This window comes from Bidens hawaiensis, unplaced genomic scaffold (genome assembly GCF_021521415.1).
Source record: "Bidens hawaiensis isolate Kalapana, Puna unplaced genomic scaffold, B.hawaiensis_p1.1 tig00017953_1, whole genome shotgun sequence".
Lineage (NCBI taxonomy): Eukaryota > Viridiplantae > Streptophyta > Magnoliopsida > Asterales > Asteraceae > Bidens > Bidens hawaiensis.
Genome location: NW_027492712.1, coordinates 71,319 through 143,407, shown reverse-complemented (window position 1 = coordinate 143,407; position 72,089 = coordinate 71,319). Strand labels below are relative to the sequence as shown.

Here is a 72,089-nt window from a genome sequence, read left to right as displayed (position 1 = left end):
CACTTCGGTGGAAGAGCATCGAGAAGTTTTTCAACGATCTCTTCTTCTCGGTAAGCAATCGAATAATTGCTAAGCTCTGTCATTAGATGATAGTATCTGGTGATAATATCATCCAGCGATTCGTTCTTCAAAAATTTGAAGACGGAGAACTGGGTCTTCAAAAGTTTTACCTTCGATGCACGGATACCCACATTCCCCTCGAATCTATTTTCAAGAGCATCCCAAAGCTCTCTTGCAGAAGTGTACTTTCGGAACGTATGGAGAACTTCTTGAGGAAGTGCCATTGTTATCGCAGCATGGGCCTTGCTTTCGGCCTCGTACATTTTCTTTTCTTCATCCTCCATTTTGCTGTACTTCTTAACTACGTCACGGCCCTCGTATTGCATAGTAGGAGGGATATATCCATCCTGGATGCACACCCACATTTTGGCATCCTGGTATTTGATGTATTGGATGAATCTATCCTTCCATGCCACGAAGTCAGTTCCTTTCATAAGCCTCGGGGCCTTAGTGGCAGACCCCGCTTCTACCTCCATCTTGACCAAATCGGAGATATTGATCGACGACTTCCTTGCAAAAACCTGAAAAACCTGAAAAAAACAAAAAAAATATTAAAACAGCTCAGTTGGCGAAGTTAAGAATAACTTCGCTTGAAGGTTAACTTCGCTGAAAGAGAACTTCGCTGAGATCTTAAATTCGCTTGATTTGGGCGAAGTTAAGAATAACTTCGCTTAGCTCTGGCGAACTTATGAGTTGAGCGAACTTGGGTTTGAAGCGAAGTTGCGGATAACTTCGCTAAGGCGAACTTATGAAGTGAGCGAAGTTGTAGTTAACTTCGCTAATCCTTATATCTTCGCCAAAAACCCTAATTCCAGCGACGGCAACTTCGCCTGAAGAATGGTAACTTCGCCCGATGAACGGTAACTTCACCCGATGAACAGGGAAGTTTGTTCAGATCTGTTTTCGTCAATCCAGCAGCTCCCGATCAATGCAAAGGCTTGAAAATGACTGTCAAGCACTAGCAAAACTCAATCCCAACAAAAACACGTCCCGCGAATAGGTCAAACGAGACGTTTTCTACACCCGCGTGAAATCCCGAACCTCACAATCGAGCCGATTGGCTCTGGTACCAATTGTAGGTTCCTGGACGGATCGTACACGGGATGTCTCTAACAACGCAGGTGCGGAATCCCTGCGTAGGTAGATACGAGTGTAGAGTATGTAGAGATCGAACACACAAGCAATAAACCAACCACGTTATATTGATAACAAACACGTGACCCGAGGTCACTGTTACAGACTATGACACGTAACTTGGTTACTGAAAACTGAAACGAAAACCCTAAACGAACAACACGTAATCTGTTCTGCTGAACAGTATTTAAACACGACAACTTCGCCACAGGCGAAGTTGTCAATAACTTCGCTGATTCAACAAGTTCGCCATAGCGAACTTGTTGACAACTTCGCGCATTACAAAACAAACATAAACAAAACATAATTACATTACAGACTCGATTACAAATGCTAGACTATGAACTACTGACATACATGTACCAACAGCCATAACCGAATAGCTAAAACATTTTAAAGTGAAGGGCCAGCGAATACGAGTTGATGTTTATTGGCTACTTATGTTTCTATTCAACATTTTTTTCATGTTGTTTCTTAATTTGACGTGCTTCACATTGTAAACTATTATTTTGATAATAAGTTACTAGAATAAGTTATTTTAATCAAGAATCTCAAAATAGAATCTATCTGAAATAGCATCCAAGGACATATCGTTTGAATGCTACGCTTTAAAGTCAAAAGTATCTTCTTCTTTAAACTTTAATTAAAGAACAAAATCTTGAAAATGAGTTCATGTTTTTCTTGTAACTTAATTCTTGATCAACATAATTTGGAAAAATTATGTAACTAATTAGATTATATATATTTAGAACAAGTTTTACGGATGATGACGGATATCGTGTCCGTATTAACTGATCATCCGGACACCTACTCAAGTCAAACACACAAAGGTACAACACCAAGGAAACTGATATGGATCAAGACCCATAGTCACAGATACAATAATCTAAAGGCAAGGCCGAGTCAACCTTTATATAGATTTCTGAATCTAAATGAATAGTCGGAAAGACATTCAGATCCAGGCTTCTCGACTGTTGGAAAGAAATAACTTCCAAGAGGCTGCCAACCCTAAAATTCTAATAAAGGTAGCTTCCCAAATAGGCCATGGAAGAATGTGAAGACAATAAGATTCAACTCTAAACCTTTATTGTATTGATTAATAAGTTGTTGTTGTGATTACTTGATTACAAATAACCCATATTTATAACCATACAATTACTTGTTAGACAAGAATAGGAGAAAAACTAACTCAAAAACCCCCCTAGGTTTATAAGTATGACAACTAGGTCCCTGCACTTACGCAATATTACATTAACAATCACCCCCTAATCTTGTGACACCGATGAAGCTTCGCATCTCGTTAAACTTCAACCATGGAAACGCTTTTGTAAGGATGTCTGCTCTTTGTAAATCTCCACTGACATGCTCCACCTTGATTTGTTCTCTCTCGATGCACTCCCGAATGAAATGGTACCGTGTGTTGATGGGCTTGCTTCTCCCGTGAAAAATCGGGTTCTTCATCAAGGCAATAGCCGATGAATTATCCACCTTCAACGTCACGATCTCCTCCTTTTCTCCGGTCATCTCTGACAACAAACCCCGAAGCCATAAGGCTTGACATGTTGCTGATGTAGCTGCCATAAATTCAGCCTCACACGATGATAACGCCACTGTTCCTTGTTTCTGAGAAACCTATGATATCGGTGATGTACCATAGTAGAAAATCAAACCTGAGGTGCTCCGACCATCATCCATATCCACCGCATGACTACTATCACTATACCCGTGCAACATATTGTTTCCGCCTCTCGAGTAAGTAATACCAAAGTCTAGTGTACCTCTCAGATATTGGAGAATATATTTATCCGCTTGAGCATGAGCTTGAGTTGGTGATTGCATGAACCGACTTGCATAACCAACCGAGTAGCTTAAATCAGGTCTCGTATGAGTTAAATACCGCAAGCTTCCGATTATCTTTCTATAACCGCTCGGATCTACCTTCGGATTCTCATCTTCTTTAGACAACTTTAAGCCCAGTTCCATAGGAAATTGAGTCGAGTTACACTCCCAAAGACTTGCTTCTTTTAGGATCTTCGTTGCATAACCACTTTGTTTTAACGTTATCCCACGATCGTATTGCAACAACCCGAGGTCACTCATCTCGAACCCTGACTCCATTTGTCTTTTGAAATTTGCAATTTCATGCACACTTGTACCCGTGACTATCAAATCATCAACGTAAACTCCAAAATCGATCCCATATTTCTGAACATACCCCTTAGCTACGAGTCGGGCCTTGTACTTGGTTATTTTCCCGGCTTCATCTCTTTTGATTTTATAGACCCACTTTAAACCTATCGGTTTTACTTTGGGTGGTGCTTCGACTAACCGCCATGTCTTGTTTCGTTCAATCGACTTGATCTCCACTTCCATTGCTTTTCTCCAATGTTTTTCATTATTCGCTTCTCGAAAATTAACCGGCTCATCATCGAATAATAATAGGATATTTACCTCGTCGGTTGTCGGGTCTTGCTCGGCGGGTGTCGGTATACCTTCAACCAGAAAGTCGCTAAATTTCTTGGGTAAAACGGTCTTTCGAGTAGTTCGACGTGGTTGGATAACTTGTAAGGGTTCTTCGTTTAGGCCAGTGTTCGGCCTAGTCAGGCTTACAGGTGGGCTGCCACCTTCTGAATTTGACGACTCACTTCCGTTTCTGATACGAACCAACTCACCGGTATCATGTCGGTCAACAGACCCGATGTCGAACCCGGATGTCACCTGCTCCGATTCGGGTTCAATATCGCACCTAACAATAAACTCGGTCCATTCAGGACCCTTTTCGCCCTCTTGTTTGTCAAGATCAACCCATACGTACCTTTTACACTCGTGAAACTTGACATCCCGCGTAACATGTACTCGCCTTTTGATCGGATCAAACCTACGGTAGGCTTTTGTTCCAGGTTGAGTACCTAAGTGAATCATCACAATGCTTCGATCGTCCAATTTCTTTTGACCGGTACCAAGGACTTTTACATACCCCGTGCATCCGAACACTCTAACGTGTGAAAGGTTCGGTTTTCTTCCTTTAAAACGCTCATACGGAGTCGAATCCTCCAACGATTTTGTTGGTGACTGGTTTAGTAAATAAACCGAGTGATGAACCGCTTCTCCCCATAGATCTTGTGGTAGTGACATCGCCTTTAACAAACTTCGAGTCGTACCAAGTATGGTTCGGTTTCTTCTTTCAACCACCCCGTTTTGATGTGGGGTGTACGGGGCCGTAAACTGATGTGCCACACCTATACTTGATAAGTAATCTACCAACACATGGGATGTAAACTCACCCCTTTTTCGGTTCGTATGGTTTTAAGTTTCTTGCCCGTTTCGTTTTCCACCCTTTTCACGAAATTAATGAGTAAACCCGCAACTTGGTCTTTCGTCTTTATCGTGAAAACCCACATATAGCGGGTGTAGTCGTCAACAACAAGTAAAAAGTATCGGTTGCCACCGTGTGTCTCGGGAGTAATCGTGCCACAAACATCGGCATAAACGAGCTCGAGCGGTACCTTTGCACGATAATTAGATTCTTTCGGGATATCCGATCTTGTTTGTTTGCCTAGCATACATGCATCACAAATTTGCATCGGGTGTTCGATTCTTGGCACTCCATCCGCGAGTTTCGAGAGACCCCGAAGGGCATCGAATTTCAAATGCCCCAATCGAGCATGCCATATCCATGCAACAATATGCAAATTGACTTGTAAGCAAATCGGAGAAACAACCTTTAAATTAATTTTATAAACTCGGTTAAAGGAGCGCTGTACCTTGATTAAAAGTCTTCCATCTTGTTCAAATATCCATAAGATACCGTCTTGGATCGCGATCTTGCATCCTCCTTCGTCTAATTGCCCGAGACTTATAATATTATTTTTGAGAGATGGAATGAAATAAACGTCACTCAAGGCTCGTTGTTCTCCCCTTTGACCTTCTACTACTATCGTGCCCCGACCTTCGATTTCGACACACGAACCATCACCGAAACTTACTTTACCGGTCTTGTTACGATCGATGTTGGAAAACCATTCCGGATTTCCCGTCATGTGGTTGCTCGCCCCGTTATCAAGAATCCATGTGTTTTTATCACATGGGGTTGAAGCATATTGCTTTGGATCAACCCGGCCTTCTTTTAGAAAAACGACATCTTCCTTACTTCGAGCTACCGTCATCATGTTTAGAACCGGTCCGCCATCTTGTGCGAGGTTACTTTGATCCTTCGTCTCCTTGTTTCGGTTAGGACATGACGTGGCAAAGTGTCCTAGTTCATCACACCGATAACATTTAATCTTTGACCGATCCTTCTTCACTCGGGGTTCTTTGTTTTCCCGATCCACAACCTTACCCTTTCCCTTGTTCTTTTGACTTGATTCAGTTCCAATCTTGCCTTTCCCATGACGCCTTTCTTGATTGCTTTTAGCTTTCCATTCTTCATACGTATATAGGAGTTGTTCTTGCTTACCGGACACGGGTTTGTCTTCATCTCCAGATCGTTCCTCAAACACTTTTAGGCGTCCAACGGCTTCATGGAACGTCATGGTCTTTATATCGGCAAACTGTTCAATAGTAGCAACAATCGCTATATACCTCTTTCTTGGAACGGACTTCAAAAGCTTTCTCACAAGGGTCTTTTCTTCAAACGGTTCACCAAGATTGCTTGCTTTGGAAGCTATTTGGCTAATCTTGGTCGAGAAGTCATAAATCGTATCCGTTTCTTTCATCTTGAGTACATCAAACTCATGTTGAAGAGACTCAATACGTGCTTCCCGAACCCTATCAACCCCAACGAAACGAGTCTTAAGTGCATCCCATATCTCTTTTGTGGTGGAAAGGTGAGCCACTTGCATCACCAAAGCCTCCGGCATGCCTTAATAAAGATACACAATCGCCAACCCATATATCTTCGGGTCAACCACCGTTCCCGTTGTTGGTTCTATAGCCTCCAACAACCCTTGAACCTTGAAGATAGCCTTGATTTTTACCGTCCAAATCGTATAATTAGTAGACGTAAGAATCGGAAACTGAATAGAGAGAGAACTCGGTTCTTTGGGAAAACCGACTTGATTACTTGGCCCTCCGACTTGATTATTTGGTTGATCACCCATCTTTTCCTTGTTCGTTGGTGCTTCAAACCAAACCTTGATTAACTAAACAAAAACTTGGCGGTGACTTAAAACCAAACAAAAGAAAATCTTGTTTGCTTTTCTATAAACTTTCATGTCCACACAAATAAGTCAAAGCCCTTCTGACTTTTGTGTGTTTTGTATTAAATCACAATCTCCGATTTAAAAAAATTGCTACTGCCAAGTAAATAAATTGTAAACTTGACTTTTGTGACTTGGATTTAATCACAAAACCCAAATAAAATACCCTACTGTTTGTCGTGAACCCCAACAAAGCAAATATTCCAAACTCCTTGGTAACCGGTAACCCTTCGAATGACCAAACAATTAAAAGAAACATGACAAACAAAAATCCCCCACGACACAAGTTAAAATCGATTAACCTGAACACCGATTCGGAGGCTGCTTTCTTGTCCGTCGGATTCTCCTTTTAATCAGGAAGTACCTTGCCGCCGATTAAAGCTTTTGCACCGGAATCTTGAACTCCGATCACGTTACAGGTTGTCTTTGTTCTACGCCGGAAGCTTGACGCAACCTCGTCGGAGATCAGGTGAACACCGAATCTTTTTTCTTGGTTACCGCTCTTGATCTCCAATCTGTCTTCGGAACCCGTCACGGAGGTCTTGCAATTAGATGTGATTGCCTTCCTCGCCGGACTCGGTCTTCGATCGGAGATGCCTTGCGCCGCCGGTGCAGAACCCTAACCGTAGCTCTGATGCCAATTGAAGACAATAAGATTCAAGTCTCAACCTTTATTGTATTGATTAATAAGTTGTTGTGATTACTTGATTACAAATAACCCCTATTTATAACCATACACTTACTTGTTAGACAAGAATAGGAGAAAAGCTAACTCAAAAACCCCCTAGGTTTATAAGTACGGCAACTAGGTCCCCGCACTTACGCAAGATTACACTAACAGAATGCACCTATTCACGAAAAAAGAACGCTCTCGGCACAAAAGAACAAGAATAATAATCATATCAGAGACCACTGTTGACCTTTTACTAGAATCCTAACCATCAAAGGGCAAGCATTCAATACACATAGGATATTGATGGTCGGGCAAAAGTCGTGTATATTATTATATTATTTGTTTACTTTTAGTTTAAATACTATATGGACTTTGGTACTTCAAGCGTGTTTATGTGTTTCAGGATACTTGACGTTAAGGACGCTTATCGGGATGAATTACGGGCTTGGAACGAAGATATAGAAGACTCATGATGATTGGCACGCTTTCCTATGCAAAATAATTGATGAAAATAAAGAAAATTATGTCAGACGCCTTTAGCGCGGTGCTAAAGGGTCCTGATGGTGATGTCAGCGTATCTCTAAGATCATCAGAATTTTGAGTCTTTAGCGCGGCGCGAAAATCACACCCCTGGGATGTTAGCGACGCGCTATGATCCTTCTGACGGGAAAAATAACCCTAACTTTGATATAATCAGTTTTTCAGCCCCCATTCGAGTGATCTTTCATTCCAGCAACCAAGTACAAACCCTAGGACGATTTTGCATCATCCCGAAGCCTCCGGTTCGTCCGTTCATCGCATGCTTTCATCCTCTCATCAGATAAGCGAATCATTCATGATGCCGATATCCGGCTAAACCACTGTACTTTAGGCTAGGGTTTTGTGTAAACTAACTTTGATCAGATTCTATGTTTTGAATGATTATAAACTTGATTGAATGTCTTTAATCTTGTTTTACATTACGAATTGATTGTTTAAACAGTTTATGATTTTGATTGTCAAACTTTGCATCACTTTTCTGGTTGTGTTCATCACATGTAGGGTTAGGTCTTATGTCATTGAACCAATAATCGTTAGTCATGGCTTATAGCTGATTTTCATATTTTAAACTGGTAATTGGGTAAACTGGAGTTCAGTTGTGTCAACAATTCGGTTAGGGTATCGTTTGTCCTCACAACCCAACTGTTAGGTTTAGTAATTACTGCGCAATTAATCTTAAAGAATCTGTGATTAGTCGGTTATCACTTTACCTGAACCTAAAGTGAATCTTTCTCTCATCATTGTTTACAAACTTTTCCAAGTAATCGTGTGTTCTTATAATCATCTTTACAAACTGCTTGACATCGACTGTCCGCCTAGAATAATATTTAATAATAATGAACTTTACTTGCACTTTCCACTGATTCCCTGTGGAGACGACCTTACTTACCCATACTAGTTATAGGTATTTAGGCTTCATAAATACTTGTTTTTGATTAGAGAACGACATCTACGTCAAAATGGCGCCGTTGCCGGGGAATCAACGCGCAAAGTGCTAGTTTAGCTTAGTTTTTAGTATTTGTTTTTAATTTTTCTTCGTTGATTTTATGCGGGGTGTTAGTGTCTGTGTCTTTGCAGGTAACTTCACAAGTTGATGCAGACAAGATATTCCCGTGAGAATGAGCCGCTCCAATTTGATCCCGAAATCAAGAAAACTGCAAGACGAAACCGAGCAGCTCAGAAACCCACACTAAACCAAATACCCGAATTCATAGCACCAAAAGAGAGACCATGAGTAACCGAAGCAGAAGAGATCCAAATGCTTACCAACCACATGACCAAGAACAACCAATCCCACAAAACCAGAACGTTAACCGTGACAGAAACCGTAATCTGTTCAACCGAAGAGATGTTAACCGTAATCCCAGAAACATGGATGACAACTTGTCAATCAGATCAGCGCCAGTGAACCGTCAAAGACAGAATGATTTGAGAGAGGAAAGACCCGAGATTGATCGTGCTCGTGCACGGGTGGAAAATTGGCACATAGGGGACGATTTTGGTTATGATTATGAGGATGAGGAGGAGTGTAGAGATGAACAACGGGGTCGATATCAGCAACACGATCCCCGTGATGACCAAGAAATTAGACAGAATCATCCAGAATATCAGAGAGATCGAGCACCGAGACGACAACAATACCATGAACAGCCGTATTATGATTTTGATGATTGAGTTCCAAGGGCATTTGTTCCACCGCCAGTCAGAGGCGTTCAAAGCCACTTCATTCCACAAGTGGCTACGAATCCTCTACCAATCATCATTCCAGTCAGACGGGAAAGAAATTTTTCGGTAAGGCAGAACAGTTTAACGGGATTACCGACATTTCATGGAAAGGCTACACAAGAACCATATTTACACTTGAGTGATTTCAACTCGATAAGCGCACTCATCTCGAGTCAAGGTTTTACTGCAGAAGATGTGAAGATGGTAGTTTTCCAGTTCAGTTTGAAAGACGCGGCAAAGCAGTGGTTTTTATCGTTGCCATCAGCTAGTATTTTCACTTGGGGAGATTTGGCACAACAGTTTTTAGATGAGTATTATACCCCCCAGAGAACCACAGAGGCCCGCAACAACATTCGAAATTTTCAGCAGATCACCGGTGAAACCTTCTATGAATCATTCCAAAGGTTTAAACGATTGTTAAGGACTTGTCCAAATCATGGGATTGCCTTATGGGAATTGATAAAGGCATTCCATGATAGTCTCTCAATTGATGATGTTCGTGACCTCCAAGCCACCACGAATGGATCTTTCCTTGCAAATGACAAAAACGAGGATTGGGGACATTTGGAGAGACACGCGAGTAATTCCAAGAGACAAGCACAGTCGAATAGGATGTAAAAAAGATCAGTGGTAAAAGCAGTTGAAGGTCATGGGTCAGAAGATAGAATGGATAGATTGGAAAATAAGATGGATAGGTTGTTGGTTGCAGGAGTTCAAGGAGCCGGAAATTCAGGAAAAACATTTCCGGTATGTGAAGGTTGTGGGGAATTAGGACACGAAATTGCGAGTTGTGGAGTTGTGAAAGATGAAGAAACTGGAGAAGAAGAGGTCAACTATGTACAGGGTGAAAGGAAATACAATAATATGAACTCAAATACTTATCATCCGGGCCTCAGGAATCATCCAAACTTCAGTTATGGAAATCCGAACACGCAACAGAACCCGAACTTTCAAGGTAGTTTTCAGAAGACAGGTTATAAGTCGAACCAGAAACAGTATGGTAATAGTTCGGGAAGCGGTCAGAGTGGGTACAATCAAAGAGATTCTGGGGGTTACAATAAAGGGTATCAAAAGAGTTCTCAGTAGGGGCAAGGGAATTCATCTGGTAACAAAGAGGAGTCGATTAAGGATGTGATGGAGTTATTGAAGCAAATGAATCAGAGGATGGAACTCCAAGAGAAGGCAAATGCTGCAAGAGATAAACAAGTGAGTCAACTGGCTGAAGAATTGGTGAGCCTAAAGCGCACTCCAACCAAGTTACCGAGTGACACCTTGAAGAATCCTAGCCATCAGAATAACAGTTCTTCAAGTGGGAAGAATACCCACATTAACCAGGTAAGTACCCTTAGGAATGGTAAGGTTTATGATAGCGGGGTAAATCCACCATCCTCCTTTGTTGAAGGAATGGTGGAGGATTTGGGGGAAAATGGGAACAGTGATGATGAGGTGGAGATTAGACCAATAAATGAACCAAAAAATTCAATAACTAAAAATTTAAATGAATCGGTAAAGGAAAAAGAAACACCAAACGCCAAGGAGACGGGTCCCACGGGTAAAACCGTTCCATTTCCTCGGGCATTGGTGAATCCCGCAACATCATCACTGAATAAGAGGGGCCCATAACAGGAGGAAATGTGGGAAGTCTTTAAACAAGTAAAAATTAATTTACCCCTCATTGATGCTATTAAACAAGTCCCCGCATATGCTAAGTATTTGAAGGACTTGTGTACTCAAAAACGAACTCATAAGATGCCCAAACAGGTTGATTTAACGGCTAATGTGAGTTCGGTTTTGACGGGAATCCTCCCACCCAAGCTACAAGACCCAGGAATGTCGATAATACCCATTCAAGTGGGCGATTTTAAAATGACAAGGGCGTTATTGGATCTTGGAGCCGGGGTGAGTATTCTCCCGGGAAGCTTATATGACCAATATGATTTTGGTCCACTTAGAAAAGCTGACACCACCGTGGTATTGGCCGATTTGACACTTAAGCTTCCTAGGGGAATTGTTACTGATGTAATTGTTATGATCGAGGACTTTTATTACCCGGTTGACTTTCTGGTTCTAGACTATGTCACAGTTGACCCAAAACGGCAACCGAACGTGATTCTCGGTAAGCCCTTTTTGGCAACCACAAATGCTTTAATAAACTGTAGAACCGGGGTAGTTGATATGGCTTTCGGGAATAAAAATCTTCGGTTAAATGTTTTTTCAAACGTTTCTAACCCTCTGGTGAGTGATGAATGCTTCGTAGCTGAAATCATTGACGGGTTGAATCCTCATGAGAATGAGGAAGATGCCACAGAGGAGTGTGTTATTTGTTGCATGGCAGCAGTAGAGCATTCACATCAGTTAAAGGAAGAGGAAAGAGCAGCTGAAGTGTATGCTGCAAGTATTGGGAAACCACCATGGTCTCAACAGGTGGAGAAATTACCAGACACTATTGACTCTAAATTGAGACCTTCACTTGAGAGTCCTCCGGTGGTCGAGTTGAAGGAACTCCCAAAACACCTCAAATATGTGTTTTTGGGAGAAAATGATACGTTACCCGCCATCATCGCCTCAAATTTAGAAGAAGATCAAGAAAGGGCATTGATGGTAGTGCTGAAAGAACATAAGGCTGCAATTGGGTGGACCATAGCAGACTTGAGGGGAATTAGTCCATCTATTGTAATGCATAAGATTATCACGGATCCCGAGGTGAAACCCGCACATGATGCACAAAGACGGTTAAATCCGAACATGCGGGAAGTTGTGAAGAAAGAAGTTTTGAAATGGTTGGATGCGGGAATTATTTTCCCGATATCGGATAATACTTGGGTGAGTCCAACACAAACAGTGCCGAAGAAAGCGGGTATTCAGATAACCCGTAATGAGAGAGGTGAAGAAATTGCTACCCGACCAGTAACCGGGTGGTGAATTTGTGTTGATTACGTGAAGTTGAATGCTGCAACATCCAAAGACCATTTTTCTCTACCATTCATTGACTAAATCATCGAAAAACTGTCAGGTTAAAAATTTTATTGCTTTTTAGATGGCTATTCGGGGTACAATCAAATTGCTATTCACCCGATGACCAACATAAGACCACTTTCACGTGTCCATACGGTACTTTCGCATTTAGGCGAATGCCTTTTGGATTGTGTAATGCCCCGGCCACCTTTCAGAGGTGCATGATTAGTATCTTTTCAGGTTTTATCAGGGATTCACTTGAAATTTTTATGGATGATTTTTCTATTTTCGGCTCATCTTTTGAATCATGCTTAATTGAATTAACAAAAGTTTTAAAAAGATGTGTGGAATCGAATTTGGTCTTAAGTTGGGAAAAGAGCCATTTTATGGTGCAAGAAGGAACGGTTTTGGGACATGTCATCTCGAGTAGGGGGATTGAGGTTGAACGGGCTAAGGTTAATGTTATATCTAATTTACCACCTCCTACTAATGTTAAGGGAATCCAGTCATTTTTGGGACATGCCGGGTTTTACAGACGGTTTATAAAAAATTTTAGTGTCATTACAAAACCGTTGTGTAATCTGTTATTAAAAGATGTACCATTTGTTTTTGATGTAGATTGCTTAAACGCTTTTAATGTGCTTAAAAACAAATTGGTTGAAGCCCTAATCTTAATGTCACCCGGTTGGTCACTTCCGTTTGAAATTATATGTGACGCGAGTGACTACGCGGTCGGGGCTGTTTTGGGTCAACGGGTGGATAAGAAACCCGTTGCCATATACTACGCGAGCAAAACTCTTTTCGATGCTCAAATTAATTACACCACCACGGAAAAGGAGTTGCTAGCGGTAGTATATGCATTGGATAAATTTCAATCTTATATTTGGGGAAGCAAAGTTGTTGTGTTTTCAGATCATAGTGAAGTGAAATATTTGATGTCAAAGAAGGATGCGAAGCCGCGCTTGATCAGATGGATTTTTCTACTTCAAGAGTTTGATGTGGAGATCAGGGACAAGAAAGGGAGCGAGAATGTGGTCGCGGACCATCTGTCCAGATTAATTGGAGAGGAGGAAGATGATGCTAGGGCCATCAATGAGTCATTTCCGGATGAACAACTGTTTTCTGTTTCAACTTTACCTTGGTATGCTGACATTATTAATTTTCTTGTTGCAGATACAGTTCCTGAATTTTGGCCCAAGAACAAGAAGCAACACTTCTTGTCACAGGTAAAGTATTACGTTTGGGAAGACCCGAACCTGTTTCGGGTGGGTGCCGATCAAGTGATGAGAAGGTGTATTCCGGAGGAGGAAGTCAGAAGTGTCCTATACCATGCTCATTCATCACCATGTGGTGGACATTTTAGTGGAAAAAAGACGGGGCATCGGGCCTTGACTTGTGGATTCTACTGGCCCTACATCTTTAAAGACGCAGCTGAGTTTGTTAAAAATTGCGTTAAATGCCAACAAATGGGTGGCATTTCAAAGAGAGACGAGATGCCCATGCAACCAATCCTTGTTGTCGACATCTTTGATGTTTGGGGGATTGATTTCATGGGTCCGTTCCCAAATTCTTACGGGAATTTATATATCTTGGTGGCGGTTGACTATGTTTCTAAATGGGTAGAAGCAATCGCCACCAAGACAAACGACCATACCGTTGTTTGTAAGTTTGTCCAATCAAACATATTTTCACGATTCGGTGTTCCTCGTGTCATAATCAGTGATGGGGGTTTACATTTTAAAAATTTTAATTTTGGAAAATTGCTTAAACGGTATGGCGTTAACCACCGCATTGCCACTCCATATCATCCTCAAACGAGTGGCCAAGTGGAGGTTTCCAATAGGCAAATCAAAGATATTTTTTGCAAAAGACAGTAAGACCTGATCGTAAAGATTGGTCAAATAAATTAAATGATGCGTTATGGGCTTACCGTACGGCTTTTAAAACGCCTATTGGAACCACCCCTTATCGGTTGGTTTATGGGAAGGGATGTCATTTACCTGCTGAACTTGCCCATCGTGCGTTATGGGCGGTTAAGAATATTAATCTAGATTATGAGTGTGCAGGTAAGCAAAGAAAGTTGAACTTGTGTAAGTTAGAGGAGTTGAGAGACGAAGCGTATGAAGGTGCATCAGCTTATAAAGACAAAATGAAAAGAGTGCACGATGCTAAGTTGAGGAGAAAGACGTTTGAGGAAGGTCAAAGAGTGTGGTTGTACAACTCACGTTTGAAGTTATTCCCGGGTAAATTGAAGAGCAAATGGACGGGACCATATCAAGTCAAACGAGTTGGTAAAAATGGTGAAGTGGAAATTGAGGATTTTGATGATCATTTGAGGCAAGTTGTTAACGGACATCGATTGAAGCCATATTTAGAAGATGCAGACTTGAATAAAGAAGTGCACGAGTCGGAGGTTTACTTCATTGAAAACGAGCCGACGTATTCGGTTGAATAAGAACCAAGAGGTGTCTAGCTGTAGACACTAAATTCAGCGCTAACTGGGAGGCAACCCAGCTCTGTAAGTGTATATTTTTGTATTATGAGTCTTGTTTTTCTAATCGTTTGTCTCGAATGTTCAGTATATTGCAAAGATCGAGTGTGGGGAAGACGAAAAGCAGGGTGTTTTCGGGTGTGTGATAAGAAAAATATTAAGTAAACAGAGTGCCAGGTAAGTATTTTAAGTTAAAAGGTTGAAAAATGGCTAAGGAATTCAAGAAAATGAAAAGTTTTGAAAGATATAAATATTTTTCAACATCAAAAATTCGGGCAAACTTTCTGTGAAAAGTGACTTTAGCGCGGCGCTAAAGTCACCAGGGTGAGTCTTTAGCGCCTTGCTAAGGTCTATCATAAAAAAAAATAAAAATAAAAGAATTAAATTATAATAACAATTGTCCAGGTGGGACCCACCACCACCATCATAAATCTTATCTTCTTCTTCTTTGTTTTCTTTCCCGTAACCACCACCACTCCGCCTCCCGTCTCTCCGGTTCCGACCATCCCCAAACCCACCCTCTCCTCCACTCCCGTCACTCCACCTCACCACCACAGCGCCACCACCTCCCCGACACCCCAGCAGAACTGCTCATTTGCCGTCTCCCCACTCCCAACCACTGTTCACCTTCCCGTCTCCAACACACCACCACAGTCCGGCGAGTACCACCACCGGCTGTTCATCGCCATCACCTCCATCCCCCGTCTCTTCTGCTCAGACCACCGCACCACCGTCTCCACCCCACCTTCACGCCGCACCACCACCACTAACCTCCGCCGTACACCACACCAGCCCCGCCACCGTTATTTTTTTTAATATCTTGCACTACGTGAATATTAACCTTCAGCCACACGAAAAAAGTGTGGCCGTAGGCCTTTAGCCACACACATTTGGTTCAGGTCATATGTGGCCAAAGGTCGCGACACCGTGGGTATGATATGGCTACACACAGTTTTTAGTGGCCTTATGTGGTAATAAGTGTGGCTAAAGGGTACATGCATTAGTTGCTGGCCATCAAGAAGCCTCTCCAATAAGTGTGGCTAAACGATAGAAAATGGCCACATGACTATTTACTATGAGTGACCATTGCAAATATAGAGCCACATGAATTAATGTTTCAGCCACATGGATTTTATAATAATGTAGCCAATAGGGTTGTGTTAAGCGTGCATTGTGACCTATATCGTGTGGATATAACAAAGCAATGGCCACTTAAATTTAATAATAGTGTGGCTAATTATATTATATAGACACTGGATATTACATTAAAAGTGGCTAAATATGTTTACTTGCCACTCAGAAACTCATTTGTAGATTATAGTGTGGCCATTGTCTTACTGTTTGTCACACAAAATGTTTTTCCTAATATAAAGTGTGGTTATTGTAAAACTTTTCGTCACACATAGTGAAATACTGTGTGGCTAATCATAACTTATAGACACTGGAGGTTATTGTAAATGTGGCTAAAAATGTGAACTTGCTAGTCAAAAACTCTTTTGTAGTTTGTGGTGTGGCGATTGTCTTACCGTTTGTCACACATAATGCTTTTCCTAATTTAAAGTGTGGCTATTGTCAAACTTTTCGTCACACATAGTGAGGTACTGTGTGGCTAATAATATCATATAGACACTGATGGTTGTTGTCAATGTGGCTAAAAATGTGAAGTTTCCACTCAAACACTCTTTTGTGGTGTGGCCATTGTCTTACCGTTTGTGACACATAATGCTTTTCCTAATTTAAAGTATGGCTATTATCAAACTTTTCGTCACACATAGTGAGGTACTGTGTGGCTAATAATATCATATAGACACTGGAGGTTGTTGTCAAAGTGGCTAAATATGTGAAGTTGCCACCCAAACACTCTTTTATGGTGTGACCATTGTCTTTACCGTTTGTCACACATAATGCTTTTCCTAATATAAAGTGTGGCTATTGTCAAACTTTTCGTCACACATAGTGAGGTACTGTGTGGCTAATAATATCGTATAGACACTGGAGGTTTTTGTCAATGTGGCTAAAAATGTGAAGTTGCCACTCAAACATTCTTTTGTTGTTTGTGGTGTAGCCATTGTCTTTACCATTTGTCACACATAATGCTTTTGTAATACAAAGTGTGGCTATTATCATACTTTTCGTCACATAAAAATATTTATGTTGTGGCTAATGGTCATTTATAGACTCTAATTTTTGTAATTTCAGGTGTGGCTATTGTCTTACTTTTGGCCACACCTATTTAATGTGTTCTATTTGGCCAAATTGTGTGTAATTAGGCAATATATAATTATTTTTATTTTTTGTGCAGTAATATAAAACAGCTATAAGCAAGCATGACAAAACTAAATTAGAAACGAATTATATTAACAATAATATTCACTTAAGCAAATGTATATGCAAAATATTTTACAAAATACAAAAATAACGACTACCTATATACTAGCTAAGGCGTCGGTTTTCTTGGCACTGCTCCTTGTCTTCTGTTTAGTCACCCGGTCTATCGTTGTGTACTTTGCCTTTGCCTTCTTGCCAGCTCTGTCTGGTTCTTTTAAGGACGGGAGTGGTGGTAGCTGGAACAACAGAATATAAAAAAACAAATATGTATAATTAATGTCGTATTTTGTAATTGAATAGAACAAAATAGTATGCATACATACATACCGAACGTTCGTTAACTGTTCGTGAACCTTTCGGCGGGAAGTTCGTTTATCTTTGTTCAATTACGTTAGTTTAGATTATAAACAAACGAACCCAAGTGTTCATTTTTTAAACTAAATGAAAAAGAACATAGATATTTGTTCGGTTAAGTTAAAAGGGAACAAACCTCCTGGTCACATAAGATTAGGTGTTCTGGCCAAGCAACAAAAGTACCAATTGCGTTGCCAACAGTCACAATTTCACATGCCTCACAAGGAATAATTGCTTGTTCCTTTATGACTTCATCAATACTAACTTTATAGCAACCCTCCGGGATTGCTTTTCCATGCAACTGTTGTGGAACCCGTGACCAATAAACTTTACCATTTTCCATCTTGTTACGCTTGTCATTCACACACAAACGACACTCATACACTTATAAACCAGCATGTGAAATTAAGATGGCTTAGTTGAACTCAATATATAAGTACATACCCATGTTGGTGGGAAATTAACAATATTTCGCTCAGTACATACCTTTATTTCAGCAGGTGGGGAAGCTTCATCCGTAGATACATCAACTTTTCTTTTACGGCTTCTCCGTTTTACCTAAAACCATTCAATGAATCAATCAACAATTAAAGGAAAAACTGAAATTGCCAAATACTTACTGATGGTTTTTTCGAGCCGTTACTATCCGGAGTGTGGTGTAGTTGTGTTGATGCTTGGTCAACATTGTTCTCTACAGGCTTCATTGGTAATATAACAGAAATTGGAATTGTTAGGACTTATTAGGTTATAAAATATAAAAACTGAAACTGCCAAATACTTACTGATGTTGCGATATGGGGAGCGGGTACCGTTTGGTCAACACTTTTTTCCACAGACTTGGCCTGCAATTCGGTAATAGAAAATGAGCACACTCACATTGGAAACGAATTATAAAAAGTACTGAAATTGTCAAATACTTACTGATGTCGCGATATGGGGAGCGGGTACCGTTTGGTCAACACTTTTTTCCACAGACTTGGCCTGCAATTCTGTAATAGAAAATGAGCACACTCACATTGGAAACGAATTATAAAAAGTACCGAAATTGTCAAATACTTACTGATGTCGCGATATGGGGAGCGGCTACCGTTTCGACAACTATTTTATCCGCAGACTTGGGCTACAATTAACATATGCAAAATCAGCACACTCTCATGGAAAGTTAATTATTAAAACAAATCAATCAAACTGTCAAATGGTTACCTGAGAAGCGGATTCTTGTTGCACAGCCTCACATGAGGTTAAGATGTTTCCCACAGAACTAGCTTACAAATCAATTTATTAGGTTATGGAAAATGAAAAGTCACATGGAAAGTTGTAAAAAACAAAGAAACTGTCAGATACTTACTGGTCCTGGCATTTTATTTTGCGCCACAATACTAGTACTTTGGTTAGAACCAACCTGGTTAGGAACAGGATTTACCTACGAATTGTGACAAAAACAGTGCCAATTATGTATGTCGAATGCATTAATTAATATGCACCATACGCCACTTACTTGACTTGCCGAAATTTCCGGCAACAATCCTTCGAGATGTCTGAACCTGGCCTCAAATGCTAACCGTTCCTTCTCACGGCTTGCTAGCATAGCAGTCGTGGATTCAAGTAGAGATGTCAACCTGTTCACCACTACATCTCTCTGCACCGCCTCATACTCAAGTTGGGCAATCCGTTGCTTAAACGAGCCTTTTACCCGACTCACACCCCAATATTTACCTGTTGTCAATCCGTACCCAATCCCTTTTAAAAACCAGCCTTTCTCTTTGCCAAGAACTAAGGTGACGGCATCTGTGCACGGTTGAAGTGCCAGGGCTCCAGAGGTGATCTGCTTCTCATGCTCAACCTGCAAGAAAACAAATACTCTAATACACTTGTAACATGCTTATGTATCCACATAAAGTGTTGAGATAAGTTATACAGACTCAAGTTTTTTTGACACCAATATAAGGCAATGAATTGACTTTAACATGATTTAAAAAGTTTAATACTAAAACATACTAATTTGGTTGCCACGCCTTCGACAAAAGCATTCTTGTATGCACCATCTTTGTCCTCCCTTCCTTTCATCCACATTAATGCACGGCCGGGGATCTCATCTGGTCCAATTTCCTTCTTTTTTACCTTGTAAAATATTCAAGAGAAAGCAGCTGACGGTCATGCGTTAGACACATAACCAACAAATCATTGAACTAGAGAGAAAGCAGCTGACGGTGATTACCAGTTTCTCTCGAAGGTAGGTATAACCCCCTCGTCCCATGTGATGATCAAAAACATTCTTTGCTCGAGCTCCCTTTGATGAAGCCGATTTTTTCTTCAAACATTATAATCATTTCATTATATTTAAACAAAAAACATAAACCATATATAGTCGATCAATCTACGTTTGCAGAGTAGAGGATTTATACCTGAAACTTCTCTGATTGTGTGTACTCAACGAAGCGATCCCAGTCTTCTTGCCTGATCATCGTCCTGTGTCCCATGGGTATCACCTTCAGGTTCAGAGGTTTACCGATGTTCGGCATAATGTATTTGGCATACATTTTTCTTCTGAAATCCCGAAGAAGGTGTCCGAGCTGATTCATCACAGAAGGCCTGCGACAAGCCTCAATCTCAAAATATTTCTTCATAATATAATACAGTAAAGGTAAATTACTTCTCAAAATATAAAATTCACAAATAGAAATAAAGAATAACCGTTATCTGTTCCCACAGTTTATCTCTAAGCTCCTTTGTGACCTCCCTCCAAATTAAATGTCTCAAGCCAACTATTTCCCTTACAACATCCCCAAAAAACTTGCAAACTTTGATCTGTTTTGGCCAGTGAACCTACCCAGATTATCAAACTCCACTGCCAGTTTGACACCACCAGAGTTTGCATATTGTGTACGCAGCTTAGGTAACCTCGTCAACCCCCTTGTAGGTTTTTTCGTAGTAGCAAAACTGTTGAGGGGTTCGATAGTCTCCAAATTGTTGAGGGGTTCGATAGCCATCGTCCCTATAACATCGTCTGGTTGACCGTCGTCGTCGTTGGCTTCCTCGCTGGAGTAGCCTTCAGTGTCGTCTGATTGAGCGTCGTCGTCGTAGGTGGCTTCCTCATCGGAGTAGCGTTCTTCTTCGATTCTTTCATCTATATGCTTCATCTTCGATTGTTTTTTTAATAATTTGGCTGATTTGTGGAGTGGAAAATTTTTAATAATTTGGAGTGTAAGTTGATTTTTGGAGTGTTAAATGTAATTTAGAGTTTTTGAATATTTGGAGCCAATATTTTGGAGCTTTTTGAGTTTTGCCTCCCTTTTAATTAATTATTGGCATAGTTTTTACGACAGAGAACCTGTGGCTGAAAATAGGCACTTTGCCAGAAGATGGTTGGATAAGCGTGTATTGCGTATTAGGATATTTATATATGTTTATGTACATTAGCGCGTGACAAGAGTAATAGTGTTTTTTAATAAAGTGTTTTTTGTTTTATGTTTAGATTTAACCATAATTACCATTCATTAAAAGTTTTCATACAAAAGGCACCATTATAATACATTCCATGAAACAAAAATAAGAGTGAATAACAAAATAGATGATACAAGAAACTATAAAATTAAAGCATTTAAAAGCTAATTAACCAACCAACATTCAACACAATAAACTAAAAAGTGTAACAATACAACCATACAAATATTACCCAAAGTGACCAAATCACAAATGTTCCAAAAATCACCAAACATATCACCAAATATTTCCAAAATGTTCCAAACATCACCAAATCACTAATCAACTTTTGAAACTAACAAAGTAGCTTCATTGAAGTCATATTCAAATCTGCACTTATCACCAATCCGTATTTCATTTTCCACCATGAAATTTTTCCATTTTGGCAACCGATATCTGAAGTTCAGGTCCGACAGTTCACCATGAAGTCTCATTTTCTTTTTACGACCTTCAGGATTGACCAAAGTGATTAGCATTCCATCATAGGCATCAATCTTGGTGGCAATGTGACGCGGAAGACGCTGTGAAAAGAAAATTTCAAATATACTTGTAAATAGAAAAGAAATTTAAATATTCAATTTACCAATTTCTTGGTGACGTTCATGTGGAAGACGATTTTAGAGTCATCATTTTGCTCATCAAGATGAATTGGGTTTTGGGAGAAACTACCTTGATTGCTTGATTGATAGTTGAGAAACAGCTGATTTGGACCAGGAAGGATAAATTCTATGTCATCTTCATGAAAGACATTAATATGAAATGTCTTATCTAAAATGATTTCAAACACAACAAACGAGCCACCTTTCAAGTTGGTTTGTTTAAAAACCTCATTCCATCCATCCTCTAGCCTACAACCCATTCCATCCCTAAGACATGAAACTTTAAACATATATCTATATGGAGCAATAAGCTCGAAAAGCGAATTCATGTAATTGTCACCAAATTCTTGAATCACGTACCACTCAGGGAAATCCTATTAAACATTTTAATTAAAGGACATTTAAATTTGGAAAAAATCATTAAAAACAGAAATTAAAACTTACCAAGTAATGGACGTGTCGGTTTCTGACTGGAATACATATCATAGTACCGGATTGATCATTTACGTTTCTTTTGAAAGTAAACATATTCAACATAGATCTTGGTTTAATCTCAAAAACAACATATGTTCCAGCTTCTATACAACATTCTCTGATTAATTCAGTCCAACCGGTTCCAAAATAAAAGTCATCAAGTACTTTGATTATAACAACATAAAAGGTTCTACCACTTTTATCGTAAATCAAACAACAGCCGGTATTCGATTTCATGTAAGCAAACATTGGTTGAACAGCTTTAGGAATGAGCTATAAGTAACACAAAAAATGCTCTTAGAATGTATTTGTTGCAAAACTGTAAAATGTTTCATAAAAAAAATTAAGCAGATAACAATATTAACATACCATCCTACTCATGGAATCGCTGTCGATATCTACCAGGAACTTAACTCCATTATTGAGACGTGGCATTTTTATGTTCTTACAGTAAAGCGATGTCTACGAATTACAGTAAAGCGAAGTAGAAGTCGATTTAGGGTTTTGAAGTTAAAAGGGTTCTGAATTTTGGTTTTATTTATTTCTACACATTTAATTATTTATATGTTTTGGTTTTTTGTTTTATAACTTTTTAAAAATAGTATAAAAACATTTACTTTTAGTTTTTTTTACTAACACTCCGGTATTAAATTTTGTTAAAAGAGGAGTTCGTTTATTAAATTGTATTTTTTAAATAAATTTAAAATTTTATCCATTATTTAAGTATTATCTTAACCGTTAGTAAGATTTTCTGGATAAGATTTACAACTTCGTAATAGAGAGGCTCATAACATTCTAGTGTTATCATTTCAAATATGTAGTTTTGTATCATTATCATCTTCTAAGTTATCATCATCACCATATGTGTTATGATGATGATCAACATCATAAAGTTATCATCATTATCATGTATTATAGTGGTTATCATCATCATAATCATCGATCACCATCACCATGAAACGGCATCATCATCAGACGTGCGAGTAATCAACGTGGTCATTGTATAGGATATCGTAGTCGGCGTTGATCATAAGGGCTCAAACATATATCTCGCTATCAGTGTCGTCATCATCGTCACACATCTCCGTCTTTATCATCATCATCATCAGCATCCCCCGATTGCCATGTATGGGATGTAGTCAACATCGTATGGGTTATCATAAACAAAACGCCGAATATTAGCGATCACTGTCGGCACCATCTTATGAATTGTCGTCGTCATAAAACGACATCATCATTCGTACATGCTACCATCAGTATGACCATCATATACGTTATCATGGTCGTCGTCGATCATACGGGTTACATGTCATTAAACATTTGTGTCACCATTATCATCAACATATGTGTGTGTGTGCGCGCGCGCCTGTGTGGCGTATTGTCATATAGGTACATCTAATTGGTCCTCATCATATATATGTGTGATCATCATCATAGACGTCATGCTCGTCGTACGAGCTACAGTCGCCATTGTATGGGTTGGCGTAAGCAAACCGTATATATAGGTTAGCAGCATCAATATGATAACCACCACCAACCCAGGTAGTTATATTAGCATCGTCTCGTCATAATTGGGCCAATCATCATGGTCATCATAGGGGATAGCATCGTCATTGTCTCATGTATTACATATCTGCAATCATACTACACACCACCGCCCACATTCGCCACAACGACCCCCAGCACCAACCACTAACCACACTCCACCACCACCCACCACAACCACCCACCACACCACCACCACCCACTAATATTATATATAAATATATATACATTTATTTATACCCATCCACCACCACCACCCACTACCCACCACCACCACCACCACCACCCACCACCACCAACCACTACCCACCACCACCACCACCACCGACCTCCGCCACCACCAACCACTGCCTACCACCACCACACATCCGCCACCACGAACCACCGCACCTCCGCCACCATCCACCACCATCATGACCACCTGAACCCACCACCACCCACTAATATTATATACATATATTTTGCACACGCCTTCTTTTAAAAATAACTATCGTACGATTAAAATTTAAAAGCACGCGCCTTCTTTTATAAGGGTCAAATAACTACCCACGTAACTCATCTACTTCTAGAACCGACGACGATTCGTTTCTACAGTGAAGCACAAGCACAAGTACAAGCATGATAGGTCTCAGAACCCTAACTCATCTACTTCTGAAACGGAACCAAAATGAAGAACCCTAACTCATCTACTTCTGGAACGGAACCAAGGACGAAGCAAAAGCACGACAGGTCTCAGAATGAAGATGGAACAGGTTTTACTTTATGATTTTTTTTAGCGTTTTAGGTTTACTTAATCTTAAAATGTAAGCATTTGTTTGAATCTTCTTATGTAATAATACGTTTGATAAGCGTGTTGTTGTTGTTGTAATACATATCCTTTTTTTTTAAATCTATGTATAATATTAGAGCATGTTATATGCATATGATTAGCGTGTTATGGCTTTGGTATGAGAATTTATCACTGTGATGTTTTATAAGAGTTTTCCGTTTCCTTGTGATTCATATTGTTATCCCCTACCCCCGTGTTTTATTGTATGTATGTGATTCAGTTGTTGAAAAAACCAAGACTGATAAAAGGAAGACTAAAAAATTTGCTCCGATGGGGAAAACAAAACATGATGTGGAAGCAGACTCTGATTCAGACCTTGACACAAAAATCGACAGGTTGTTGTCAAAGCGGAAACAGGTGGAACCCATCACCTCTGGCCCGAACTTTCAGCGTCCGAAAAAGAGAGCCGTTAAAGAAAAGAATCCAGCCGAGAGGGGACAACCTTTTGTTGAATTTGTAGACAAAAAAATTGATGAATAGATGTGCACCTATTCATATTGTTGATGCAGTGAAGGCAATGACCATTGCCCAAAAAACTTGTGTAGAAGAAATGGGTTTTGGGTCAATGTTAAGACTTCAAGTAACCCAAACTCCAACAACTTTGGGATATTGGTTGCTCATGAACTATAATAACCGTTTAAATGAATTGAACATTGGGAGCGGTGTTATTAAGATAACACCACAAAAAGTACATGAAGTGTTGGGGATACCAATGGGTAAGATTCCTGTTTTAGGCAAGAATAGACCAAGATTGGGGGAAGATGTTACTACAGATTTGTTCAAATCTCAATTCCTAACAAATGCAAGAATAAGTATAAAGCATGTGAAAGACAAACTGGCCGCGGATCAAGAAGTTGGTGAACTGTTTAAGATTAATTTCCTTGTGTTGGTCAACATCTGTATAGGATTTGTGACAAAATCAACAACAGTCAATCAACGATTCATCGCCGCAATTGATAAAACCTCCGATATTCCAAATATGGACTGGTGCAGCTATGTTATTGAAAACTTGAAACGACAAAGGAAGAATGGAGAGGTATCAACGTTCAATACAACGGTCCCATCACCTTCCTTGTGATGCTTTACACGTATGAATACCAGAAAAAATATGGTCCATTTGGGACTCCCGTCACAACGCCTACAGTCAACTACATAACAACTACTACCCTTAATAAGATGGAAAAATACCTGAAGAATTATGGTCCTCCCTTAGAAGAAGATGCTACTGAGGTTGCTGTTGCTGCTGCTGTGACGTTTAGTGTTGATGGGAAAGGGATTGATGCGGCTGCTGCTGCTCCTGCTGCTGTGACCGTTAGTGTTGCCGGGAAAGGACTTGATGAGACCGCTGATGCTGCTGTTGCTGATACTGCTGCTGTGACAGTTAGTGCTGCCGGGAAGAGACTTGATGAGACTGCTGTTGCGGCTGCTGCTGCTACTGCTGCTGTGACGGTTAGTGCTGCCGGTAAGCCTGGAGTTGAAGAAAACACTGCAGCTGAGGAGAAACAAGAACATGGTATTAAACTTGTTATTTTCTTGTAAAAAAAACTCTCATATCTCTTATCTCTACATGCATTTTATGTAATACAACATTATATGTAATTAAAAAACAGATGGTCAAAGTGCATCTGAAACAGATAATGCCGATGAAACAGCTGAACAAGATTTGGATGATTATGTAAGCGATTATTCACCTTTAAGTTTGCAAATGCCTATCGTGCTTGTTGACTATTATTTAACTCTATTACAACTGGCTGGGATAAATTGAAAATGTTTTTGAATTAACCCAAACTATATTTTCTTTTTACAGTCTTGGAATAAGGCAATGGATAACAAGTTGAAGAAATTTGATAAAATTTGCTCCGAGATCAACTAGTTGGTCCTTCAAGGAAAGGATAGACATCCATCAAATGAGAATATCTTTGCTAGATGTTGTGAATGGGAAAACAGATTCACTAACAATGTGGTCCCTAAAACACAAGATTCAGATGTTGGTGTCGATGTTGGTGTTGGTGGTCCAGTGGCTGCTCTAAAAGGTATTTGGGTTAAATTAATTATTAGTATAATTAAAACGCTCTTAAAACACTTATGTTGTTCTTTTAAACTTATTACATCTGTGTGATGCAGTTGATTCAGATGTTGGTGTTGGTGGTCCAGTGGCTGCTCAGAAAGGTATATCATATATGTACCAGCTTAATTATAATCACAGTTGAACATATTACATCTTTGGTTGTCGTAAAAAATGATGCAGGTGATGCAGGTCAAGAAAACAATGTCTCGTGCGCAGATATTGATGAAGATGTTAATACAGTGGTTGTGTGGGCAAAAGAGGGTATGTAATTATAAATAAAAACCAAAAGGGCAAATAAGGTATTTACTTATAGTTACAATCATTTTCAATCAAATTTAATGTGAGTTGTTTTATGTTTAACATTTGACACCGGATTGTCAACAAGTGATAGCCTGAACTCTCCATATCTTCTGAGAGAGGTTGACACATCTGCTAGTGTCACAGAAGATGAAGAAATACTTTCAGAGTATATATTTTTTTGTCTTGGAGACATTTGGGAGGAGGTCTACAAGTCCACTCACACAGAAAACTTCAAGGTGGTCTTTGAAAGCTTCTCTCCTGGCATTTATATCCGAGCCAATGCAATGGAAGCATTCATTGAATTAATGAACTATGAAGAAAAGAAAAAATCTGCAGCATCACCGTTCAGATTCTTTGCTTCAAGCAATTTTCTGGTACAAATTAATCTATTTTGTTTGTACTATTAGAAAACGCTGAATAAACGCTTTAATCATCTGCATTTTAATTATTATACAGACAAGTGACCATTATTCTGAGTCAAGGGGTTTCACAGACAAAGAAAGACTGGATGTGTTTTCATACAACATCGAAAGAGAAATGGCAAGGACTGGAATTCTATCACTCAAGGAGGTTGCTATAGTGCTCGTGCCAATTCTACAACACGATCATTTCGTTGTGGTTGCCTTCAATCTTCAAACAGGAATGATAGACTTACTTGACAATAGTGCAAACCAAGAAATACCAGCTGATGCAAAGTTTAAAAGCTTAGAAGACAAATCAAAAGAAATTAGAGAGAATTTTGAAGAAGATACGGAAAGACTCCTGATATACTGGTAAACATATATACCTTTAACCCAAAAAACATACATACCTGTTATAAAAATTGTCAAAATACTTAAATTGCTTTCTATTTTGTGTAGAGAAACGTCTTTTGCATGTATCTTAAAACAATCAAATACCCCATTACTCAGCAAATCCAAGTAGAAACAATCAATAGATTGAAGATGAGATGGAGAACAAAAAGTAATGGAATAGATTGTGGTATTTTTGCTATGAGACACATGGAGAAATATTATGGGAAGAGACCATGGCGGTGTAATCTCCAAATGGAAGGCCCTGAACAACAAAGACAACTAAAAGGGTTGAGGTTAAAGTATTTGTGCAAAATCCTCCTCTCGGATACAAACCAACACAGAAATACTCTTATCAAGAAAGCACTGCTATTCCATGAAAATGACGACACTCGTTTAACCGAAGAAGAGTTGATTGCTGAACTTAACAAAAGGCAACAAAAAATTTGAATGATTTCAAAACTGACTGCTATGTACTTTAAGATACTTGTTATGTTATGCTATGTACATTACCACTTTAAGATAATAGTTACATGTTGAATCAATGTTTTAACACATAACCAACAAATTTTATTATTACCAAAACACACATACAAACACACCATCACAAACATACAAATTTTATTACTACTAATCTCTGAATGACACACAAAAAACACACCATGAAACACCATCACATACTAATCTCTGAGTGACATAAAAAACTTCAACTTCGATTCCATTGAGCAATTCAGTTCAAGAATTGCCTTGCCCAAAAGTTTTAACTCGTCGAGCTCTCTCTGTTCTACATCAACCATAAACAAAACAGCAAGATCTCGGATACAACTAGCGGGCATCCGAGTAAGAACTTTTGTAATGAGATCCCTGGCATCCAAGCTGTTGCTAGTCTTTACAAATTCTTCGGTAAGAGTTTCCCGACAAGCTTTATCTACCTCGATTTGAGCCTCAATTCGCCTTCTGAGGGCAGCCTTGTATGATGATGATGATGATGATGATGATGATGATGATGATGATGATGACGAGCAATCCATTATTAACTAAAAATAATAATTTAAAATTATGTAGGTATATGAGTTTCACAAATGTGGTGTAGGTATATATAACCAAAATGCTCACAGACGAATAGTAACTGTAATAAAAAAACAAAAGGGTGTCCCACGCTTGGGAAACGCACCAATTTGTCTCATGTGTTTTTGTTTAATCTAGAGATTACTTGCATTTATATCACCTATCATAATTAATTGATCACAATTATACGTCACCTGTCAAAAATGCCAGGAAAAATATTATGGTAATGATAGCCTACATTAAAGTTAAGCTATATCTTACTAGATCTTACTATATCTTACTACAAATCAAACTTAACTACATTAAGTTTGGTTATTAAATCAAACTAACAGTTTTAGAAAGATAATAAAAATGAATTCTTCTGAGAAAACCGTGAAGGCCATCGTGAAAAAAATGATGGATTTTCATAAATACAAATACGACTCTCTGTTGAAGAAAGTCGAAGCGATTAGGGCTACACTCGCCGCCGAAAAAACAAACACCTTCCAATCCTGTTATAACCTCATGTTGTGGGAAGACGACATTGAGTTTCGAGCAATGGTTGCTAATTATCAGCAACAACAGTCTGAATGCTACGACTCAGTGTGTGAGACCTTGGTTGACACCATAACTACGGTGTCAACCAACATGAGTTTTAAGGAGATGGGGGCGGAGACTGTGGACAAGGCGAAGTGATGGTGATGTTAGCTTTGTTGGTCTTGGTTTATTTGTGATGTATTAATTGTAATTAATGGTACTTTTTGTATGGCATCTTTTGATGAATGGTAAATATATATTATCTTAAAATTCTTTCTTAACATGTTTTATGTATTGTAATTAAGGGTAATTTTGTGATGCATCTTTTGATGAATGTTAAATATGGATTAATGGTTCTCATCTTTCTTTGTTAAAAATGCATGTAATCAATTTGGTTAAAATATGTAATATAATTGTTCAAAAGAGTCTGTTACGCTTGCAACCCACTGCTGTACAAAGACATATATAAGTATCCTAAAACGGTAATAAAAAGCATGTGTACAACAACTCCTTTCTAAACCCTCCTATATATGTATATACTTATATATCTAGTTTTGTTTTCACTAAAAACTCCTTTTTCACCATGGAAGAAATCACATCGAGGACCACCACATCCAGTAACAGAAGCAATCGATCTCAGGTTTATTGTTTTTGTGGAGTTGAAGCCATTCAAAGAACATCAAGCACCACCAAAAATCCAGGTCGGAGGTTCTACAATTGTGCATCTCAGGTTAGTGAAATTGCAAATAAAGTTGGAATTCATCTCAGGTTACAATTGTTGACCATAAACCCTATATTTTTTTCAACTTTTAGGGCAAAAAATGTGATTTCTTTATATGGTCTGATTGTGCTTCGTCCACAAGATCTGATGTGTGCACAAGATGTACAGACATAATTCCTATCTTGATAAGGGCAAATAAGTCATTAGAGGATCAACTTGCAAGGAGTGTAGCTTCAAGGAGTGAATCCGAAAAAAAAGTAAAGTTATTGAATTTTATTTGCTTCTTGTTGTTTTTAGGTCTTTTAATTAGTTTTGTAATTAAAAGCTAAGAAACTTTGTTATGATTTTAGACCAGCTATTATGATGTATTTTTATGTTTCTGAACGCAATTAAAGGCTTAATGAGTAGTTTAGTTTGAGTGTTTCCGTAGTTTAGTTTGAGTGTTTCCAAAATCACAGTGTATTTACTTCATTAAAAAGAGGTTATTATAATATTTCATTAAAAAGAGGTTATTATCAAAAATCAATAAAAATATGTCCCTCCTGAGTTTCGAACCCGCGATATTTGCAATCTATGTTTAATCACAAGCGCCTCAACCGTTTGAGCTACACCCTGAGAACGTAATAGAACCTCTTCTAATATTTATATAGCGAAATTTATAAGTTTAAAATTTTCATTTTTACCCGCCAATTAATTGAGTTATCTTCTGGAAGACTCACAAATCAATTAGTATTGACCAAATAAAATCTCACAATCTCACCAAACCCTAATAAATGATCTGCTAGTGTATTTATTGAACTCTTATCAATCTCAATCCTACCAAACAGCTTCATTAATCTCAGGTGAGTACCAAATATTTTTGCTTTTAGTCAGTTACATTTATTGACGTTAATTATTATATATATATATATATATCGTTGATGACACAGTTAATAAAAAAATTCTTGGAAGATGGATAAGTTTTGGATGTCAGTAGGCGACAGGTGCAGTAAAGCATATAGAGATGGTGTTAAGGCATTTCTACATTTTGCAGTTCGTAATTGCAAGGAGACATCACCACCAATTTCTGTTTCATGTCCATGTGTTAAGTGTTTGAACCACATATCTCTTAGTATAGACGAGGTAGAACATCACTTGTACAGGTTTGGAATTGATAAGAATTATACTACTTGGATAAAACATGGAGAAGCCGACACCAACATTCCAACTAATTATGTTGATAATACTGGGTTTGCCTACACCTGCATTCCAACTAGTTATGATAATAATAATAATGGGTTTGTTGACGACAGCATTCCAACAGATGCCTGTGAAACTGTAGAAATAGTAAATGCTACAAAAGACAATTTCAAAGGCGACAAGAAGTATCAACAGCTTCTACAACTACTTGCTGACGCTGAGAAGCCCCTATATAAAGGATGTCTTGACTTCACCAAGTTGTCTGCATTAGTACAACTACTCAACTTGAAGAGCAAGCATGGGGTATCTCATAAGTTCGTTGATGAACTTCTGAAATTGTTAAAAAAGATGCTACCTACAGATAACGAAATGGTAAATAATATGTATGAGGGCAAAAGGATGATGAAGGCAATGGGCTCAGGATACGAAAAGATACATGTGTGTATCAATGACTGCATTATTTACTATAAGGATTACAAGGATTTGGAAGCATGTCCAGTTTGTAACAAGTCAAGGTGGAAGGTGGATGAGAAGACTAACAAAACTTACATAAACACGCTCGCTAAGGTAATGTGGTACTTTCCCATTATTCCACGATTCAAGCGTCTCTTTCAATCAAAGACCACAACAGAGAATTTAACATGGCACGCCATGAGTACCAATAAACCCGGTGTTTTACGCCACCCATCAGATTCACTAGCATGGAAAGCCATAGATGACAGGTACTCTGATACCATCGGAAGCGATCCAAGAAATCTTCGTCTAGGGATTTGCACTGATGGGGTCGACTTACATAGAGGCAACAGAAACCACAGTGTCTGGCCTGTTTTAGCAGTCATTTACAACCTTCCACCTTGGATGTGTATGAAAAGAAAATTCATCATGCTTTCCTTATTAATATCCGGAGTGCCAGGAAACAATATTGATGTGTTTTTACAGCCTTTAATTGACGATCTAGCATCTTTATTTGAGGTCGGGGAGCCAACATATGATGCATATACACAAGAAATGTTTACACTACATGCAGTTGTATTATGGACGATTAATGATTACCCTGCTCTTGGTACACTATGTGGTTGCCCTTACAGTGGATTCAAAGGTTGTGTGGTATGTCGTGGCGACACTCAGTGTGTTCGACTTTATCACACAAAGAAGCAGAGTTATGCTGCCCACAGAAGGTATTTATCACATGACCACCCTTTCAGAAAACAAACAAAGACGTTCAACGGAAAAGAGGAGATGAGAACCGCTAAAGAGCCTATGACAGGGGAAGAGATATACGACGAGGTCAAAAACATTAACAATGAATGGGGAAAGGGATTTGAATCCCTAAGTTGGAGTAAGAGGAAAAGGGATAACACAACGCCGCACCAATATTGGAAGAAGTTCAACATATGGTACCAACGGCTCAGCCATTGGAAGTATTTACCTGTCCAACATTGTATTGATTTGATGCATGTTGAAATGAATGTGGCAGAAAGTATTGTCGGGACGTTGCTGAACATTCTCGGTAGGACAAAAAACGGATTGGCAGCTAGAAAGGATTTGGAGTTTTTAGGGATTAAAAAGGATTGCAACCGAAAGTAAAAGGCAACATTACAGAACTGCCTGCAGCATGCTTCACATTATCAGCGCAAGAAAAAGACATGTTTCTTAAAACACTGTATAAACTGAAGGCTCCACTAGGGTATTGTTCTAACTTCTCTAGTTTGGTGAATATTAAAGAAAGGAAGCTACAAGGCCTTAAATCACATGATTATCACATGCTTATGCAACAGTTTCTGCCCCTTGCAATACGGTCCATCATGCCAGAACCAATGAGAAATGCTATAATCAGGCTTTGTTTTTTTTTTTCAAGTCAATTTGTAGCAAAAAAATCATTGTAGAAGAGCTTGATAAGATGCAGGAAGAGCAAATAGTTACACTGTGCCTGTTGGGGAAGTACTTTCCGCCATCATTTTTTGATGTCATGGTTCACTTAACCGGGCACCTTGTTAGAGAGATAAAATTATGTGGGCCACCATGCTTTCGTTGGATGTATCACTTTGAAAGGTGTATGAAGGTTATCAAAGGGCATGTGCGAAACAAAACTTATCCAGAAGGGTGCATTGCTGAGGAGAACATTGCGGAAGAAACAATCGAGTTTCTGAGCGAATACCAAAAAAACATCAAGAGTATTGTTGGTATTCCACATGATAAGCATGATGATAATGGGGAGACAATTCCTGTCACAGGCGTTAAATCAGTTGAAGTTTCTCCTGATCTTTTCAAGAGAGCACATTTCTATGTGCTGCAGAATACGCCTGAAATAGCGCCGTATATCGAGTAAGTATTACTAACATATATACTCTAAATTATATATATATATAAATATATATAGGGTGCAGTTACTGTACGCTAATGCCTTAACGCATGGTAGTTACGCGAGACGTTCGTAGAACGCTAAGCAAACGCACACAAAATTAATATACACGTATATATATATATATATATTAATTCACAATATATTATATTCTTACTTGCAGACAACACAAGACCTCTTTGAAAAACCAAATGCCTGGTAAACGACAAGCATTGCTGGAGAAGGAGTATACTTTAAAGTTTGGTGACTGGTTACGCGACAAGGTAGATCAATTTATTAAGTCTTCTATAATTTTTAAAATTCTTTTATAGTTTCTGCAATGTAGGTGAAGAATCTAATCCTTGTAATGAAATTCAGGTTCAAAGAGAGCTAGCGGGCTCCCCAGGTTCTGTATCGGAAACCGTAAAGTGGATTACACACGGAGCACACCGCAACGTTTACAAATACGACTCGTACGACATCAACGGTTTTGAATTTCGTACAAAATCTCATGATGGTAGAGTTTACCAGAACAGCGGGGTTGGTGTAGAGGCGGATGACATGCACATCAAAAAAGACGTGGTGACGTATGGACAAAACTTTTATTTTGGGGATTTGCAAGAGATATAGGTCCTAGATTATCATACTAAAAGAATTCCGGTCTTCATGTGCCGATGGGTTAACCGTAAACATGTCAAACATGATATTCTTGGTTACATGTCGGTCGACCTAAACAAATTTGGCCACAAGGATGATCCGTTCATATTGGCCTCGCAAGCACGCCAGGTGTTTTATGTTCAAGATCAGCTGGATAGAAAAAAGCATGTTGTCCTCATAATTCCACCCAAGAATAATAGGCTTTCGTATGATGAGGTCAATGAGGAATTTAGTACGGCAACTTTAACTCATGAGGGTAATACATTTCCACTTGTACAACCAAATCAACTGCTTCGTAATGAGTCCCCGAATGATTACTGGCGGCCCGGGAAAAAGCCTACAACTATTCGTAATGGAGATTGACACCGATATCGGGGTAGTCGACCCAGCAGTTGTGTTCGTTCGGCTAGTTAGATGTAAATAATGTTTAAATATAGTTGTGATACATGATATCTTCCTTATTTACTTTGTACTTATTAATTCAAACTAAAGAAATATTGGTTGTTTTTAATACTATTACTACTTATACGTACAGGCCGGTTTGTTGAATTCATTTCATCTTCTGGCTATTTTGGTCAATTGGTGTCAAGTTCAAATATACATCATGTTACATCGATAAAAGTCACAATTGACTTGTAGTGTACCATAGTAAGATCAATAAAGTCATTACACTCATAACTGACTCGTGCTATATCAAAGTTACATTAATACAAAGAAATCCCAAAAATGCATCATGTTGTCTAGGGTGTTTGGTGACAGTCATCATTTCTCGTCTGATGGTTTTGTTTCTTGCACAACCTCTATTTGGTTATGTTTCAACATACTTTTCAACAGCTGGTTTTCTGCAAAACATTATCAACTCATTTTATAAAAAAAAGACCATTATGCCCTTCTTTTCACTAACCTGCATACCAAAATTGTACCCTCCAGACTTTGAAGAAGCCTTTGAACAAATAAAATTCAGTTTTGAAAAATCCTTTCCAAACTCAATGCCATCACCAGTAACCTTAGATTTAAGATTTGGTGATGGCATTGAGTTTTGGAAAGGATTTTATCAAAATCTAACATCTTTGGGAAGTTTAAGATACGTGGAAACCTTATATATTTTCTGCTTGTCCAAGTTTGGAATTCACATAACATATATAGAAGTGTAATAAATTTCAGTCACCAGTTTTATTGTAGTCATTAAAGTCTCTGTTGTTATATAGTTGGTTGTTGAGTGTATAACTGCATACTACCTGTCAAAATAGTTTCCACACGCTTTGGAAACGTACAGAAGCTAATTAATCCTGAAAATTAATTACATTACTACCTACTACCTGTCCAAAATCTTGAAAATATATTTATGTAATGATAGCTTACATTCAAGTTAATTAAAATAATAAAACTAGTATATCACACTCTTTGTACGCTTTTAATACATGTCAGAAAATATTTGAAATATATTTATGTAATAATAGCCTACATTCAAGTTAATTAAAATAAAAAAACTAGTTTATCTTACTAGATACGCTACAAATCAACTGAACTACAACAAATTACTGTCTCAACTACCAAAAATTAAATTTTAGGTCTATTTTGTTATTCACTCACACTAACATCTATTTTAAAGTTATTTAAAAAAAATCAACATCAACTACGCTTAAAAAACGCAACAAAAATATAATAATAACATTTACATAGAAGTCATTCCATCATATTCCGTATCCGAATCTACATAGAAGTCATTCCCTAATTAAAATTTTATTAAAGGCAAACGCTCAAAAAACGGTCTTCATGAAAAAAGTGAAAAATTGATCGATTAACTGTTTTTTTCGAAGAACAAATGATATATTGACGATTCCGAGATGTTTGGATGTGATTTCATGGATCGATTCGTGAAAAAATGGATTCGTGTACGTTAATGTACGTTAAGGATTAGTGTATTGGATCTTTTCACTACAGTTAATAATAACATTTACAATATTAAAATTTACATTAATATATAGAAAACCAAAATATAATAACATTTACAATATTAAAATTTATATTAATATATAGAAAACCAAAATCAAACATATAAAATTAACTCCTAGCATCCGATTCCAAATTGGAATCTACATCGATATCCATATCTACATCCGGAGTCTTGCCATCAGATTCCATATCCGAATCCGAATCCTCTGGAGTATGAGAGGGCATGATCCTCTGGTACATGCCATCGGAGGTGTAGGTGGAGTCCCTAAGCCTATGGAGGCGAAGGTTCACCTGAGAATGGAATGCCCCATAAACAGACACCGCCCTGAAGTGCTCCAAGTCTTCCAACTCAATGTACGCCACCTCGATCCCCGGAACTACCATTTCAGTGCTGAAATAATCAATAGTCGTGTACCCAAGCCACCTAACCATTCGGTTAAGTTGTTGGTACGAGAAACTGTAAAGGCAATAATGACGTCGCCACTCGTCAAATCAACGTGTGGCCATTTATGACGATTGGACACGCTTAAAAATATTATACTGTGACCATTTATAACTTATAGCCACACATTGTAAGTGTATCCGTGACAATAAAAAACTTAAAAAATATAAAACTAAGATATTCTTTGGTCACGCAACCTCGAATACGTGGCCATTAATTACATATGGACACACTAAAACATCCTTTAAGTGTGACAATTTATAACTTATAGCCACACATAATAAGTGTATCCGTGACAATAAAAAACTTATAAATAGTAAAACTAAGTTACTCTTTGGTCACACAACCTCGTATAAGTGGCCATTAATTACATTTGGACACACTAAAACATCTTTTAAGTGTGACAATTTATAACTTATAGCCACACATAATAAGTGTATCCGTGACAATAAAAAACTTATAAAAAGTAAAACTAAGATACTCTTTGGTCACTCAACCTCGTATAAGTGGCCATGAATTACATTTGGACACACTTAATAATATTTTAGTGTGACCATTTATTACTTATAGCCACACATAATATGTGTTTCCGTGACAATAAAAAACTTATGAAATATAAAAGTAAACTACTCTTTGGTCACACAACCACGTCTAAGTGGCCATATATTTTAAGCGTTTTAGCCACATAACTAATAAATACAATGGTTGTTCGTCATATTTCGCCACTTTATTTAAAATGTGGCTAGAAAATGTGACATTAGGTCACACAACGTAATATAAGTGGCTATATCTTTTACCTTTTAGACACATCTTTTATCAATACAGTAGCCGTTTGACAAATTTGGCCTCACTATTTAAACATGTGGCTAGTTAAATGTCACAGTTTGTGGCTAATGCATGTGTTTTTGGTCACATGTATCAAAGATGAAACAAACTATGACTGTAGGTTACATTTCACCACACGTTTTTATAGTGTGGCTAGTTTTTGTCACAGTTTTTTTAAAAGTGTGGCGAAAAGTACCTGAGTAGGTATAAAATGGTCACGTGAAGAATAATAAGTGTGGCCAAAACATTCTGGAAGGTTTTCAAACATGGTCAAAGACCTTTTAGCCACACATTTAAGCCGAAGTGTGGCAAATCACCCAGACCACATGTGTGGCCGAAGGTCGATTTTCACGTAGTGTTGTTCAACCGAACCCAGGTACGATTGCTAGTCATTATGCTTTGATTATGTACTTGTTTTGATTTTTCAGGTTTAATGGGTGTCGGGTGTGAATTGTTTTGAATGAAAATTTGTTGATAAGTGAGAACCGGGTTATATGGATTTATATGTCGGGACGAGTTTTTAGGTGTAAAAATCTTTGTTAGGGTTCTATGGTTTGGGGTGTCGGGCATGCTCGGGATAAAAAAGTGATAAATTGAAGATAAAAACAAGTGTTTAAATGAAAAAGTGTGTTTGTCGGGCTTCAAATGAATATGATTATCTCGATTTGTGGGGATTTTTTAATGTGTCGTGACGAATTTTTGAGGTCGGATATTGCCCGGGATGGTAAATTTTTGAATGAAAATATTTGAATGTCGGGACAAAGTTTTGTAAACATTTGTTTTAGTTCGTTGTCGTGTCGATGGATTGTCGGGAATTATTTTTATTAGTTGAACTTTACACGAGTAAAATGGTTAATCACCCGTACTCAATCTCAATTCGGGTTGATAAGACGAGTTTTCTAAGCTTAATACTTGCATTCCCGACAATTTTGTTGTAACATCCTAAAATTTTAATGATGAATAAAGGAAGTTATGTTTAGTGATTTCGCGTGATTGATTAATGTCGGGGAAGGAGCGGGTCTTGAACTTGGATTAATTGGGATGGGTTAAATGAGAATGGGATTTCAGGGATATAAATACCCCCAAAATCCCAAAATATCTTCATTTTCCCCCACTCTCCTAAACACACACATACACACACACCAAGCACACCCAAAACCGCCGCCGGCCGGGCCGAGAAAGAAGGAAGGATCGAGCGAGGTCCGGGTAAGAGAGAAAGATTAGTGGTGATACCAAGATAAACGAGATCCAAACAAGCTCAAAAGGTATGATTTTTGATCTTGGAAGTTTAAAGATCCGAGCTTTTAGTGTATAAACGACCGAAAATGGTCGGGAAGTGTAGTGGGTGGTATTGAACCTTATCAAGTGTGTTAAAATCGCCCGAAATGTTAATCAGAAACCGAAACAGCGGACATCTGGGCAACTTCGCCTTCATCTGGGCAACTTCGCCTTCATCTGAGCAACTTCACCTTCAAGCGATGAACTTCGCCTGCAAGATAAGTTCGCCTGATGAACTTCGCCTGCAAGCTAAGTTCGCCTGATGATAAGTTCGCCTGAGGTTTAACTTCGCCTAAAGCCAAGTTCGCCTGAGGTTTAACTTCGCCTAAAGCTAAGTTCGCCTGAGGTTTAACTTCGCCTAAAGCTAAGTTCGCCTGAGGTTTAACTTCTCCTAAAGCCAAGTTCGATTAGAAAATAAATTAAAAACCTAATGAAAAATGTGTTAAGACAGTTAATGGAAATAAAATTTTTCCAAGCTGACCTGGCAGCTCGACCCCAGCCAGGGGCTCTGCCCCTTAGACCCTGCTAGGGGCTGCCGCCCCTAGACCCCGCTGCCAGGGGCGCTGCCCCCGGACCCCCGTTCGTTGTGGGTCATATAAAGATAGAAATACATTATGAGAAGTGATAGTTAATTGATACGTATACTTGTTATACAGTCAGCCGTGCACAACTGAAGAAAGGGATTACGATTAACGGTGAACGTAACCGTGTTCAGGTGAGTTTCTAGCCCCATTTATGTGTTATGTTTTCGGGGCTGTGTGCATACTCAATATGTTTGTTAATACGCTTATCCTAAGAGATAAGTGTATGCCTTATGTGAATAATGTGAAATGTATGAATGATGGCTTGACGGTACGTGAACGATCTTCGGATATTGCACGTACTGTCAGGTTGTAACGCTAAGTTAAGGTAAGTATGATATGTATGCTTATGTGTATGAATGTGATAAAGTTAATAAAAGAAGGAAAGGATGGTTGTATGGTTACGAAAAGGGTACAGAGCCCCAATAATACTCGAGGTATGATGTATCGTTGTATGGTAACGAAGAGGGAATCGAACCCTACTAATATTCGAGAACTAGGGAACCGAACCCTACTAATATTCGAGGAAAGAGGGAAACCGAGCTCTAATAATACTCGTGGAAAGAGGGAAACCGAGCCCTAATAATACTCGTGGAAAGAGGGTACCGAGCCCTAATAATACTCGAGGAAGGAGGGTACCGAGCCCTAATAATACTCGAGGAATGTAGGGCGTAATTCTCTTTATAACGTAAGATATGAAAGTAAGTTAATACAAAAGAAAGTAAGAAAGTAAGAAAGTATGAAAGTAAGAAAAGTATGAAAGTAAGAACGTAAGAAAGTATGAAAGTATGAAAGTAAGAAAGTATGAAAGTATGAAAGTATGAAAGTATGAATGAAAGAATATAATGTTATGTGAATGGTATGATTATGTGATTATCTAGAACTCACTCAGCGTAGCTGACTTTTAGTATGCACGCAGGTGAGTAGGATGAGGCAGCTCGCTTGAGGAGACACGTGGCACTGAACAAGAGTCTGGCATCTGAAGACTTACGATGTTTTAATTTTAATGTTTAATGTGAAAGACAAAGGATGTTTTGAGACAAGTTATGAAATATTGTAATGTTTTATGAAAGTTTTATATTCCGCGTAAATGTTTTAATTAACTCTGATATTTAGAACTGTGTTTATGAGTAAATCCAACACGAAAGTAGGGTTACCGGTAACGGGACCTTACATTTGTTTTATTTATTTTTCTAGTTTTATAATTATTTGTATATATATAGTAGTTCTTGTTTTATCGTATTGACAATCGCGACCGAAACACTATACGGTTGTCAATACGATTATGTGTGACCCGAACTGATTAGGAGAATTATTAATTTGCATAAATGTCACAAGAACAAGTTGGTTCGAGACCCGCGAGGCGCAAGCGACCCCGTAGGCAGCCCGAGTGTGACCCGATAGCTCAGCAAAGTATACGTCGTATTCGTTATGAGGTGGAAGAGATCCCGATTGAGGAGTCGTCAGTTGACGAGATTATGGGTGAAGAGGATACCCCACATATTATACTGATGTTTAGTTTAAATACCTCGGAGAGGGAAACGTACGATAGGATCTCAGATGTGTCCCTATTACGTCATCGTACGTTGATTGGGATTTGTTGGGAACATTGGGTCAATTCGAGAGGGTTAGGACTTTGTTGGGGCCACGTTGGGCCACGATATTGAAGTTCGACAAGGAACAATATATCGAGTTGGTTCGCGAGTTTTATGCTACATTTCGACACAAGAATGATGATTTCAATGTCGAACATGCCGTATCGTTTTCGTTGGGGAGGCAGTTATTTGAGATGTTTGTGCCGAGATTTGCGGTACTTACCGGGTTGTATACTGCGGATGAGGTGTTGTTGCGTGCTTTCACAGAGAGTGTTCGGGGTTATACTCATGGGACCCGACGGTATTATATTACAGCCGCTGATTTGGCTACGTTTTGGTCTACTATTGCTGAGGGCCCGCATTCTAGTAACGCGGTCTCATCTGCCATTCGGGATCCCGTTCACAGGTATATTCATAGAGTTATTGCTTCCACTTTCGTTGGCCGTCAGTCGAGTCACAAAAGGTGTAGCAACCTGGACTAGTTATGTTTGTATAACATTATTGGCCAGCATGACGTTAACCTGGCTACCCTTTTATTATCATCCATGAATCGGGGTGCACGTCGTCCTGAGGCTGTGTCGACTAGGTTGTCTTTGGGGCCCATTATCTCACAGATTGCAGCGTCATTGGGGGTGTTTAAGAAATATTCTAATGATTATTTGACTTTGCGACCGGACACAGAGGTTGTGAATGTAGCTGATGCACAGAAGGCGGGTATTTGTACGTATGATGATCCTCCATGTCTGGTGGAGGCACGTGTATCAGCTGGGGCAGGCAGTAGTTCGCAGAGATATCAGATTGAGAGACCACCTGCTCAGCCCCGCATACGAGCACCACGGCCGACCCGTCTACCACCACAGCCACAGCCGTTGACCTTAGAGTATGTGTATGAGAGGTAGCTAGCGATGCATGACGAGAGTCAGACTTGTTTTCGTGCTTTATTTGATCATTTGCAGGTACCGATGCCAGACTGTCTGAGGCCGTCTTCTGACATGGGTGGATCAGTCTATGACGTTGGGTGTGATTCTGAGGCAGGAAGTTCGGGCACCGGCGAGGCCGGTGAAGAGGAGTAGTTGATGATGGAAGCAGTAGCAGTAGCAGCCGGCTAATTTTGGGTTTATCTTTTATTTTTCCCTTATTTTTGTTTTTTTATATCATGATGGTCTGTACTAAACTTTTATACTTAAGGGAAAATGTATAAAGGGGTAATCGGCTCAGTAATATATGCATAACTTTTATAACTACTGCTGTTTATTTGTATTTTTGTGTTGTATTTGAACTTTGTGGGTGTAGTTCACTATAAACCCTCACGAGACCTCACTCATCCAACCGGGCTACCGGGGGGTTTAAAGGGCTTGTTGCATACGCTAAATGCAATCGTGATTCCTACGAAAGTGAGTTAGGACTTTTAACAATTTTACTAGTTTAACAAATTTAATTATGAAATTTATATAACTTGGCTTGGTAATTAAAATTAACGGTTTTGCAAACGGTTTAAAAGACCTATACTAATGGTTGTGAGAAGCGTGCTTCTACACGTGTGAGAGTTTGCAGATACTGTTGAGTGAATTGAGGAGCCAGGTTCGTTGAGCGCAACCAAGAGTATATTTGAGTGGCTTATTTTCCTTATCAGGTGATTTTGTTTTCATAATTCTTTTTGTTTTATTAGTTTTATTATTAAAAGTGTAATTGTATAGTTGTATAATTTTTAGGACCATAACATTAAGCCCGGTTTTAAAATTTTTAATCAGTCAATTTTAACCCCGTCCTCGTTAATGTTCTTTTAAATGCTAAATTTTAAACATTGAGGACAATGTCAACCTCAAGTGTGGGGATAGGGGAAAATTAAAATTTTTGCCTTTGAGTGCCTTGATTGTGCGCAAATCCGGAATTGTAAATAATTTATTGCTATTATTAATGCCAAGTAGAGGTCTTTGGTCATGGTCAGTTTTTAAGCTTCTCGAAAGTCTTCCCATGCAAATGTTTTTCAAAATGAAAAATAAAATGGACCGTTTAGATGGGGATAACGAGTCATGGGGACAGGTACACATGTTTATATCGGCAACTTTATTCCTCCGGTACGTGTGTGGGTTGACCACATATATATAATACACATATAATACATAGTATATACACATGTCATACGAGTGTCATTATAGAGAGTAACCAGTATGTCCATGATATCTAGAACTTGGTTGTCTCATGCATTTCGAGATCTTAATACCACCACCTGTATGGAGAAATAGAACTGTAGAAAACCACTTTATATTGGCCTTACATATTAAAAAAATAAAATAATACCCATACCCTACATTATCCCTTAGGAGCCAAGTTTGTGCATTTTCCCTTTCGTTTGTTTAAACCCACATTACAAGCCGTGTTTGCCTTGGCCTTTTGTTTTAACCCTGTGGATGAAACTTGGTATGTTAAGAGTTGTATTTAAGTTGTTTGTCGAGCATAGTACACAATGTGCGTATGTTTCGGGTCATTTGTTTGTGTATATTGATGTTAGTTTTTGTTTCAGAAAAAAAAATGAAAAAAAAGAGAGAAAAAAAAAGAATCAAAGAAAAACTCAAAAAGAGTTCGAGTTTAAAGTCGCTATTGGTTGTAAATAATAGTTAGTGAGTTTGTTTGTTCGTTTGTTTGTTGGTGTCAATAAATTGGGTTTCATCCACCATAAGTCACTAAATAAATCCACTTCCGCACCCTAACCTAAGCCACGGCAAAACCCTTAGTTCTATTCTCTATGCAACCGGTGGGTAATGGGTGGAGATATGACTTACTTCCAAGCTTATTACATTGTGTTCATACTTGGTATAGAGGGCAGAGTGATACTAGCACATCTTTTGCTAGTCCAGATATTAAACCGAGAGGAGAGATGTTATATTATAAGGGGTATAACCATGTGTGCCTTAACCGGAAACAAAGTACACTCGTTTGGGCGGTTCCATAGTTTTAAATTGTAACATTAAATTATTTGGTGGGTTATCAACCTTGACAATGTCAGTTCTTGGGAATTGGGTATGACCTTATACCTCACTAGTATTAATCGTGGTAATTTATGAATCATCAATGGAGGTGTATGTGTTGCATGAGAGTTTGCTTGAGGGCAAGCAAAAGATAAGTGTGGGGATGTGATGGTCGGGCAAAAGTCGTGTATATTATTATATTATTTGTTTACTTTTAGTTTAAATATTATATGAACTTTGGGACTTCAAGCGTGTTTATGTGTTTCAGGATACTTGACGTTAAGGACGCTTATCGGGATGAATTACGGAATTGGAACGAAGATATAGAAGAGTCATGATGATTGGCACACTTTCCTATGCAAAATAAAGAAAATTTTGTCAGACGCCTTTAGCGCGGTGCTAAAGGGTCCTGATGGTGATGTCAGCGTATCTCTAAGATCATCAGAATTTTGAGTCTTTAGCGCGGCACGAAAATCACACCCCTGGGATGTTAGCGACGCGCTAAGATCCTCCTGACGAGAAAAATAACCCTAACTTTGATATAATCAGTTTTTCAGCCCCATTTGAGAGATCTTTCATTCCAGCAACCAAGTACAAACCCTAGGACGATTTTGCATCATCCCGAAGCCTCTGGTTCGTCCGTTCATCGCATGCTTTCATCCTCTCATCAGATAAGCGAATCATTCGTGATGTCAGGCTAAACCACTGTATTCACTTTAGGCTAGGGTTTTGTGTAAACTAACTTTGATCAGATTCTATGTTTTGAATGATTATAAACTTGATTGAATGTCTTTAATCTTGTTTTACATTACGAATTGATTGTTTAAACAGTTTATGATTTTGATTGTCAAACTTTGCGTCATTTTTCTGGTTGTGTTCATCACATGTAGGGTTAGCTCTTATGTCATTGAACCAATAATCGTTATTCATTGCTTATAGCTGATTTTCATATTTTAAACTGGTAATTGGGTAAACCGGAGTTCAGTTGTGTCAACAATTCGGTTAGGGTATCGTTTGTCCTCACAACCAACTGTTAGGTTTAGTAATTACTGCGCAATTAATCTTAAAGAATCTGTGATTAGTCGGTTATCACTTTACTTGAACTCTCTCATAATTGTTTACAAACTTTTCCAAGTAATCTTGTGTTCTTATAATCATCTTTACAAACTGCTTGACATCGACTGTCCGCCTAGAATAATATTTAATAATAATGAACTTTAGTTGCACTTTCCACTGATTCCCTGTGAAGACGATCTTACTTACCCATACTAGTTATAGGTATTCAAGCTTCACAAATACTTATTTTTTATTAGAGCACGACCTCTACGTCAGATATTCATTTTCAACACACACACAATTGTTCTGGGTTTAAAAGCTATCCACAATTTTAGAAACAAGTCCAAAAATTATAATTTAATAGTACTTATATAATTATGATTAGTGTATTTAATTTGATTACTTGTTTACAAAATTATACTAACTAGTATTTAGACCCAGCCGCGTTGCGGCGGGTGTCGTAAAGTTGGAAAAAAGATACAATCTTATGTTACGAAAACACAGACTTTCACCAATTTGCTTTGAGTGCATCTGTGACGGCACTTGATGAACTCCTAGTTGTTCAAATTATGCTCCAAATCACGTAGTATTTTGCACAACTGACTAACCTCAGCCACCAAATGGTGTAATATTCGCAGCCTTTGATCACCACCACAACTTTCACCGCCGAAAATTACCCATTGCACATAAAATATGAAAACACTCTTAGTCTTAAAGATAAATAAATAGCAAGAATACAATAAGCATACCTTCATTAACTGATTAAATATGCTAAATTGATGATGATATTCAAGAAGTACCTGAAACCAAATACAAATATGTAAACATATTGTTGTTCATTCAAGACTATTACTGTAAATAAAAATAATTAATGTGTTCATTCAAGACCATACAATGAGTTAAATTGGTTAAGGAAACTACACCACTACCTAATTAGAAAGCACCAAAAGAGTCTTTTGACTTTATGAGTTTTGGTGCTGGCGGATCAATGCGCTTTTCCATCTGCTGAAAACTTGAACGCGTGTGCAATGTAATGGAGAATTAGGGATAAACGAAAACGTCACGATAGATAATATATATATCATATGATAAAAAAACACCTGACATGTGTTGGCACTTTTGCCCTAACCTTAAAACTGCCAGCCATGGTAAAAGCATTCCCAGTCTTCCATCAACAACCAATAGTGAACATACCATGATAATATTGGTTAGAAAGGGATGTAGTTACAATGAGGTTTTACCAGAATGTGAAGAATGGCAGAAGAATGCTAGCAACAGGCAACCAACTTTCATCAGTTAGCAGATTCAGTTATGCGATTGTATTTAAATCCGAAAACATCTTCAACGAAGGACAAACAATAAATCAACATGAGCAACAAAGCCAAAAGGCATGTAACTGGAACAAAATAATTGATCTCTACCATAAGCATATCCAAAATAAAATAATAAGTAACACAACATGCACATACCCAATAGCAAAGCTCCATAAGTTGAAAATAGCAAAAAAAAATTAACAAAACATCTCATAGGGACACAATTAACGGCTTTCAAGAAACGCAACATCTGGTTCATCAATAATTTAACAAAGCAAATCTAAGAATCACATCGATTCAGTAATTGTGCCACAAAGAATATTTTTAGAATGTACACTACTTCAAACCAGAGCCTGGCTATTTGAATTCAAATTTATTTTATAAAATGCGACCCGACTTGTCAGCTTCGTGAGATAAATTAGTTTAAATATGCCCAGCAGATTGTATTTGGAATAACCACCTGGGGCTTTCAAATAATTGTTCCAAATTCTCATGAGCGTGGTTATATTCATACATGTTCCGACTCGCCGGTCATTATGGATCTAGTGGCATGGCGGGGCAAAAGAACCAACTATATGCTTAACACAAACTTTCTGGTCCTCCCTCTAGCACACGGGGAGCGGCCCTACGCACCGGGGGCGAAGCGTAGAGGTCACTTTAGCTTATGATACGCAACTGAAACAAGTTCTTGCTAATGGTAAAAAAGGGGCTTTGAATGTAGGGGCTGTTCTTATTTTACCAGAGGGTTTTGAATTAGCCCCTCCCACTGACCTGTAAAAAGTGGGCCTAACCCTTGGGGATGTGGTAATACATTTAAGAAATTATTCCATCGAACGTTCTCCCCTCTGGATGCAGGAATAGCGACATGGACTAAATGCCCTGTCCAAGCCAAGGAACTTAAGCTGAAGAGTCCTGATAAATGATGATTGAGACGAGATTCTGCATTTTTGAACCACGAAACGGTGAGTAAACGGGAAACCCGACTCTACGAACCCGAGGAAAGGCTGCACAGCAGTAGTAGGGGCGTTAAGACCGGAGCTTTTTGTAGTGCTAGCAGGAATGCAAGTGAATGAATCCCATCCCCTAGCGAGTAAAGTGCTTACGCCCCTTTAGAGATAGGGGCGCGCTAGCGCTTGACTCAACTTCGCCCGTATACAAGCGGAAGACCTCTTCGAGGTCAAAGTTCAGATCATTCGCCAAATGGAGGGTCTTGATCCGACCGGGGATTGGATGCGGCAGGGGGCTCACGCTCTCGACTCCCCCAATAGCGCAGGGCAGGATCCAAGAGCTTAGAAAGGGTCAGGAAAGGAGCAGAGAAGGGGTTAAACAACCCAAATAAGAACAAACTGTGTAATTTGGCTTAGATTTATATTCATGGCTACAATTCTGGTTGCTTGTTTCCAAACACCATAATTGCCACGCCAAGAGTCTGCCATCATCATCGCCTTACATAAACCCATAAGGTGTAGCACAATCAGCCTCAATCATTAGAAGTTCAAAACAAAAGTAAACTGTAAGCAAACTTCAAAGTCAAAACATTCCACTGAACACTAAGGTCAAAGATGTTCACAACTGAGGCTCAGAAAACCATCACAGCCTTTCTAAAGCCCAAATGTACATACATGCATTTCATCAAACACCTCATGTGCACTGCATCTAAGGTCACAATAGAGTCTAAAAAAATCAACAGAGGTTTTTGCAGCCTCTATAAAGGCAGTGGACGTTGTAGGTCCGCCGCCTTCATGGACAGCGAGAGTCGCAGAAAACCGTAAGGGAATCCCTCTAAAAACCGTAAGAAATTCGTGTAAAGAAATCAGGTATAAAACCACAACAGCTCGAAAATAATAGAAGCGAACCCGTGAGTTTATCACCGGCGCGACCGTCACCTAGGGTTCCAAATTGAAACCCGACAACAATCGCAACATCATAACTGCATGCATTTGCAACAATTGTAGATGAAACATAGAAGAAACGAACAAAGTCGCCGTCCACCGCCGTCACCATGGACAGCCGCCGGTAACGCAGGGCAACAACTTTTTGTCTCTCTACGTGTCACCATCGTATGAAAACAGAAGAAATGGCTCTCGGTCTTGATTGAGAGGATAGGGAAAGAAGGAGATAACTCAAAATGGCACGTGTAATAAGATAGTTGACCAGCTATAGATGTTACCCTATCCAAAGCAATAATCAATCATGTTTACATATCCAAAACTCAAAACAAAATAAAAAAGGAAACAAACATAGAATCCCAACACCACCACGGTACGCTCACAACTAGTTTCAAAACGCAGAAATGTTAGATAAAACAAATATCAGAAGGCGAAACCAAACTTTCCACGTACTCGATAGAGCGTAGATGCTTGAATTCATAGATATTGAACATCTTTTTGAAATCAGACATCGTGTTTATCCTCTTGAAATCATCAAGAGTTGCCAAACCGTTGATCATCTTATATGAATCTTTTGATGTGTCGTAGATGGCAAGTTGAAGCGAGCTATTTGTCATAAGAATTTTTCCATTACTCAAAATACACATAGGGTTGAATACCTTAAAACAGTTAACTTCCGAACCGAATGTGAATGAATGTGCTTTCATCCATGAGCACTCTTCTTTCATCAACCACACGTCAAATCTAACGGTACCAATCTTGCTAATCACGCAAAGGCATCCACCTATAGTTCCAAAAGGAAGCCCTGATGAGCAGGCATTGAGTGCACCTTTAGACGCCAAAGGCAGTTCTATGTTTGAAAATACCATCTTCTTAACATTGAGTGCCAGGACGAATCTTGTCGTTAACCAATACAGAAAGTCGTTAAGATACAAACCCGCACCACCCAAAAAGAAAAAATCTCGTCTAGGGTATTCTTGTGGCATGCTCCACAAACCAGTTTTAAGATCCAAGACATCATATTTATACCAGAAGCGATTTGGATGGTCAGGCTTATCAAATCTAACAAGCTTTAAGTCATCTTCGGTCGCCCCATAGCCAAATCCAATCATACATGGGGGAAAATGTTGTCTCTGGCGATGCATTACCACAAGTAACTTTGATGCACGGGTTAAGGGATTGTATAGGATCAACCGACAACGTGAGAACTTATTTTCAGTAAGAGCCAAAAGCACAATGCCATTCAATGTTCCAACGATGGAAAGTTATGTACCTTTCTCATGGTATTTTAAAAGAGAAAGAATTCTGACCGTGGAATGAGCCCCGTCTTCGACTGGTACGTTGTCGTCTATGACAGCGAGTGACCGTGGGATTGGCAAAAGGATCATTCTACGTGATCTCGACTTCATGAAATAAGGATCTGAAATTACACGATTCCAATGCTTGGATGCACATCGGAACCGTAGTAAAGGCTTTCCGGGAAGTCGAGCAAGTACGTTGCGAAGAACATCATCACCTGAACCCACGTTCGCCATAGATCGATACCAATGAGGAGAAGATGATCGGCTATCCTCTAAATTTATCTTATCTTGCATTTATGAAATTTTTGTAGATAAACTATAAATGAAATCCGCTCTAAAAAATATATATTCACGATTAAAATTAAAATTTGGTGAAGCATATTATAAATCAAATTTACCTCCTTACTATTAGAGAACTTCAAGAGGCAATATACAACCCAATTCCTATCTAAACATAAAATCGAGATGAAGTGATATTCAACAACTATACAAGGTCCATGAAACGACGCGACTTTCCTAGGTGCCGGGGAGTGGTCAAAATGGCTCACGACTTCGCTAGATCGGCATTATCTAGGTAACCATCCACACCCAACATTGATGCTCAAGGTTGTGGCATCATACGATCTTTGGATATGTCATGTGTTCTTTGATGTGTTGCCTGATGTGTATAGTAAATGATGTAGAATACAAGTATTACATGCCCACAAGAGAATGATAAAAAAAAATCTATTATAAAAAGCATAAGAATCGGGAAAGAATGATATTAAACAGAACCAGAGTTTTGAAAGAAAAAAAAATAGGGCATCGTGGCCAATCCGGCGGGAATTTGAGAAAAGAAAAAAAAAGTAAAAAAAGAATTGAGGATACGCTTATGTGATTTTACATAATATGATCTTTAATGACAATGGGGAAAAAATTGCCAAAACTATGAAAGGTAATATTCAACCAACGACTGTACTACCAGACGCCGAAGAGAAACAAAAAATTCGTAATGTAATACACAATGGAGAAACACATATCAATCTTCAGTTAGATTTGGCATATTTAGGGCATCGCTAACATAAAAATTAGAATTTTATATCGTGTAATGTTTTTAACAGGGCAACACTACAACCTATTTATTGTAGTACACAATGGAGAAACACAGTTTTACGAGTAAATTTTGCGTGATATTTGGTGTTAGATTTTTTATTGCCTCGTAGTGCTGTAGAAGATGATGCGTAACTATTTTAATTTATCATGCCTAATTTGAGTTTTTTTTATTTGATTTTTTTCCTTTCCTTTTCTTAAAAGAAAATAACCGTTTTAGTAGTTACATTTTTCTATTTTAGTATAGATGGTAAGATGTGACAACCATCTTTTGCCAATTTTACTTTGACCCTTGTGAATTTTTGCAACGATTTTGTAGAGCAAAAACATGAAAGAAGATGGTGGTGGTGTTGTGAATGGTTGTTGCAGGATTCTCCATGGCACGTGGATTATATTGATTTCTTGGATTAATATGTACCCGTTTTTTTCCTAGGCTTAATCAATGAGATATGAGGTTTTGCTACTTTTGTTTTGTTGATGAGTAAGAGTATTTTCGTCTTTACTTAATGGTAAGGAGGTGATCCAGGGTGGACAAGGCATTCCATAGCAAGCTTCAAACTCATGTGGTAACATCCCTGTCACCTATGCACCCATGCATATGCATGGCTTCAAAGTTTAAACACATGTGGTAAACTTTTGCCACATAAACACAAATCATTTTCCTTTTATCCTCAAACAACCAAATTTAAAATAAAAATAAAAAGTTCTAGGGTACTTATGAATATGTTTCACCAAAGACTTTATGGTTTGTGGGTAGTTGATGATAGAAATTAGGTGACAACGCATGATTGGTCGATGCATAGATAGCACCCATGAGTACGCCTTATTGGTTATGATTTATTTATTCTTAGATTAAATTTATTATATTTGATTTCATTTATGATGATGTTATTTGTATTTATAAATATGGATTAATAATTGCAACATCTTGTAATGCGTTTCGGGGATATACTTGATAATTCTATTTTTATTGAATAAACACGAGTCATTCATAGAAACAATATTCACAATACTTAAATGATTTCATTGATTTTGTCGGATGTCCGACTTTTATGCTTCTTAATTAATCGTTAAATCTATATTGTCGTGTGATATATACGTATTAATAATTAATTATGTTTAATATTAGGGAATCCACTTAAGATTATATAACTTAGATGTTATATAAATGTCGTTTAAAAAAAGTTGTTACATCGTTCGATAATTTAATATAAAATATTGTTAGAAGAATTTGTGCCTAGAATTAATTGTAGTATACTATTTACATGATGAGAATGAAATACTTCTAATATTACGCAATACACTTTGTATTCGTTAACTTAGTTTTTACGCATATTCATGAATTTAATATTATTCCAATAATTCATACCAATTATCGTAATGAGTTTATTCGATTTACACATATTTCTTAGTGAGATTCGTTTTAAAATCAACAAGGAACAATGATTTCAAGTTTATTTCATTATTATAGGTCTATACTTCAAATTATAAATCTTATAGCCGTTATTTTAGCTACAAAACTTATGTATTACCCTCATCCGACTCCATCCGGATTTCCAAACACCACCCTCGCCTAACGTGACAGACAAGATCTCCAACCTAATATTGGCCAGGTCCGTTCTTGAATGAGATGTCTTACATTTTTATGTAGTCATCTGCTATACAATAACCACTTATTATTTATAATATTACAATTTTGGGGGTCGGTGGTTTAATAGGATTGTACTTTGTGTATCAAGTTCTGTGCGTTGGACTGTAAACAATGGCTTTCACTCCTCTGGTACGTGTTCTCAAACTCCACTACACGTGTAGGTAACTTGTAGGGGTGCAAATGAGCCGAGCTGCTCGTGAGCTACTCGAGATCGGCTCGTTAAAAAGCTCGTTCGAGCCGAGCTTTATCGAGCCCTAGCCCGACCTCAAGCCTAAAAATAAGCTAGTTTAATAAGCGAGCCCGAGCCCGAGCTTTACTTATCGAGCTCGAGCTAGCTCTCGAGCCTAAACGAGCCTGCCATTTATATATTTTTTTTAAAATATATATTTAATAATTATTAATTAATAAATTTAATGTTATGAAAAAATAAATAAAAATAACTAAATAATATATATTCTTTTATACGTAAAATTATAATAGAAAATAATATATTAAATAATTATAATTATATAAAAATGTGATAAATAGTAAATGAGCCAAGCCCGAGCCGAGCTCGAGCTTCTAAATCCATTCACGAGCCGAGCTTTGAAAATAGAGCTCGAAACGAGCTGAGCTCGAGCTAGAGCTCTGTGTAAGTTAAACGAGCCGACCTTGAGCCTAGTCGAGCTTGGGCTCGGCTCGTTTGCACCCCTACTAACTGCCTTCTCCTTCCAATCATTTCTGCCAAGTCAGATTCTCAAATACGTTTGACGATTGTACATGCCCTAATTTTCTTCACATGCCTCTCCCAACGATGATGAAGACGACGTTTCAGTTTCTTCCCTCTTCCTTACTACTTTTGCCCTAGGTTGATTTGGTTCTTCTCTCATTCCTCTATACATGCCCTAATTTTTTATAAAGGTAAAAAGATCAGTTTTCGTATTTGATAATCTCTAGGAGATTGATTCAATTTACTGCAGTTACATTTGTTCATCGATGTGTGTTGTGACAGACAGATCGAAGCTTTGGTTAACACATTGCTTCACTTGACAGTCGATGCATTGATAAGAACAAGAACGATTAACAGAATAACAGAAGAGTATTAACCAACTTTTCCCTAACTTCTCATTAACCAATCTGGTAGTTTTATATACAAACAACTCACGATTGCTAACTACCTATCTGTTACAACATTTTCACATAAGTACTCTAACTTTTAACTATTACATTTTAAGTCCCTGTAACTCTAACATGTAACAATACATCTTCCATATGAAATCCTTGACCCAAGGATTGCTTCACAACTGAAAATCAGGGAATCTGCATTGAAATTCATCTCTATATTCCCAAGTGGCATCAGAAATCGGTAAATCTTTCCATTGCACAAGAACTTGACCATCAACACTATTCCTTATTTGACAACTCAGTTGTCTAAAACTTTTAAAGGATGTAGGGAGACCCTCATCAAAGAAGTTTGAGTTGAAGGACCACTAGCTTTTTTCAAAAGTGATACATGAAACACTGGATGAACTTGAGCCTCTTTTGGTAAGTTCAGCCTATAAGCCACAGTTCCTATCTTCCCAATTACCAAGTGAGGTCTCTAAGTATTTAGGGGATAATTTGTTATACCTAGAAATTCTTAATGAAGTCTGCACATAAGGCTGCAATTTCACATATACCCAGTTTCCAATTTCAAAGTTCCTTTCACTTCGCTTCTTATCCGCATATTGTTTCATTATGTTTTGAGCTTTGTGCAGAGATTCCTTTAATAACTTCACCATTCCTTCTCTGTCACACATCATTTCATCTATTTCAGCGACATTCGAGTCTTTATGAATGTAGGGTACATGTAGTGGTGGTGCATAATCATATAAGGCCTGAAAGGGTATAGTCTGAATGTGGTATGGATATTAGTGTTGTACCAAAACTCTGCTAAGGAAAACCATCTGTCCCAAGATGTAGGCTTTTGTAGGACCATACATCTAAGGTAAGCCTCCACACATCTGCTTACTACCTCTGTCTGCCCATCCGTTTGTGTATGGTACGCGGTTGACATGTTCACTGAGATTCCTTGAATTCTAGTGAATTACTTCCAAAAAGCACTCAAAAATATGGTATCTCTATCAGATACAATTGTAGAGGGCCACACATGCAACTTGTAAACGTTGTCTGCAAAAGCTTGTGCTACGGTACTAGCTGTGTATGGATGAGCCAAAGCTATAAAATGAGAATACTTAGTCAGTCAACAACTACAAAAATGACCTCTTTGCTCCTGGACTTGGGTATTCTTGTCACAAAATCCGTACTAATGTCTGAAAACACAAAAGTTGGTACAGGTAAATGTTGTAGTAATCCCGGATAAGTCACTGTTTCTGACTTCACATGTTGATAGATACTGCACTTTCTAATGAACTCTCTTACCTCCTTTAATTGGTTTTTCCAATAAAACATATTTCTTAACCTTTGATGGGTTGCATGTACACCAAAATGACCCTATAGCAGTTGAGTGACATTCTTTAATGATGTCCTGCTTCAAATTCAAATCTTGGCCAACCACCAATTTATGCTTCCTTATGAGAAGTTCATCTTGACATGTAAAATGGTTTGATGAATGACCCTGTTGCAAATCTATTATTTGTTTCTGAATAGCAGGATCATCTGCCCAAGACTTCTTAATCCTTTCCAAAAACATGGGTTGGAAGGACCTAAGTGTTAAAGTAAACAAGGATACTCCTTGTAATCTGGACAAAGCATCAGAAGCTACATTTTCACAACCCTTCTTGTATTGAATCTCAAAGTCATACCCCATTAATTTTACTAACCATGAATGTTGCAAAGGAGTAGTCACCTTTTGGTCAATCAAATGCCAAAAACTTTTTTGATCTGTCTTGATGATGAAGTGACCTGTAATAAGGAAATAATGTCAATGCTTAGTAGCTAAAAATAATTGCCAACAACTCCTTTTCATAGACGTACAAGATCTGTTGTTTAGGAGATAAGGCTCTGCTGATAAAAGCCAAGGGATGCTTTCCTTGCATTAATACAGCCCCAATGCCTTTATTGGATGCATCAGTCTCAACCACAAAAGGCTGGTTCAGATCAGGAAGTACCAAGACAGGTGCAGAACTTAGAGCTGCCTTTAGTTGTTCTAAAGATTTCTGAGCTTCCATTGACCATCCAAACCCATCATTCTTCAACAACTCATTTAAAGGCTTAGCAATAACTTCAAAGTTCCTGATGAACTGTAGTACCCGGCTAGTCACAAAAAACCCCTCAATTGCTTAACAGTCACAGGGTTTGGCCATTGCACTACTGTTTCTATCTTGTATGGCTTTTATAAGAGATTTTAAGATGCTAGTCATTTTTTCCACATAACATAAACTAACCTTGTTAGTTTCAATACCCTTCAACTTATAAGGAACACCCCTCTACCAAAAATTCCATGGTCATATTACCAAAATTCCAAGTAATATCTCCTAATGGTGTAAGCCATTGAATACCTAACACCATATCATAACTTTCTAAGGGAATTACTAAAATATCATCACTGAACCATGTTCCCTGCATCATCCACTTAAAATCTCTACACATACTCATACAAGTCAACTGATTACCATTAGCAATAGTTACCTTCATAGACTTAACTTGTTGAGTACTAATATTGAGTTTAGTAGCCAACTTTTGATCAATGAAATTATGAGTTGATCCAGAATCAACTAAAATATGCAGAGTTCTTGTTAAAGCATCAATAGAAATCCTAGGTTCCTCTACTTCTTGTACTTGATCTTCATATGAATCTTCACCATCAGCCAATTCAATCACAAACAGTTGTCTATTAGGACATTTATGACCAGGAGAAAATCTTTCGAGCATGCACCTCTTGCCCTTTTTGCTTCTAGTTCTTTTGTAATGAGTTTTTTAGAGGTTAATGGTTTTTGAGTAGGAGTAGGTAATAAGGGAAGTCTAGTAGCATTATTAGGGCCTGCAATCTTGGGATTATATGTAGTAATAGGATTAGGATTGAGATAATTGGGAGTGATTTTCTTGGTATAAGAAGTATTGAACCAGGTATGGTGAGCAATATCTTGCTGTTTAGCCATTGCATATGCTTCTCTTAAGGTTCTAGGCTTAAACATATTAACTATACACTTTAATTCTGGTTTTAAACCCCCCACAAACAAGCTCACAACATATTCTTCACATATGACAACCTTATTCAATAAAGCATCAAAAGCTAAACAATAGTCTTTGAGTGATCCAGTCTGATATAATACCTTGAGTTCCTCCATGGCATCCTCTAGAAGAGATTCGGAAAATCTTGTAGTTATTGAACCCACATATGATTCCCAAGGTAGGGTATCTATTGTATGACCACAAGATCTCACATAAGCTTGGTGCCATTGAAGAGCATGACCTTCTGAATTGACCACCGCAATCCTCAAATTCAATTGATTAGGAGTGCGATCCATTTCGAAGAAATTATCACATTTATATAACCAGCCTTCAACATCTTCACCTTCAAATTTTTGGAAATCAATACGGCCATAATGACTTAGTCTCTGATCACCCCCAAATTGAGATCCTGAGGATTATGATGCACCACCACCACGGTAGAATGTTGATTACAGAGTTATTCTTGAATTGGGCCGAGCATAAGCTCCATCATCTTCTCCATATTCGTTTGTAAATCCGCCATTGCTGCTTGCTAATTTGTTTCCATACGCAAGATCATGCGCTCATGTTCTTTCAAAGTCTTATCGACCTCCTGTTGACGAGTATTAGGAATGAACGAAATTAGGGTTTAGAATGGAACTGAATTAGGAAAATTGATCGAATGAATGATCAATTAAGATTGAACAAAACGGAATCAGACAGTTTGTTGACTGATTTGAAGGAAATTGATCGAACAAAGATCAATTTCAAGAGATTTTGGAATTAATTGGAAAGTAATTGAACGACGATAGAAGAATTAGGTCACCAGAGCTCCCACGGATCGGTGCTCTGATACCTCTTGATAAGAAAAAGAACGATTAACAGAATAACAAAAGAGAAGTAACCAACTTTTCCCTAACTTCTCAATAACCAATCTGGTAGTTTAAGTACAAACAACTCACGATTGCTAACCAACTATATGTTACCGTATTTTCACATAAGTCCTCTAACTTCTGACTATTACATTTTAAGTCCTTGTAACTCTAACATGTAACATGCATAAGGTAATCAGATGCCCATGTTTTTGGATTTTTTTTAACAACTGTCCATCATATTCTTGAATTTGTGTTGATACACCGGTTAGAAGTTCTACTTTAATTCATAGTCCGCTTTTTGCTGCAATTTCAGGAGAAATTCAGTTACCACTAGGGGTTATTTAAGTGAAATTTAATGATCCACAAGAATCTTTAGCGGTTTGTATATTCAAAAATATTGTTCCACGAATTTTAAATTTGGTCATGCTATAATAGTAGTGATGTGTTGCAATTAACTCATACACTGCTTATTTTGATTTTCATTTTAGAATAAGTGCAGGTCAGGAGACATGTTTTAAGTGCAAGAGTTCAATGTTTTTCTGGATGAACACGACAAGAAAAATAGATTGAAGTATGTTTCTCATGATCAGTTGATGAACCCACTTATTTTGCGTACTAACAATCTGTGACAATTTGATAACTTAGTTACATTTATAGTTTTGTAAAGAGAATATTTGATCTTTGAGTAAATATTTGTATTGCAGGTGATGGCGGGCAGTAATGGGGTTGTGATCAGAGTTAGTCATTGGTATGCGCGCTTGTTGTCTCTCATACTGAGTCTTTCTTTTATTGCATTGCAATTCGAGGGTCATTATGTTTGTTTGTTGTGTTGCATTCCAGCTGTTTGACGAAATGTTTGCGGTTGTTCGTTTTTGCTTTTTTCCTTTGGTTGGTGTTTGGGTGATTATGTTTGTTTGTTTGTTTGTGTTGTTCGTCTTTGCTTTTTGCATTTGGTTAGTTTTTGGGTGATTATTTTTGTTTCTTTGTGTTGTCTATCTATGTTATTTGTCTTTTGTCTATTCTGTTTCTCCATTTATCTTTCATGCATGTGCATTTATTGTTTCTTCTATGCTTGAAATTGTACTTTACTTTTCATGGTTATCATGCATGTTAGCTGTTTGATTAAAGCTTGATATAGGTAATTGTCTTTCTGGTATGAATTCTTTATCAGTAGGTTGTCTAACATGCATGTTAAGTATTTAATGAAATGATTGAGATACTTTGTGTTGATGGCACATGTTGGTTGGCAATCAACGGGTGTAGTCCCTTTTATCAGTTTTGATTCAAGTTTGTTGTTCATCTTTGTGTTTCACCGATCATTACAGGTTTGCTTCGTCACCACGAACCATTTGTTGTTATCGGATCAGTACCGATACGGTTTGGCACCGGTATTTAATGAATATTTGTGTATGGTACCGGTACGGAACCGAGCATTAAGACTTAACTTTGACAAAACAAACTAAATAAGAAATAACTCTATTCATTTAACAAATAACGAACTCGACTGCACAAAAATAAGTCATATGGCTGGTTTGATTAAGTTCAGCCATATATCACAACAGAGTAAGAAGCAAAAGTATTGTAAAAATGCAACAAGGGAAATAAGATAACTGGCAAATTGATTTACCAACAATATAGTAATTGTCATTAGTTTACTTATTGTCAGCATCAAATCTACGTGCAATATGTTATTAATTATTAAAGATATGCTAAAGAATAAGATTGGGAAGTAGTGTGAGTGATTATTTCTGAAAGTATTAAAATTCAGTTTGCCTAAGCCTAAACGACAACAAACTAGTGTCAAGCACTAAGGAAATCAGGTCAGAAACAAACCTTATTAAACATTGCAGCAAGAAATATAATAAGAATGGCGTAAGCGGGGAAGAAATAAGTAAAATTAAAATTATCAAAATGCAAGAGTACATTTGTGTGTACAACATCAACATCACTAAATACGGATGAGCCCGGTACCATACCGGTCAGTGTACCTGAAGAAACACTAAGTGACCCGGGGCAGATTATAGATAATCTGGGGGTTAAGTAATGTTTCCCACGAGGATGAGGTTCAGCAGAGAAGGTTGTTCTTCAGATGACCTGCAAAACAGACACCGTAAGCTCGTCACTGAGAAGGGGGGGTTCCTCCTTGTGACCACCCTCCGGCGTGAGAATCAGACTAGATTGCTCTGAATATAAGTGTATATTAAGAGATTGCTAGATAAGATAACGAGATATCAGATGATGTCCTTACCATTCCAAGGTGTTGGAGTATTTATAGCCGAAGGTAGATTTCCTAGAAGGTACAGCCGGCTGAATAGTATTCCTGTTCTACCAACAGTGGACTACGCACAGGCCATGCTGGTTGGTGGATAGACTACGGCCGACAGTAACAAGGTCGGCTGTACACTGTTCCTTTACTGCCGGCTATGCACTGTTCCACCAACTGTAGGCTGCGCACGTCCCATAGTAAGGGTTGGTGAGTAGGCAGCGGCTAATAATGACAAATAGTACTAGAGGGTGCTCCTCCTCGTACTGTTGTCGGTGAGCTGTCACCCTGTGATTGGTTCATGGGCTGTTCTGGTCAGATCGCCTGTTCTGCCCATACCTTAGTAGGTATAGTACAAAAGATCTTCCAGAAGCATATGGACTGGCTCATTTAGGCGGGAGTATTCCCGCCTTGCTCATTCCTTCATGTGACTACTGAAGTAGCTAGTGCCTTGTGCGTGTAGCCTTGCTGTTAGTGCGGGTAGCCTTCCCTGATGGCTTGTATCCGCAACTACGGGAACAGGCGGGGTACTTCACCATTGGGAGGCTTTCCCTGCGGGTACAGCTGGCGTACTGCGCGTAAGGTTTTCTCTGAGCATGGTGGGTCCTGCGGGAGCAGTTGGTCGTTGCGCAGACGTCCCTGTTCAAGGTGAGTCTTGCGGGTCCAACTGGGCTCTGCTGGGACCTACCTCTTCAAGTCCCCCAGTCCAATGTTCTTCTCATGAATTGTTAATAAGTGAGGTGAACTTTTGGACTAGCAAGGGGTTTTGAAAAGGGTTTTTAGTTTTTAGGTTTTCCGTGGGGATTCTTCCCGCGGTTTTCCTAATGTCACGCAGAAATTCCCGACTTTTCTGCTTGATCTTTGGGTATGAAGCGGGTAGGTTTGTAACCTCCTCGCAAGTCAGGAGCGTTGAGTCCCACTTGTGTGGATTCTCCATGGGGTTTTGGTAGTTTTCAACATATTGATCAATTATGCTAAAACCACCAATTCCATCTTGGAGTTTCAAACAATATAGTTCTCGACGTTCCCGTCACGCGGGGATGTTATTCCCGTTTCCGCAAGCATGGCCCAGAAGATCCTTCTTGGTTTGAATTCCCTGCAGAGTGCTAAGTATGTGAAGGGTTTTGCCTTGACACTGTACCCGCACTCGTCTTACGGTTACTTTACTTCCAAGGTATTCCTGGCGTCAATTCCCTGCGGGTGCTAAGTATGTGAAGGGTTTTGCCTTGACACTGTACCCGCACCCGTCTTATGGTTACTTGGTTGCCAAGGTAAGGGGTGTTTTCCCGCTTACTTTTGAATCTTTTTGAATTTTGAAATTCGAAGAGTTGGTGAAAGGATAAGAACAGTCCAAACCTCTGAAACGTCGTGCGACGGTTTCTTCTGACTGTGTCAGGACGTGCAGGAAGTTATGGTGACGTGACAGTACCTGGTCATTCCAGACGCTTTTTCAGGTGCGTGGGCGCGATTTTTCGGGCGCGTGGCCGCGAAATTAATGGTACGCGTCCTTTCAACAGCTGTTGCCAGCTTGCTTTTTGCCACGTGTCATAGTTTCATTGCACCTTCGATTTCTCTCTCTTCCGCATTAAATTCATCGCATTAATTGCGATTAGTATATAAAGGGGGAGAGGGTTCTTTGTAATCCACACTTTCACTCTTCTCTTCATCTTCAAAACGATTTCCGGCGAATACTCACCTTTCAGTCGAGCATTCTCTTGAAATCGTTTTCTTCTTTCATCTGCAAGATGTCTTCTCGTGATCTCGAATCTACAGCCGATGACAAGAGTACTGCTGGCGAGTGCCAGTGTGCTCTGCCTGTCGATCTGTATCAGTACATCGTCAGGAAGTTCATGCTCGAGTCTCTCGAGCCTGAGTTTCCTGAACCCCATCAGACGGTGTATGATGCCCCCAGAGGCAAGATCGGGGTATATGATGCATTCTTTGTTTATGGGAATCTTAGGTTCCCATTGACAAAGTTTGTGTACCGTGTCCTGGAGAGGCACGGTGTGCACCTGACCGAGGTGCACCCGATGGCGATCGCGAAGATTCGCCACTTCGAGTGGGTGTGCCGGATTCTGGGCATTGAGCCCTTTGTCGACCGCCTGATGACCTTCTACTCCTGGAGGTGCATCCAGGGGTGGTATAAGCTGATAACCCGAATTAAGGGTTTGAAGATTAGCGCAACCGAGCGCAGTCTTCGCTCATGGAAGCGGGAGTTCTTCTTCATCTCCGCTCGCGCCATCCCCCTTGCCATGAAATTCAAGAACGGGCAAGCACTTCCCAGCCTTCACGCCTCCAACTACCAGGAGGCGGAATGGTTCTCGAAGATATCCCGAATCCAATCTCCGGTTTACCGGTTTGCGGAGTCCGGGATGGTGATGCTCGGGATGAGCCGGGTGTGGAAGGATGCGGATGCGCAAAAGATCCCAATCGTCCTTGAATACGGTTCGAACTCTGTTCCTTACGGTATGCTCTGTTTCTTTTTGTTGATTTAGAATCTCTTCTAACTTCTTTCCTGTTTATTTCAGAGGGGAACGACTTGCAGTCGCTCCTGTATCCGCGGGAGGCTGACAGTCCCGCTCGGATGGGTACTCGCGCTCTAGACGAGAACGAGTTGCCCATCCTAGAATAAACGGCGGATCGGTTCGTGGAGGTCTACCCGCTAGGCCACGAGATCCTTAGCGCCAGGCGGCCAGGTAAGGCGCTATTCGACCCTCGACCCCTCAATGTTGAAACCTCTGCTGGAATTCCTCTAATCTTATGTTCTGATGAGGAATCCGCAGATGGTCCTCCGTTGGTGCGGAAGAAGAAGGCTGCCGGCGGGAAGGGAAAGGAGAAGGTGGCCTCCACTGCCGATCCGGTGCCTCGGTCTGACTCAGAGGCCGAGAGCGAGGAGGTGGCGGGGAACCCCGGTGGTGATAAGACCACCGCTCCGGAGGCTGCGACTGTCACCTCCGGAGAGCCCCGGATGACGACGGTGAGCGGCGCAAAGAGGCCGGCTCCATCGGGTTCGTCCCCGCCTGTCCGTACTTTTAGGCTCAAGAAAACCCGTAAGTACAAACTTCCTTTATCTTCAACTTCATAGCTTTCCATCATTAACACTTTATCTTTTGTGCAGGTGTGGATGTTGACGCATTCCAGGGTGGAGCGCAGAGGAGTTCCCCTCCGCCCATGACGGTAGGCTTGGTCAGCCTACCTGAGGCGACGACCCAGGCGGCTGCGCCTGCACCTGCTGGTTCAGTTGCTCATTCCATTGAGCCAACTGTTCCAGCTGTGACGACATCACCGCCGGCTGTCAGTGCCATTTTTACCGCATCTTTCACTGAGCCGGCGGTTACTTTTGCTGCGGACTCCGCAGCGGCGACCGCGGCGGACTTCACCATGCCTCCTCCGTCATCGGCATCAACGGCCGATCCTTCAGGTATGCATGGGGCTTCTCGCCAACCTCTGCCTCCTTCCCGTCTACCTGACCTCTTGGACGGATTTCCCTTGGGTTCAGGTGACGGGTTTGGCGGCTATCGGCCTGTTATTGACCCTACAGGTGCGTAGGGTTCTCTTGGCCTATTATTATATATTTTTTTTTATATCATCTTTTCCTAACTGCTTTTTGTTTTTTACAGTGTCGGATTCCAATGAAGTGTATGTTCCACGATGGAACATCCGCCGAGGAACAACCCTTCGCACCCCTGTGGAGTGCGTGGATTGGGCTCGTCACGCAGCTCCCAGTGGTGCGTTGGGGGAAGCCATGGCAAGCTACCAGGAGGTTAGGCTAACCAATGAGCTTCGGGTTCTCCTGGCCCGGATGCAGCCGCGCTTCGAGCTGCTTTGTCGTGAAAACGACAAGTTAAAAGCAGCTCGCATTCAAGAAGTGGCTCAGGCGCGGGCTGTCCGGGAGGAGAATAGGAGGCTCTCCGCCGCGGCTGCAGAGAAGGAGAAGGCGTTCAAGGCCTTTGAAGTTGAGGTTCAGGCCCGTCTCGAGGCCCGTTCCAAGGCTGCCCAAGCTGTTAACGAACAGCTTCGGCTGGCTAAGGAAACTGCTAGGAACGCAACTGAAAGGGCCACCAAGGCTGAAGCTGTTGCTGAGCCTCTACGCCTCGAGAATGAGGAACTTAAAGCTAAATTAGAGGCGCTCCAACAGGCTCATGATGCCTTGGCGATGGAGGACGCGAAGAAGCTCCAAGAGATCCTGGACCAGAGGGGCGTGCTTGACCACACTGAGCGGAAGCTAAAGGGCGTCGAAGAGGCTGCTGCAAAGGAAGTGTTGCTTGCCAACCTCAATAAAAGTGAAGCCGAACGCGCCTTTACCCAAGCTCAAGCCGCCCTCCAAGAAGCTCTGGTTGCCAAGGAATGGCTTCTTCGAGAAGCGTTGTCTCATGTAAGCTTTTCATGTCTTTACGCTTTTCTTTGTAAATAGAAAAGGTTTTGATACTTGTATTTTTTCTTTTTTGTAGGTTGTGCATCGGGTCTTCTCAGAGACGTCTTATGACGATGCTATGAGCACAGCCCTCAACGCTTCTCATGAGGATGGGGAAAAGGCCGGCTTCCTGCTTGGTCTAGGGTTTGTTGAGAAAGGCATCCCGCCTTCCAACTTCCCTTTGTATGATATGGATACTGAAGCTGTTTATGACCAAGCAGTGAACCAGTATGCCGCCTTCCCGCATCCGGTGGTGGAGAAGGTGAACGAAGTCGCTGCTGCTGATGATGGGCTAGCTATCCTTAAAGCTTTCCTTGAACCACCACGCTCTACTGATGGAGCGGGTCCAAGTGGAAGTGGTCCTGAAGCTTGATTCTGAAGATCCCTTTCCACCATTAGCGTAGATTTTTGCTTTTGTATAGCTTCTTTTGTATGCGGGTATGTACCCAGCAATCTTTGTAATATTTGAATTTGATGGAATAAAGATTGTGTTAGTTCTTTGCCTTGTTTATTTTACGCATGTTTTGATCTAACTTAGCAATTTCTTTAGTACTTAGATAAGTTAACTTTTTAACGTGGCAAATTATAAGTTTGTTTCGCTTCCTCTTTCATGATTGTGCGGGTATGACCGTCACTTACACTTAGTAGGATGGCTTAACTTTACTTATATCTGACCTGCGTGGAAGTTTTCCTCATCTTTTCCTTTGAAATTTTCTAAGTGTTCAGAATAAGTTAACCTTTGGACGTGGTAGATGATAGGTTGAAGTTTTGCCTCCTTGTTCGTGATTGTGCGGGTAAGACCGTCACTTGCACTTACAAGGATGGCTAAACTTTACTTACATCTGACCTGCGTGTAGGTTTTCCTTAAAACTTGAAATTTTTACCGTTGTGTTTATGCGGGTTTTGCCGCCTTCCACACGTAACGACTTACTTCTTCCCCTATTTATGCGGTGAATACCGGCACATCAGTGTGGGAAGTTCATAAGTATAAAGGTAAGGCTATTAACACATTGTGAAAGGAGAATCATTTCCATTAGAAGTGGCTCTAGGCCTTTTCTTTACAAGTTTGGAATTGATCTACATATAACATTTGCGTAATTGAGCTCCATTCCATGTTCTTGGGATGGGAGTGCCATCGAGCCTTTCGAGCCGGTACGCGCCCTTTCCCAGAACTTCTTTGATAAGGTATGGCCCTTCCCAGATCGGGGCCAGCTTTCCTGAGCGTTCTTGGTTCGAAGCCTCGTTGTTACGCAGTATGTAGTCTCCTACATTGAAGTTGCAGAGTTTTACCCGCGTGTTGTAGTACTTTTGCATTTGTCGCTTGTAGTTCTCTTCACGCACTGCGGCTAAGTCTGCGTTCCTCGGTTAGCATAAGATCTAACCGTCTTTCCGCATCATTGTCTTCTGGCTGAATCAAGACCCTTGGTGAGGGTAAACCAATTTCGACCGGGACCATGGCTTCAGTGCCATAAGTGAGACTGAACGGGGTTTCTCCCGTACTGGCCTTCTTCAGCGTTCTGTTTGCCCAAAGGACGTGCGGAAGCTCGTCCACCCAGCCGGATCTGTGTTCCAAGAGTCTTTTCTTTATGCCTTCAACGATGCTCTTATTTGCTCTTTCCACCTCACCATTACCTTACGGGTGTGCCACTGAGGTAAAGGTGTGGGTGATTTGAAGTTCTTTCAGCCACTGTTGTAGCTTCTTGTCAGCAAAGTTGGTGCCGTTATCGCTCACCAAATTCTGTGGAAGTCCAAAACGACAAATAATAAATTCCCAAATAAATTTTTTGATATGTTTCGCGGTTGTTTGGGCTAAGGGTTTTGCTTCTATCCACTTGGTGAAGTAGTCGATGGCTACCACTAGGAACTGAACATTTCCTGCTGCTGTAGGAAATGGGCCTGTCACATCGATGGCCCACTTCTGAAATGGCCATGAAGAGGTGACTGGAACAAGTTCATTCTTCGGGCGGTGCGTGTTGGGTGCGTAGAGCGGGCAAGACCTGCATTTTCTGATGTATGCCAGCGCATCCGTATGCATCCCCGGCCAAAAGTATCCCGCGTTGTTTAGCTTAGCTACAACAGCGCGGGGACCTGCGTGTACTCCACAGATGCCTTCGTGTACTTCCCTTAGGAAGTAGTCAGCATCTTGGTTGCCTACGCATCTTAAGAGTGGGCCAAGAAAGTTACGTCTGTAAAGGATGTCATCGATGAGTTGATAATTCAGTGCTTTACAGCGTAGTTTTCTTGCCTTTGTTTTTGACTCTGGTAGTGTACCTGCCGCAAGGTATTTTATTATTGGTGTCATCCACGTTTCTGTGCCGGTTTGGATGACACAAATTTCCTTGTGCGGGACCGAAGGTGTCTCGAGGAGTTCAATGCGGATGTCCTTTCCTAAGTGGGTGAAGGCTAATGATGCAAGCTTGCTTAACGCATCCGCAGATTTGTTTTCACTCCGCTTGACGTGTATGACTTTGCAGTCGTTGAAATCGCGCATAAAGGATTTTGCTTGTGCGAGGTACAGGGCCATTGTGTCGTTCACGGCCGTGTACGTCCCGTTGATTTGATTGGCTACTAACATGGAATCCACGTGGGCTTCCAAGTGTTTCACTCCCATCTTACGCGCAATTCTCAGCCCAGCCAAGAATGCCTCATACTCGGCTTCGTTATTCGTACTTGGAAAATCCAGTCGAATAGCGTAAGTGTATTCTTGGCCTGCTGGGTTGGTTAGTTTCAGCCCTGCGCCTGAACCCTCGTTACTGGCTGCTCCATCAGTGTAGAGTCGCCAGACATCATTGATGTCTTGTGCTGGGGAGGGTTGAGCCTCTTCCTGGCACTCTTTTTCCCGCGATGCAGGCACTTCTGCAATAAAGTCGGCCAAAACCTGGCCTTTTATGGCTGGTCTTGGCATATACTTTATCGCGTACTCCCCCAACTCAATTGCCCATTTGGCTAGGCGTCCCGATAACTCGGGTTTGCCTAGAACGTTTGCAAGTTTGAAGTTGAAGAGAATGGTGATTGGGTGACCCTGGAAATATCGTCTTAACCTGCGTGAAGCGTGTATAAGTGCTAAGACTAATTTTTCGAGGGTAGAGTACCGGGTTTCTACGTCTGTTATGATACGACTGACATAATAGATTGGCATCTGGATGCCTTTTCGCTCTACTAGCAGGACTGCCCCGGTTGCTCTATCTGTTGCGGAAAGGTATAAGATTAACTCCTCTCCCGCTTTTGGTGTTGACACGAAAGGAAACGACTTATCCGCGTGGTTTGCCAAAAAGCGATTAAGTGCCACTAGTCGTCCATTCAGTGTCTGAGCCTGTTTGATGGTAGTAGGTGATTCCATTTTGATAATGGCTTCGACCTTTTCAGGGTTCGCTCTGAAGCCATCTTTAGTGACGATGACCCCCAAGAACTTCCCTTCTTCCATTCCAAAGGCACACTTGCTCGGGTTGAGCTTCATGTTTATCTTCCTGAGCGTGTTGAAAGTTTCTTCGATGTCTTTCAACATCGCTTCTGCGTCAGGGCTTTTGATGACCAAGTCATCCATGTAGACTTCCAAGTTCCTCCCAATTTGGGCATGAAACTGTTGTCCATCAGGCGTTGGTATGTGGACCCGGCATTCTTAAGTCCGAATGGCATCATTTGGTAACAAAATGTGCCATTGGGCGTCCGAAAAGCGGTTTTGTCCTGATCATCAACGGCCATGTGGATTTGATGGTACCCCTTATACGCGTCCAGGAAGCATTTAAGGCGAAACGGTGCCAACGAATCCACCTTAAGATCAATTTCGGGTAACGGATAACAATCTTTGGGGCATGCTTTGTTCAAGTCCTTGAAATCTATGCACATGCGCCATTGTTTGTTATTCTTCGGTACCATAACGGGATTTGCAACCCAAGTTTGATATCTACTAACGCGTACGATGCCTGCGTCAAGGAGTTCTTTGACTTGGGTTCTACACGCGTTAGTTTGTTCTGGCCCCATTACTCTGCGCTTTTGTACGATTGGCGTAACAGCCGGATCGCATTTGAGCTTATGCTCTGCCTTACTTCGGGGTACACCAGTCATGTCAGCTGGTGTCCACGCGAAGATGTCAGCGTTTTTTTGTAATAAGCGCTTGAGTAAGGTGCGTGTGGGATCAACAACTGTTGGGCCAATGGAAACGGCCTGGTCAGGGTATTTGCCGTTGAAGGCCCATCTTTCTGGTTCGGTGATGGTTGGTTTAGCCATCTTTGGTTTGGGTTTAGATGAGACAGATGCGATGCATACCTGGGGAATGCCGGTGATCATCGCTACACCCTCAGCTGTTGGACATCCCATCATGCCGTGGACTGAGGATACCACGGCGTTGAATCTTGCCATCCCGTCTCTTCCGAAGAGAATGTCGTATGTGTGGTGTGGCTTCCTCATTACGACAAAATCCACGTCTTCTGTGCGTGAGTGATTCCCGTCCGTAAGAGTGACGGGGAAAGATAGGATACCCAGGGGGGTGTTTGTGCTGCCATCGAACCCTTCCATCGAGGCGCAGATCGTTTCCAGGCGTTCCTTGTCTTCGTTATCTAGCTTGTCGAAGAACTGCTTGTACATCACCGTTGACGAGGCGCCGTTGTCAGCAAGAGTGCGAGAAGTGATGTAGTGCCCCAGCTGGCTTTTGATGACGATAGGGCCTTCTTTGCTGGGTCCTCCTGGCACTCGCGGGAAGCGCACCTCAGCTTCCTTCCACGCGCATGGTTCTGTCGTTCGCCGTTTTCTTTCTCTGATCTTACCATGAACCATGTTGATGCTGATGTCAACGGGCTTTCGTCCGTTGCCTCGGTACCGGTTATCGTTCCTTCCTCCCTTCTTGATTGATGCCACCAGGTGTGCCAGTCTTCCATCCTTGACGAATGCTTCAACAATATCCTTCAAGGATGTACACTCTTCCGTACTATGACCTTTTGTCCCGTGGAAGTCACAGGATTTGCTCTGATCCGCATTAGGTCGCTGCCGGATCATTGGAGCTTTTGGCCATGGTAGCTTTTCAGTGGCAAATATCTCCGTGACGCTTTTGGTGAGTGGCGTCCACCGGTGTTTTTGGCTTGAAGGGTGTGTGTTATTTATTCCGCCCACAAGAGGGTGAGAGCTGGATGAGGTGTCAAAGTTTACCCTTGACTGCCAAATACCTAGCTTCCTCTTTTTGTTCTGCCGGGCGATCCGAACATTGTTTTCTCTAGTCCTTTGCGTGTAGAGGTGTGTACTCTGGGGAAGATCCCTTCCCAGTTGCTTCTCCGTCTCGGCAAGGCGCTTGGCCGCCGTCATGATGGCATCCCATGTGGATGGCATGCCGTCCTTACCCATCAATGTGCGGATAAGCTCTGGGTATTCGGCGCCCTGGATGAAAGCGGCGCGAACAAGATCTTCACTTATGTTGCCCAGACTTAGCTTTTTGGAGTTGAAGCGAGTGATGAAGTCTAGTAAAGATTCATCCTCCTCTCTGACGCAGTTGAGGATCGTCCACTGTTCTTCAGTATATTTCCTTTGTTGGCTGAAGTGTTGGCTGAACTTGTTTTGAAAGTCCGCCCAATCATATATGTGGTGGACCGGTAAACGATCGAACCATGCCCTGGCCGCTCCAACCAGAGTCATCTGGAACATATAACACCACGTGGGTTCCGTCCAGTTACTGACGGTTGCCCCCGCAATGAATCTGTTCAAGTGGTCGTCTGGGTCGGATAGACCATCATAAGTGCCAATGTTGGACATTTGTTTGGCACTTTTCGGGGCGATTGCTTCCGCAATGTCCCTTGCGAACTTTGACTTTCCTGCATTTGTAGCAGTTGGTCTAAAGGTTTTGGAGAAGTCACGCGGGTTTCTCTCCGCATTCGTTGGTTTAAAGGCTTCCCCAAAATTCCTTTTCGGTTGGAAGTCCGTTTCCTTACGCTTCCCTTTTGCCTTATGGCGAGGGTTTGCGTCGGTATCGGATTCTTCCCGCTCATCGTCTGAGTACTCGCACTCACTGTTCATATTGAGATGTTGGCGAGTACTGCCGAATTCGTCAGCCTGTTGAACTGAACGCAAGCGTTCATCCAACTCAGCTTGGAACTCTTTCTGACGTGCTTCGGCCCACGCCTTAACTTGATCTAGTGTTTGGCAAGGGACCCTCGTTCGTTTTTCCAACTGGGCATCAGTGAACCCTAGTGGAATATTGTTTACTGCACTTGCCCCGGCTTGGGTAACCGGGGTAGTGTTCGTAAAATTTGTATAACCGCCGGTGTTCCCAGTTGCTGGGGTTGTGGTCACCGGGGTTTCTTGGTCACTTACTGGCCTTGGGACCGGAGTAACGTTAACCATTTCTTCAGAAATTTTGAAAAAACAAAGAATTAGTTCTAGCTTTTATGCACGGATGGCGCCAATGAATAAACACTAAGTGACCCGGGGCAGATTATAGATAATCTGGGGGTTAAGTAATGTTTCCCACGAGGATGAGGTTCAGCAGAGAAGGTTGTTCTTCAGATGACCTGCAAAACAGACACCGTAAGCTCGTCACTGAGAAGGGGGGGTTCCTCCTTGTGACCACCACCCTCCGGCGTGAGAATCAGACTAGATTGCTCTAAATATAAGTGTATATTAAGAGATAGCTAGATAAGATAACGAGATATCAGATGATGTCCTTACCATTCCAAGGTGTTGGAGTATTTATAGCCGAAGGTAGATTTCCTAGAAGGTACAGCCGGCTGAATAGTATTCCTGTTCTACCAACAGTGGACTACGCACAGGCCATGCTGGTTGGTGGATAGACTACGGCCGACAGTAACAAGGTCGGCTGTACACTGTTCCTTTACTGCCGGCTATGCACTGTTCCACCAACTGTAGGCTGCGCACGTCCCATAGTAAGGGTTGGTGAGTAGGCAGCGGCTAATAATGACAAACAGTACTAGAGGGTGCTCCTCCTCGTACTGTTATCGGTGAGCTGTCACCCTGTGATTGGTTCATGGGTTGTTCTGGTCAGATCGTCTTTTCTGCCCATACCTTAGTAGGTATAGTACAAAAGATCTTCCAGAAGCATATGGACTGGCTCATTTAGGCGGGAGCATTCCCGCCTTGCTCATTCCTTCATGTGACTACTGAAGTAGCTAGTGCCTTGTGCGTGTAGCCTTGCTGTTAGTGCGGGTAGCCTTCCCTGATGGCTTGTATCCGCAACTGCGGGAACATGCGGGGTACTTCACCATTGGGAGGCTTTCCCTGCGGGTACAGCTGGCGTACTGCGCGTAAGGTTTTCTCTGAGCATGGTGGGTCCTGCGGGAGCAGTTGGTCGTTGCGCAGACGTCCCTGTTCAAGGTGAGTCTTGCGGGTCCAACTGGGCTCTGCTGGGACCTACCTCTTCAGTACCGGTACTGACCGCTAATGATTTTGAATTTTCGATCACGGGTCTGTGTTTGAGACGGTATCACATGGCGAAAGGGGTTTTCCTTTTGTTTGGGTAGTTTGTGGTGTGCCGTTTTGTTGGTATTTAGTGTGCCATACAAATTAGGTGTTGTGTTTTGTATACTTGATCATTTTTGTTCTTATGATTAACTAATGAGTTGTTTTGTTTGTTCTCGTTAATGATGTGTCTTCTTTTTTGTGGTTGTAACATTTTTCGTACATTGTTTTGGTTCCGTTACAAAGTGATTTGCAGTGAGAGCGTCTAAGGTTTATCTTTTTTAATTTTTTTGTATTGCTCATGTGTCTTATAATGTCAGGGACTTAGGGTGTCTTTATTTGTGAGTTCTATTTTCTTATAATGTTAGGGTGTCCTATGCCTTTTTTTTGTATTGCTCACACGTCTTAGAATGTCTGCATTTTCTTATGATCAGAATTCTGATGTTAAAGTAATTGTGTATTTAATAAAAAGACATCTTATATTGGTTTCTTTAGTATGATTGGTTTTGCTATTTAAAATAGGGTTGTGGCGTAACTTGTTGCTCGTTGCCTACTACTTTCAATGTTGTAAAAGTAGGTCTACAAGGCCGAGTACTCTCTCCAATGTATGCAGCCGAGGGGAGTTTCTTTAACTCCGCCTAGTTACTAAAAATTGTTCAAAGGTGGTCAACATCAGCCAGAAATACATCTAGTCGGTTAACTTGGGCATATTTTGACTTAAAAACACAACATAATTCGTATTTCTATAATATTAAAGAACGAATCTCATTTTTTTAAATTAATGATTAACATTTTTTAAAATAATTTTGTATTTAAAAATGTATTTCTATTATTTATATTGATATTCACTTATTTTGTTATAAATATTAGTAAACTTATGATATTTTAAATATATATATTACCCAAAAAATTAATTTTCTTTATATTTATCATGTCCGAGTACTCCCCGAGTATTCCGAGTACTCCCTCCAAGGGAGTCGGCAGCCTAGAGACCGCCTAACGACTTTTGCAACATTGGCCACTTTATTGTAATC

At 40.0% G+C, this 72,089-nt stretch overlaps 1 protein-coding gene and 1 long non-coding RNA gene across 2 annotated transcripts; one reads left to right on the top strand and one right to left on the bottom strand.

Annotated features, from left to right (window-relative positions):
• Positions 1 to 26,345: 26,345 nt before the first annotated feature.
• On the top strand, positions 26,346 to 28,166 carry LOC143555084 (uncharacterized). The gene is made up of 2 exons (XR_013139147.1): positions 26,346 to 26,397; positions 26,522 to 28,166. It is a non-coding gene; the product is annotated as an uncharacterized LOC143555084 (long non-coding RNA).
• A 20,174-nt stretch (positions 28,167 to 48,340) lies between these two features.
• Positions 48,341 to 49,045, bottom strand: LOC143555094 (F-box/kelch-repeat protein At3g23880-like). The gene has a single exon (XM_077044720.1). The coding sequence runs from the start codon at positions 49,043 to 49,045 to the stop codon at positions 48,341 to 48,343; it is 705 nt and encodes a 234-aa protein (XP_076900835.1).
• Between the last annotated feature and the right edge of the window lie 23,044 nt (positions 49,046 to 72,089).

Coding starts and splice junctions, on each gene's coding strand:
- LOC143555094 (XM_077044720.1), bottom strand. CDS start 49,045: ATGATTGGATTTGGCTATGGGGCGACCGAAGATGACTTAAAGCTTGTT.